Source organism: Gossypium hirsutum, chromosome D06 (assembly GCF_007990345.1).
Source record: "Gossypium hirsutum isolate 1008001.06 chromosome D06, Gossypium_hirsutum_v2.1, whole genome shotgun sequence".
Classification (NCBI taxonomy): domain Eukaryota; kingdom Viridiplantae; phylum Streptophyta; class Magnoliopsida; order Malvales; family Malvaceae; genus Gossypium; species Gossypium hirsutum.
Window position 1 is genome coordinate 54813558 of NC_053442.1, and position 72089 is coordinate 54885646.

General features: G+C 34.8%; 1 protein-coding gene and 2 non-coding genes across 5 annotated transcripts; 2 read left to right on the plus strand and 1 right to left on the minus strand.

Moving 5' to 3' along the window:
• Positions 1–33238: 33238 nt before the first annotated feature.
• On the minus strand, positions 33239–38418 carry LOC107900600 (probable nucleoside diphosphate kinase 5). Of its 3 annotated transcripts, XM_016826262.2 has the most exons (7): positions 38245–38413; positions 38040–38108; positions 37715–37942; positions 37048–37155; positions 36574–36683; positions 36358–36392; positions 33239–34558 (listed from the first exon to the last, which is right to left on the minus strand). In XM_016826262.2, the coding sequence occupies exons 2-6, from the start codon at positions 38093–38095 to the stop codon at positions 36361–36363; spliced, it is 534 nt and encodes a 177-aa protein (XP_016681751.2). In that variant the 5' UTR covers positions 38096–38108; positions 38245–38413; the 3' UTR covers positions 33239–34558; positions 36358–36360. The 3 variants fall into 3 exon arrangements, with proteins under 3 accessions (XP_016681751.2, XP_040951833.1, XP_016681750.2); XM_041095899.1 differs by lacking the exon at positions 33239–34558 and having other exon boundaries at positions 36113–36392; positions 38058–38108; positions 38245–38418; XM_016826261.2 differs by lacking the exon at positions 33239–34558 and having other exon boundaries at positions 36113–36392; positions 38245–38409.
• Positions 38419–39745: 1327 nt separating this feature from the next.
• Positions 39746–39847, plus strand: LOC121218952 (small nucleolar RNA R71). The gene has a single exon (XR_005915433.1). It is a non-coding gene; the product is annotated as a small nucleolar RNA R71 (small nucleolar RNA).
• Positions 39848–58879: 19032 nt separating this feature from the next.
• On the plus strand, positions 58880–58986 carry LOC121218733 (small nucleolar RNA R71). Its single transcript, XR_005915210.1, has one exon. It is a non-coding gene; the product is annotated as a small nucleolar RNA R71 (small nucleolar RNA).
• The last annotated feature ends 13103 nt before the right edge of the window (positions 58987–72089 follow it).

The following is a 72089-nucleotide window of genomic DNA, read 5'->3' on the forward strand; positions in this document are numbered from 1 at the left end:
TTAAAAAAATATTCGCAGTATAAAGGAAAAAAACAAAAAAAAACAAATGCTCTCTGCTAGGGTTTCTTCTTAACCCATTTTGCGCCGCCGTTAGCCTATGCCAACACTCCGATCACGACGGAGATGGCAACCATCTGATGATTTCGCTGAAAAAAAGGTAAAATCCCTTTCCTCCTTTCTTTTCTTCGTATTTTTAAGCGGAATAAGTAAATAAAAAAACGAAACTACGAATGAAGAATACCAAATAAAAAAAACCTTCTGTATTAAAATTTTTTATCTCCCTCTATTTGAACTCTCTGTGTTGCAAAAATAATAGCTTTCTTTTTTTTTGATTTTCCCTCCTTTCTTTACAATGAAGTGAGAGGCATCTATTTATAGTTGAGTCTCCCCAAATCCAACGGTACAGATCAATTACATCAACGGCTAAGATTAAAGGGTATCTACAAATTAAATCTCTAAGATTACAAAATCATATCTTCTAAGATTGCATATCATATCCAAGATTGCACATATCATATCTAAGATTGCATATCATATCTAAGATTGCATATCCTCAAAAATTATGTTTCCATATGTTAGCCCGGGCTAAAATTGGGTATTACAGCTGCCAAGTCTAAAATTGAGTAAAGAGGAGAATGCCATCATAAATGCTTGCAAAGAAGGGGAACTCTCAGACTATTATCCACTTCAGCAAACATAAGAATATTTATACCAATCAAACGAAACTACGAAAAGAGAAGATATGGAGCTAGTGGAGGGAATGGTTAGTAAATCGAAGAATCAGATTTGCATGGAATGAATTGTCTCGAAAATGTTAGGTTTTGCGAATTAAGCCGGAACACAAGAATAGTATAACACAGACCAACCAATAGAGACAATGGTAATTATGGCTGATATAGTGGAAGAGTATCTATCGATTCAGGAATTCCTAGAGAAAAATAAAGAGATACTAGTAGACTCAGTTGATGAACCTAAATTGACTACCATTTGCATGAAATTAGTTCTAAATTAAGCACCCCAGAAATTTATGGATCCGGGAATTTGCTAGATGTTGAAAAGAGTGGGAAAAATATATATTGACAAAACTTATGAGTATATAGCAGAGTTTAATCAAATTAAACAATTGATGTGTATAAGCATCGAGCTTCGGCCATTACGGAGTACTCAAGTCTTACGAGAACTATCAAAGGGAATTACCTGCAAGCTGATGGATGATTTTAGAAGCCCATAGAAGCCGAACTTCAGTAACTCCATACAATATTTTTTCCTTATCCCTCTGCGAATTACTTTAAAAAGTAATTTTAAACAGCTGTACTTGATCAATGAAAAGGACAGAGACATCATAGACAACAAGTGTGAAATGCAATCTTCAAAATTCTTTTAGAACACAAATGTTGAATATCAAGTAAAATAGCTGTGTGGGTATATGTCTTCGCCAATCACCCATAGTTATAACTTGTGAAAAGAGTTGTCGATCATTAAAGCACGGCGAAAAGGTAAATTCAGGGAAAGAAACAACTGTGGGTGAATAGAATGACATGATGAGTATTGGACTAATACAGATAGAAACAAATTATAGAAAGCCTATCGGTGCATATTGACTGAGCTGACGAATGAGTCCGGCAGCAAGACGTAATACTTTCTTATTATTTGAATATTACTAATTGTACTAACGGTATATCCCGTTAACCTAGTTATTAATGTAGGTTAAAGACAGGTTTAACAAGTGTTTGAAGCATTCCGAAGATCGAAAATTTAGGAAACAAGGTCAACATTGCGACACAGACAATTCTGTGTTACAACATCAAGGGTAGTAACGAAGAAGTTCAAAACTTGACCCAATGTCGCGACATCACTAACCTGTGTCATGACATCAAATACAATTTCTCAGAATTTTAAAACTTTAGGGTTTGTCGCGACATCTAACCTCGATTTCGCAACATAGGTAGTCTGTCAGGAATGTCGCGACATGGAACCCCTTTGTTGCGACATCGTTGCAATTTTCTGCAGGGTTAACCCGACCCTATTGCGTAACCCAGCGAAATAACCCTTATTTTACTCATTTTTTAACTCGAACAACACGCTTTTAAACATAAAAATACCCTTCTAACTTAATCTAACTTCATTCTAAACACTTACTCCTCTAAAACCTCTCTAAAACCCTAGCCTCTAAACCCTCTTCTTCTCCTAAAAAACCTAAGTTCCTAATTCCCCATTCCCAATCTAAGAAGCTACATTGGAGGAAATCAACATCAACACACACTAAGGGGAAACGCAAACGAGTTCAATAAGATTTGAGGTTCAAGTATTCTTAATCCTCTTTTATTGTTATTTTGAATATATATATATTATTTTGCTTATAGAATCTAGTAAGAATGACTCTACGTAAGAGCAAAAAAACTCCTATTCCGGAAACCCCACGTGTTTCTGACCCTGTTCGATCCCATAATGCCAATATGGAAAAATTATTTTCTGGAGTCACAAGGGAGACCTTTAATTTAGGAACGAGGGCTCAAACCCTCAATGACCCACTTTAAAGAAATCTGGACTTTGGTTCGTTATCATCAATGAGAGACATTTTGCATTACTCCCACGAATAATGCAAATATATCTGTGGTTCAGGAATTCTATTCGTCCCTTAAGGACAAAATGATTAAGCAATCCGATAATGTTGTAATAACTGATGTTGAAGTGCGAGGGAAAGACATTCCAATTTCCCCTAATGATATCTGGGAATTTTATAACGTCCCATTTTGTGAAAAAGATTTTATTGATAATACAAATCTAGAAGGATTTCAAAACATTGACATGAAGGACGTTATAAAATATTTAACACGGGGTAAGGGTAGTTGGAACTACAAGCCAGACATTTAGCTTCCCACGAATTTTAATCAAGCTATTATGTTTCCTATTGCTAAAATGTGGATGCAATTCATTGGCACTAGAATTGCACTCGCATTGAATGTTTCTAATGTTAATGTGTTTCGAGATATCTTGTTATATGGTATCCGACAGTGAAAACAAATATGTGTAGGGCACTGGATCTTTCGAGAAATGAAACAGTGTGTACAAAGCCAAAAAGCTAGACTCTTCTTCCCCCACCTCGTAACGGTTCAATGCCGACAGGAAGAGGTGCTAATGAGCAAAAATGAGCAAGTAATGAAATCAAAGGAGTATAATTGAAGATACATTAAATATCCAATACGTCGAGCTTCAGCAGAAGCAAAAAATTGAATGGAATCAAAGGAAGAAGACGAAAATGAAAGTACCAGCATCACTCAAATAGAAAGATCACCCAAAGGTTAGAAAGGGAGCTCGTAGAGACATAGACGCAAAACTTGAAGAAATGATTCACCAGAAGCAAGAAACAGGACCAATACTTCAAGAATTTACAAGGATTAATGGGTTACACACTCTAAATTATCCCCAGATATGTTCAGGTCAACTCTAACTCATCAGGATGAGGGGGTTAATCTTGAGGAGGAAGGTGCTACTCAGGAATAACCTGAAACGGAAGAAGAGTACGAAGCGACATTTCAACCACAATTTTCTACCCCAAAAAGGCTTGTCATATGAAGCCCAACTCACCATGCGTCTTCAATAGGTTGGAGCTCCCACAAAACTTATGTTAAGGGAAAGGGCAAAACCTCTATAAAGAAGAGACGTTTTCATCCCTTCGGTGATTCAGAGGAGGATTGGACATTTTTTTATTTCACTTTTAAAATACTTGTATTAATTTTTGGATGATTTTAATTTAGACTTTGTCGGAGTAGGAATAGTAAATAGATTTTTCGTTTTCTTTTACTTTGTTAAAATTTCTATGAAGGAGCCCAAAATGAATGAGACACAAACAATTTGCGCTAACACGATCAAATGATGAAGCACTCACCATTAGCAATTGGAACGACAATGATCAATCGGGTAACTTCCTTCATTATCTATTTATGGGCTACACATTGAGGACAATGTGCCAACTAAAGTGAGGGGGAAACATAGAAATCTTTTTTATTTTACATTTTTTTAATTTTTCTTGTCTTTTGTGTGCTTGAGCTTGTAGAAATACAAGTGATTGATTAGGAGCATGTACATAGGTTGCTTGTGTTTATGATTAAATTTGGCACGATAAGAGGTGATTTTAAATTTTTTATTATTAGACTACTAATTTCTATATGTTACACTATAAATAGGTATTAAGCAGTCAATTATACCAAGTGATATAGAAAATACAAGGAAACGAGCATGCTAGTATGAATGATAAATAGTTGAATTTGTATTTGTTTGGTTGATTACATTTGTGCATGTTGAGATATTTAGGGATGACCTAAGGCATTGTTTGGAACACATCCTGAGCCAAAAAGCTATCCTAATTATATTTTACCTTTAGTACCAATTTTTGAGTCTGTTGACACTTCTTGATGAACCACATTACAAGCCTCAAACCTGAACACGTCAATTTGTATTTGTCCTTATTCTTTGGTCTTACATTGCACAATTATAGACGTTTGGCCATACGTATTGAGGGTTAAGTAGATACATCATGGTGAAGTTTGTAAAAATAGTGAAATAGGAAAGATTAGTGTGATCTGAGAATTATAGGTTTGCCTGAAAGTTCAAAACATGAAGAAAAATCCAAAAAGAAAATCTATATGAGTAGAAAAGGCACCTGAAAAGCCAAAAAAAGCTTTCTTGAATGAGAAAAATTGAAAAAGAACAGTGACAAAGTCACAACAATAGAAAAAGACTCATTCATTAGTACACCAAAATTTGTAGGCTAGTCGTAGTTATTATGCCATGCTATGATTTCCTATATGGAGAGACAAGGAAGGTGAGAAAAGGAGAAATAAGACGGTGAACAGGTAAGAGTCACTAAGGGGGAAGAATAGGGATCAATACGATGTCCCAAACTATTTTTTGTTTGTAACCCTTTTGATACTTACTATTTTTGAATTCTATTCATGTCTTAAGCTTCAAAATGTTATAAGCCGAAAAGTTCTATGTGACCTAAATATCCATATACATGAATGGACATCATACTAGACATGTGCATAAATGACTATTTGTATTCTGCTCAGATAATCAAAGTACTTGTATGATTTGTTGATGGATTCCTATAGGAGAGACCCTTAATACTTGTATACTTTGTAACGTACTAAACTTAGATGTTTGAAGTCAAAGATGGAAAGTTAACTATTCATCATGTTGAAATTATTAGTACACATGAAATGCCTAAGTCATATGCTCTGAAGTCAATACTTGTATCATAATTGCTCAGGGATCATCATGTTTATTTGTCATCTTTGTTTATGTTTCTTGAGGACAAGCAATGACTTAAGTATGGGAAAGTTTGGTCTGTAGAAATTTGGTGTAGCAGATTAAACTAGTTTTCACACTTAAGGAGTTTGAATAAAATCATTTTCATTACATTTTAGTTAAGTTTCTTTATTTTTTACTTACATTTAATAAAATGTGCAAATTGAGTCTTTTATAGACCCTAAGGGCTGAATGAGGCCTAAGGGAGAGCTAATGTACATTGTGAGTGTGTAGGAGGCCATCAGAAGGCATTTTAAGATGATACTGGATGCTATGTCGTAACATCGGAGGACTGATGTCGCAACATAGAGAACTGAATGAAGAAAACTCAAGTCTTCCTTTGATGTCGTGACACTGACTGAGGGTGTCGCGACATACCCCTGAAGATGGCTATAGAAGAGCATATTGGTTGCTATGTTGCGACATAGGTCTTGGTGTGTGGCGACATCGACTCTAGGAAAAAAATTAGACATGAAGCAGGGGTGTTTTGGTTCACACAATCGAACTTAAAGCTCGAGAACGTCAGTTAACATAGGGTTAAGGACAACGGTCACCTGAAGGCTATGAATAGACTCCTTTAGCACATGTTAAAGACACCTTTTAATTAACATAGTTTCTTCCTTTATATTTAGTTTTCTTTTCTTTATTAAGTTTCTATATTTTAGTTTATTTGTTTATTGTTTTCTTTTAAGAGATCTGAATTGTGGAATAATTCAACTTTGTGGATTAACGTTTAATATCAATACACTCTTTCATTTACTCTATCTTCTCGATTTAATTTGTATGCTTTCTCTTTTCATCGATTATATATTGTTTATGAAAACCATGAGGAACTAATCCTTCTATGAGGGATTAGTGACTGGAGGTATGATCTGTTAACTATTTTGTAGGGTTACTCAACAAATCAACTATTTGGGAAAGGGAGAACGTGAAACAAACCCTAGGCCTGACAACCTTGAGAAGTCATCAAGGTGAGAATTAACCCAAAATTGGTTTTGTCCATCCGTGAACACTTTAACCCCAAACTAGTCTGGATTGTGAGGTCGAAAGTAAGTAGTTCTTGCTGACTTGTTATGCTAGTGGAAGATTAAAAGATCCTACTAGGGTAGCGACTAGTTGATTAACGAGGAACCCGAAATGACAATTGATGGAGATTACTAAATTGAGCTAATCACTAACACTCAGATTTGATTTATTCTTCCTTTCTAATCTCTTGAATTTTATCTTTTTATGTTGTTTTATTTTTATCATTATAAAAACCCAAAAATCCTTTATTTTATATTCTTCGTACTATAATTGAATCTAAAGTACTAATTAGATCTTTTAGTAATTAGGTTAGAATTTATCTAACACTCGCCTTCCTTAGGTACAATCTTCGGAGTACTCACCCACTCTGTTGTAAAACTATATTACAACTAAACTCATATATTTGCAGATACCACCTCATAATTCTATATTTTATTTTAGTATTCACACTCTGGATGTTAGTACATCTAGAGGAAGTCAATAGGATATCCTTGATCTCATTGGGATTATATTCGTTCTCCCAATACAATATTGTTTTATCTCATGGTAACCATTACATCTTCCTTCATGAAAAGTCCATTACTATCATATACTAATCAAGTCATTCATCACAAAGACGAACAACCCATGGTCACGTTTAGTTTTCATCAACCATGTAATGCCAATGAGAGGATATCATTTACCCACGTCCTGGGCTATGAATTCTATTGTTTTTTTAATGATACTATATACTACAGAAGTCATACACCTAATGCACTAGCTTTCGATTCCTTATCTATTCAAAACTAGGCTTTTACTTACATCAAAGTGTACGAGTCACACATACATAGTCCCTCATCCATTCAGGGTCTAGGTAGGCCATATTATGAATGTCACAAGTAAATAAACCCATAAACAGGTTCAGAATCTACTATGCTTGGGTCTTATCTGATGTACTATCAATCCAATCAGTCACATCTACGTCTCTATCTTTTAGGAGCCATCCGCTCTGATACCCAAGATAAAGCATTTTCAGAAATGGACTTGATAAACAACATATTAGTCTTTTAATTGGTTTGCTCATTTCCAATTAGACTAAGGACATGTTTAGGCGTGTCTATTAATACAAGTTGTCTTTTTGTATTACAATCCGACCACGTAATACCATTTAGTATTAGTTAAACATTAGACAACCAATGAGCAACATTTACTTCTTTTTTGCTTCGCGTGCAAAAATTGTTTGGGGACAATAATACAAAATACATTAATAGTAATCAATGATTTTTTTTATTATCCAATCTGTTAAAAAAAATTACAATTTTACAAACGAATATACTACATTCAGAGCACCAAATCTAATTAAACCCCAATGTCACAACACAATACTTCAAAATAAAAACTGGGAGCTTCAAAGTTCGGTGTCACAACAAAACATTTCAAACTAAAAATTGAACACTTAGAAGTTAGGTTTCACGATATTCATACCCTGTATCATGACATTGAGTCGGGTCTATAGCAGAGTTCTTGGATTTTTCACTCGACCCGCCGGACTTGTCATTAAATCCTACCTCTTTTTAACCCTAAAATCTTGAATTAAACATACTTAACAATATTTTAAACCCCAAAACACCATTACTAGCCTCCAAATACCATTCACTCCATCTTTCTCTCTTATTTTTGTAAAATTTTCTTGTTTCTTTTATTTCTTTTCTGTTGCATTATTGTTGCTTCTCTTCTCCTTACTATTAACACCAACTCTACAACTGATGGATCTTCTAACAAGTCTCAATATATCAATAAGAAAGGTTAAGCGTTCTAAAATCTTTGAGTTTTCATATTTTTTCTTGTTAATTGATTCTTAGGTTAGTTGCTTGTTTCAAAAATTGTGGTTAAGTTAAATGGCATCTAAAAAAATTAGGCAAACCAATACCACCAAGTCTTCGGTGAATGTCAGTGCTAATCAGTTCCAAAACCAAGAAGTTGAAAAATACTTATTAGAACTCCACTAACATGTCCCAATATCATAACACATATATGAGTACTCAATTCTTATGGCATGCCAACTATATCCAATGATTTTAAAAGATTACAAGGCCAACATATCCATATTACACATTCATTTTTTGGTTTATGCACACTTACACTTAAAACATGTTCATGTAATGCACTTTCAAGTGTAATCACTTTGCTCATTGAGCAACATAAACTTTCATAGCAGATGTGTGCACTAAACCAACAAACCAATAGGCATATTCTGACATATTCACATTCATTTCTTTAACATATCACATACACATCTTATCATAATTCATCATCATTTGCAAAATATTATAATTCAAGAAAGAAAAACTTATTCTTGGAACTTAGGATAGGTGTTTAAGCTATCCAAGCTCCCCTTTAACACACTAATTTCTGCATTAATTACAATACACTAGATCAGTCACCTTAATCAAGATATGCTTCAAAGCCAAAGCTCAAATAAGTTTTTGCTTGCCCTTATCCTTGCTTGTAGAGGCTCTTGATTAATTTGAAATTTTACATATACATTAAAGACATTGCAAACATATCATGAAAAACCACAAATTCATTCAAATAGTAGCAAAATCACAGATCTAAGCTTCTTATTCATAATTCTGAAAACTAGCTAGATTTATCGAAATAAGATGTTTCATCACTTGATTTTCATTTCTAAACCTTAAATAAGTTTTTAAAAATCCTAAATATAATTTAATTAAAGATATAAACCATAAATTTCATCTAATTATATGGATCTAACTTTTCCAGAAAAATTAAGTTTACAAGAACACATTAAATGGGAAAACGTCCAACTCCTTAAAATTCTTTAAGCATTTGTTACATTAAGTTAAAAACCTTTTAATTAGATAAAAATGAGTTGAAAATCAATTTAAAACAATATTTAATGCCCTAAATTATTAAACTTTGTTTTTTATGAATTCTATCATATGTGAGTATTTGCTTCAGTGGTTAAGTGATTTGAGTGTGTGTTTAAGGTCTTGGTTCAAGTCTCACTTTTGGAAATTCTTCTATTTTTGTTACTAGTCTTATCCCTAATGGTTGGGCTTATATTATATTTTCGATCAACTTATATTGGAATGAGCCTACTGGTTCAAGTGGTAAGATGTTAGCTTGCCTTAGGGTCTTGTGTTCGAACCCCCGTATGAGCGAAGGATGTTAATTTTTGGTCCTATGTCTGTGTCAGTTGTGTGGCAGAGGTTTGGTGGAATTGAAATTCTAAGGTAGTTGGATGTTGATTTGGTGAGATTTAGTTGTTAGTAGGGGGTAGTGGATAGTTTTTATTTATTTTAATTTTGTTTTTGTTTTTATAAGTTCTCAAAAAAATCTATCTGTTTCACGTTTCTTTCTGTCTCCATACATTTTTTCTTTTCTTCCTTCTCTGACATCCTTCTTTCTCCTTTTGATTTCGTCCCTCTCTTTGGCTTTTCTTTTCGGATTCTTGATCATCGTGTTGCAATTGTGGGTGTGGTACATACGGGTTCTTCGATTCATTCTGGATAGGTAAGCTACTGGGTAGTTCCTTAATCATGTGTGTTGGGGGGTTTAATTATGTTTTAACAAAATTCTTTGGTGGTGTTGTTGTTGTATTGTCGAATACAGGAAAGTTAAGAAGCGTTTGGTGCTCCTCAAGCAAATTGAGTGTTGAGTGATTCTTGTTCGTTAGCGGTTTTGGAGGCCCTGGGATTGCTTTTACACCAAAATTGAGCTAGGTGTGTAACGAGAAACTCAAAAAATGAAGATCGGCGAAAGCCAAAAATTGGGCATGTCTGTGTGCCTAGCCGTGTGGTAGGCCGTGTCTGACACACGACCGTGTGACGGGCGTGTGTAAGGCCTTGTGTTGCTTAGGCAATTTTAAGCCATACGGGCAAGGCCGTTTTGGGCGTATAGGCCCACACGGGCATGTGGGCCCAAATTTTAAAATTTTTCCTAAGGTCGTACATGTTATCTCGATCAAATGTGGGTCTTCCGTAGGATCGGTATGCATGGTATAAGCCTTAAAGCATGAAATCTACTACTCTGTTAGATTGAAATTGAAGTAAATAACAATAATATGAGTATTATGAAATACGATATGTATGATATGTTCTTTTATGTATAAGCACATGTAATTTCTGTTATACAAGCATGCATGATATGTTAATTCTGATATCCGTTAATCTATTTTATCTGATATTCTGTCTGTATCTGGCTATCGGGTGGCATTTAGATTATGAGGAGGAAGTGTTCTGTGTGAGGCGATATCTCGCCATTATACTGGCAGCATTGCTACGATTATTCTGCAAAGTATCGTATAGACACTATGCGATGTGTAGGGCTGGGTGGGTGCTTTATACCCCTCGTGGTGTGATGGGGTGGTCGGAGTTGGTGTGTAGAAAATGGGGGTAGGATTTTGCATATTTGTATCAGTATAATTGTGATTCTAAAAAAGCTTTACATCTGTATCTATTCTGCATAAGATTGAATCTGAGTTTCTGTTTATATACGCGTTACACACTGACTTTCAAAACTCACACTTTGTTTGTTTGTTCTATTTAGGTAACCTTCAGATTTAGGAGGGTCGATGCAACGGAAGCTCAGTGGTGACCACATTTCCGTAAAATTTCATTCTTTTAAAATTAGTTTAAACTTTTATGGTTTTTGAGAGTTTTGAAAATTTAGGACTCTCCGGACTTTTTGTGACTGTTTTTGGTTTTGGATTTTATTTTGGTTTTCTAAGCGTAACAACTGATAAAAAGGTTTTTTTTCTAAAACGACAACTTTTTTGAAATAACGATTTTCAAGAAACAATTTGATTTGCCAAAATATGACATTTTAAAGAAAATCCGCTGTAAAACATTCAGTTTAATAGAAAGGCCTAAACGAGCAACGATTTTAAATCAAATAAGTTTATCAATAAGTTTTCCAAAAAAATCAGACAAACTAAGTAACAACGGTTACGATGATTTGCGAGTAATAAATAAGTTGTTTTTAAATTTTCTTCGTAACACTTTCAGATTCGGCCATAACGTCTTGACTGGGTTTGTGGTGTTACACAATAACTTAGCTTAGTATTACAAGATCTACCATGTTCAACCCAAAAATCAATTTAAAATCATTAGATCTATTGAAATTTTGATTAAATCAATTAAAACTCAATTTGAATTAACAACACACTTAGTTTAATCATAAAAATTCAGAATGTTACCTCAACTTGAAGTAATCTACGAGTTTAGGATCAAATTCGGCCAAAAATGTATTGAAGAACAATGGTAAAATTGAAGGATAAAAGATGAATTTTCTTTACAATTGATGGAGGAATTCATGTTTGGATGGCTAGATATTATAAAAGGATGGATTGATTTTGAGAGAAAGGCTTTAATTTGGTGTCGAGAAATTTTTGAATGAGAGTAGAGGTTGTTAAATAGGCAACCAATTTTTAAAAATTGGGCAATTTCCCTTTTAAACACCTCCAATTTCTTCCCTTTTTCATATCAGTCCTTTTTTCAATTAAAACTCATATTCTAAATTATTTTCAAATCCGATCTCGCTTTTAAAAATTTGTTTTAAGCATATTATTTCCCGAACACCTAATTTTAATTTCTTAACCTAAATTTTTAATTCTAATCTTTTTAATATTTTATTTTAACAATCTAACCTAATTCTGATATTCGATTTACTAACCCTTGATTTAGTAACCCGATTATTGGGATGTGACATTTCAAAATGAAAATGTGAGAGTAAAAAAAAGGAACAATATAGTATAGTGAATATAAGATTCCTGCAAGCTTGTGCTTAAATGAAAATTTTTGAGAGAACAAAAGTATTGTGAGGGTTAAAAGCAAAACGAGAGTCATAAAAGTATAGAATGGTTAAAAGAAAAGGGAGTGAAAAGAGAACGAAATAGAAAAGAATCCAATAAAAAAATTAATACCTAGGAAATTTTTGCACAAAAACTCATTAAGCTAATTCTACTTGCTAATACCATACTATGACTTGAACATAGAGAGAAAAGGAGGGTGAGAAAAGTGGATATAGGGTGGTGAGCTTAAACATATAAAACGGGGAGCATCGGTAACAATATAATGTTTCAAACTATTTTCGTGTTTGAATCATTTTGTAGAGTCAGTTCTTGAATTTCAAATCAACTTATATCACAAAACGTTACAAGCCGAAAAGCCCTATGTGACCTAGGTTGACGATTCATGGATGAAAATTAAACTGAGTACTTGATATTCTAATTACCTGCATTCTTCGAACATAGATGTATGCCGGTGTATTCATTTTGATGGAGCCATACACTTAGCAATACTTAACTTGTTTACTTTGTAACTTAATGAATAAACGTATTTGATGTTGAAAATTGCATGTCATTCATATATCTTGCCAGAATTGCATGCTAACCAAACTTTCATGTTTACTATGTTTTAAATTAATTCCTTGTATGAAGCATACTCAAATGCATTTCTATCTATTTCCATTCTTTTTCTTTGCATGTTTGTTTTATTTGCTTGCAGAAAAGCAATACGTTAAGTGTGGAGAAGTTTGATCTGCCACAATTTGTTGTGACAAATTAGGCTCTTTCTGGCATTTACTGAGCTTGTTTTCAAGTAATTTGATTATATTTCTCTCAATTTTCAGTTTAGTAGTTTATGTTTAAATTCAATAAAATAAGCGTTTTTATGCAAGTTTTGGTGTTTTAATGACTCGTTAGGCCAATCCAAGCCTAGGGAAGGACTAATGAGCTAATTGAGTGCGCAAGACATTTTTTGGGACCAAAGAATCTGGAGAACAAATCCCACATCATGACACCAACATCTAATGTCACGACACCCAACTTCGAGGCCAAAAGAAATCCCATTCAATATTCGATGTCGTGACACCGGGCCTGTGGTCTCATGACACCATCTCGACGGAGTCCAATTTACAACTGAGGGTGTTTTCATCAATAGAGTTGTTTTAACCCATATTAAGCACTTGTATTTGACCTAATATGCTCTGAAAACACCAAACTATATATAGTAATGTTTAAGGATTGATTAGGGAGCTTATTCTTTTAGTTAAGTTTTAGTTTCCTAGTTTTAGGTTTGTTTTGGATTGGGAATTTGCTAGTACTTGCTATGTTAGATTCAATTTCAATTCGCGTTTTATTTTCTTCATTGATATTTAGTTTTTCTTTTGAGTTAACTTTCAATTGTTGTTTCATTGACAAATGTTAATGGGTTTTCAATTTCCAAGCGCAACCGGCATATCAACGAAGCAAAAATCTCTTTCCCCCTCTTTCTAGTTTGCTATTGGTTTTAATGTTTGAATTGAATTTAGGGAAAAGTACATTTAGATTCATGGGAAGCTAAACTTGTTGGAAGATTAATGATCGAGGGTGGAATTAATTAACTAAGAAATTAGAGTTTGCCTTAGAATTAGTTGGATTAAATTATGTGTGCTTAAACCCTAGGATTGACAACCCTAGGAAGTTATTTAAGTAAATGAGGTCGAAAGAGTAGTTTACTGAGTATCTATTCATTTAACCTAGTTTAAACTGTGAGGTAGGAAGATAAGTAGTTTCTGTCGATTAGTATATTTAGTAGAGGCCAAAAGTTAATAACTAGATTAATTATTAGATAATTTATCAAAACTAGAATTTTAAAGTTAATTATGATCATTGATGTGAGTTAATCTTTGGTCTATTTATTGAGTGAAATTCAATTGTTAGTTTAGTTTTATTTAATTAATGATAGTGTTATTACTTAATTTTATTTAGTTTCATCACACTATAATTTTAGATTATTACTGTTTAGACATGTTACCTAGAAATTAGTTTTTAGTTTACTTCAATCTCTCCTAGGTACGATCATCGGAATACTTCCCAAGTGTTTCGTTATAAACTTTACTATATTACAACCTGACTCGTATACTTGAAAACAGTGTTGCTATTTTATATCTTTTTATTATATTATTTTCAACCTAGACATTTGCATGACTGGGTAGTGGTAAACTTGAAACCCTAAGATCAATTCTTCAACCCTTTGGTTATGGTGATTTTAGTGGTGAAAGAGAATGGAGAAGATGTTCTCTTTCTTTCCATTATGATAGCGATTGGACTTTTACAATTTAGTTCATAAGCTTTAATTAAGTATTTTATCAGCTAAATTATTTGACCATTCCTTAATATATTTTTAAATTGACTCCATAAATATTCCTATTTTATATTTATGGACTTGGTTTACAGAAATGGGGTTCAAAAATCGTATTTTTTGGTACCACTGAAAATCGAGCCATTGTTTAAACTAACCTTTTGGAGGGCAGCCTATACAATCACAAGAACTACCTTTAAATGTTTGAATGAGTAAGTTGGAGGAGGATAACTATGCTTTTAAGGCCTCTATGAAGAATGTTGAAAACCAACTTTCTCAAATCCTTCAAGCTATACAAGCTAAATGTGCTATCAATATTCTAAGTAATATCGAGAATAACCCAAAGAGAGAAGGAAAAGAACGTGACAACTTAATTTATATAAGGTTAGGGAAATTAGTAGACAATCTTCTAAAGTCTAAGTCTTCTAGCTCTAAGATTGGGGATGATGAGTTAAGAGATGAAAAAGTTCAAAAAGTTCAAGATTAGGGTTAGGAAAACTTAAGAGGACCTATAGAGATTGAGGAAGAGTCTAGTCCCTTAAGTTAATACCACCTTGATTTTTTAAGAAAGGTAGACTTAAGAGTTGATCTAGCGGGAGTAAAAAAGTTAATAATACTGAATATTATATAGGCGAAGGTGTAAGAGAGCCCTATGTCATTTAGGCCATTGTCTTTAGAACCATACTAACATGCCACTCATCCCATTAGTCATTAATCCATCATTTTGCATCTTGTTCTTGATATTTATGGCAAGTTTGGTTCACTGGAATGAAATAGAGTAGAAATGTATTGGTTATTTAGAGGGAATAGAATAAAGAAAGAATAAGGATTATGTTGTTTGGTTCACTGAATAGAATAGAAGAGTAATAGTTTACATTGTTTGGTTGATTAGAATATTGTTAAGGAATGGATAATATATATAAAGTGACAAATTTACCTTTTAAGTGAAATTAATAATATTTTGTTTAAAGTTTTTACTTATTACAAAAAATGTATCAATTATATAATGCAAAATGCAAAATAAAATAATAAATAATTTAATATGAAAAAATATTTTTAAAATTATAATTAAAAATAAAATATATAATTTTATTAAAAATAATATTTTAAATATATAATTAACAAAATAACTCTTAAAATATTATATATATAATATTTAATTTTTAAAAAATAACATCCATACTTTCCCTTTGCAAGGATAATTACCTTCACCAGCCCAAAAACCTAAATGGGTTTGGGCCAGATTATATTGAGCTCGCGGGCTGAGCTCGCAGATCGAGCTTGCTCTCTTACGAAGTTACATGTGTATGGGACCATATACATACTTGTTAGGTCTAGAGTAGGATACGTGTCTATAAGCATGAAAACTACCTAGTATGTCATATCAATGAACGATACTCATATCAAATAAATATACGAACACCACCATCTTACAAAGACAGAGAAAAACACTCAACAATTTGGTATGGTAAGCGTAGAGAATTTTTTATCTTCAAATCTTCAATTTGTAAGAAATTACATTGGCTCACCCCAATGAAAATCTCCCCATCAATTTTTTACTAAACAACCTAAAATCTCTGGTGTTGGTAATCAACCTAGTGGAACAGATTTATTTGCTGGTTGGTTTGTCTATCGGCCAGAAAATTTGGGTAACTTACTCATACAAGAGTCTCAAACTCTTTTGACTTAAATGTCCTTTCTAGTCAAGGATTATCACTCCCCTTTGATCAGGAGGCATCTCCACAATAATTTTTTTTACTGTTTAGGAGCAAATGAGGTTCATGAGGGAGCAAATGACTTTGCAAAATGTTAGATTTGAGCAGCAAAAAACATTTTAGCAAGATTTGTTAAAGCAGAATGAAGAGCTAACGAAAATGGTACAGTTTGATAATATTGATCTCTATGGTAAACTGACATGCAAGAAGAAGGCCTTAGGGTGCATGCAAAATCGTGGTTAAGCGAGATGGATACTCTACGTAAAGATGTACGGGCTTTGCATCCTGGCTCTCAAGATATGGATTGGTTGTTTTGTTCTAACAATCCATTATTTCCTGATTTTGCAATTGTGAGCTTACCAGTTGATTTTAAAGTCCCAAAAGAAATGTTTATGGGTAGGAGGGACCCTCGAGCACATCGTATGCAGTATAATGATTATATGAATGTGCTAGGAGATTTTAATGCTGCAAAGTGTAAGACCTTCTCAACTATCCTTAAAGGAAGTGCAAAGGATTGGTATTTATCCCTCTCGCAAGGTTCCATTCAAAGCTTTTCATAGTTAGGCCAGACGTTCTTAGGGATATTTCAAGCACATAGGACGATAATGAGTACTCCTATTGGTTTGATTCCTGTTAAGCAGAGAAAAGAGGAAAGCTTGTAGGATTATATCAAGTGTTTTCATGTGGCAACGTTAAATGCAAAACATCTAGAGGATCAGTGGGTCATTGATGCTTTTATTATGGGAGTCTTGAATGAGCGTGTGAAATATTTGTTCAATGATAACAGTCCGTAGAGCTTGGCAGATTTGTATGAGAGGGTTCACAAGTTTACTGGGGCAAAAGAGATCAAGAGAGCAGCTTGTGATACATTCTAAAGAGATGATAGGCATTTGAGGAACAGATAGGGAGTTCACGGCTTTCAAGGTTTGTTTTCTCAGGCTTTGCGTATACAAGGTAGGGGACAAGAAAAGGGACAATCACAAAATAATTCATCCAGATCATTCCAAAGGTCTTAACCTGAGTACGCGAGAAGGTACCCTCCTTATGGTAAATTTATAATTATACTCATTTGAATGCTACGTGCACCTATATCCTTAGCTAGGTAAAAAGTTTGGGCATCTTGCCAACTCTACCTATGAGGCATAATGCAAGAAGATCGAACTCGAGGAACAAATGTGCTTTTCATGAATATGAAGGACATAAGACTAAGGATTGTTCTTCCTTGAAAGATGCTATCAAAGAAGCAATTATGAATGATGAGCTAAAAAATTTTGTAGCTCAGAATAGTGGTCAACCAAGAAAGAGTTCAAAAACTAAAGCCAAAGGTAAACAGAAAGTGAGAGAAACAATTCATGTGATAATTGGAACAAATGAAGATTGGGTGATCTCTAACACCAAGAGAAAGACTCACCTTAAGAGTTTTATGTCAGTTAGCTCACCAAAGAGGTTGCATCAACAAGAAGTATGGAAGATGGAATATGGTAACAAAGATGAAGAATTAGTTTATGATGAGGAGGGGAATGATCTGATGGTTGTGTCAGCAGCTATTGCAAGTTTCGAGGTAAAGAGAGTATTAGTAGATAGTGCCAGTGTTGTAGATGTGTTAACTTGGGAGGCTTATCAGAAAATTGGGTTTGAAAGAACAAGCGTTCAAAAAGGCGAGTCCATTTTATGGTTTCGCGAACCATTCTATTAAGGTAAAAGGTTGTAACACTTTACCTATTACCTTGGGGGATGGTGAGCATACCACAATAGAGTATGTTAAATTTTTTGTGGTTGTTCATCCCATGGCATACAATGCTATTTTCGATCGTCCCATAATAAGAATGGCTAAGATGATGATTGCAACTTTTTGCATGAAGATTAAATTTCCTACAAGAACAGGGGTAGGATTCATGCAATCTGGTTAGTGAACATCCAGGCACTGCCACATGTTATCGGTAAAACAAACGCACGAACACATTTAGTAGGGACAGTTCTCGGAACAAATGAGTGTGGGTAATTAGGTTTTGGATATATATATATTTTGGATGCAAAAAATGATGAGAGAGTTAAGAAACTAAAGGCAGTAGAAGCTATGGAAACTTTACAGTTATTCTATGATAACATGGATAGAGTGGTGAGAATTTCATCAACATTGGCAGCAAAGGAAAATGAGGATTTGGTTCAATGTTTAAGAGAAAACTCTAATGTTTTTGCATGGTCAACTACGGATATGCCTGGGGTGGATCCTCAGATAATTATTCACAGGTTAAATTTTCTCCCTGAGTTTAAATAGGTTAAATAGAAGAAAAGAAAGTTTACTCCGCAAGTTGTTGAGGCAATAAGGCAGGAAGTGGGGAAATTATTATTAGCAACGTTTATCAGAGATGTCACGTATCCTAATTGGGTCTCAAATGTAGTGATGGTGAAGAATGTTAATGGTAAATAGAGAATGGAGAATGTGTATTGACTTTACCAACCTTAACAAAGTTTGTTTAAAGATAGTTTTCCCTTACCATCGATCGGTAGGTAGGTTGATGCGTCCTCGGGGCATAGATTTTTGAGATTTTTGGATGCATTCTCAGGTTATAACCAAATATATATGGCCCTAGAAGATCAGGATAAGACAACCTTTATCATAGAGGAAAGTCTCGTTTGCTATTGGGTCATGCCTTTTGGTTTGAAGAACACAAGTGCGACTTACCAAAAGCTACTGAACATAATTTTTAAAGAACAGATAGGGTGAAGTATTAAAGTTTATGTTGATGATATGCTAGTAAAAAGTTCTACTTTGAAAAGGCATGTTAGAGATTAATTAGAGGCATTCATTATTCTATGAGTTTACAACATGAAGCTTAATCTGGAAAAATAGCTTTTGGTGTTAGAGTTGACAAATTTCTAAGGTTCATGGTTTCCAATAGGGGAATAAAAGTTAATCTGGAGAAGATTCGTGCCATTTTGGATATGCCTCCCTCAAATAAAATTTAAGATATTCAATGTTTGACGAGAAAGGTGGTCGTGTTTAATAAATTTGTTTCCAAAATGGCTGACAAATGTTTACACTTCTTTAAAGCTTTGAGGATTTCCTTTTATTGGAATGAAGAATGCTAGATAGCCTTTGAAAATCTTAAGTCATACCTTATATCTCCACCATTGTTGATGTCACCTCGTGTGGGAGAAACTTGGTATATTTATTTGGCAACCTCAAATGAGACAGTTGCAACTGTTTTAATTAGGGAAAATGGAGTTCTTTAGTTCCCAGTTCATCATGTTGGCAAGGTATTATAGAAAGGGGAGCAAAGGTACTCGAAAATTAAAATAACTTATTTTTACTCTAATTGTTGCAGCTCTCAAGTTACGACCCTACTTTCAGGCTTATTCCATTATTGTCATGACGAATCAACCCATTAATGACATAATGATGAAGCAACCTAAGTTTCTTTGAGTTAACAGATTTAATATCACAACTCCTAAACAGTTTGATGACCTATGTTCACAGTTGATATTATAATGTTTAGTTGATTTAAGATCGCAACTCCTAAACAGCTCGATGACTTACGACCATAGGTAATATTGTTAAGGTTAGATTATTTAATATCGTAACCTAAGTTTATTTGAGTTAGCTGATTTAATATCTCAACCCTTAAATAGTTTGTTAATATACGTTTGTATGGTTAAGGATTAATGATCTCAAATAATAACCCAAGTATAACGGGTTTAAAGTTATGAATGATTTTCTTTAAATTAATCATTTTGGTAACTTTCATTACTTAGTGTATTTATGTTACCAATATGGCTATGCAACAGTTTAAAATAACTCAGCAACTAAACACATCACTACATCAACAGAATGAAACTAAGATTTTCATTTTTGATTCAAAAGAAACAAGAAAAATACAATAAAGAAAATTAAATCATGACTTACTATTTGTTCCTAAAGGGTCAGCTAACATTTCATCTTGTTCTTCACTATGTCCCTCATGTTCATTTCCTTGGCCTTCATTCATAGAAGTGACACTGGTACCAATGGGATCTTCAAGAAGAGCTTCTCTCGGCAGGATCACCAGCGAGGTAAAAACTAGGTGAGTTTTTCCATTTTGCTGCCAATTCCTCCCAGGCTGTTCCAGAGGGAAAATAGACGTCAAAATCTAGATGACTATTAGTTAGCTCGCTAAGAGCATCAAAATTTACTCTTCAAGCATCAAAAAGGCGACCAACTATTTGAGCATGTAACAAAAAGTAGCCTTCAAATCTGGCAAGTATTCTTGTAGACTTTGCATGGTTTCCTTCTTGTACTTCTCTATAGTCTCCTCGTGGCTCTTCGTTAAGTTAGCCATCGTAGTTTTATATTCTTCATCCATTTTTCTTAAGCCAAATTTTAATGCTAGTTTATCTGCTCGCTCACCAGCAATATCTCTATGTAATTTCTCAACGTCTTTCTTAGCAGCGATAAGACATTCTCTTAGCCTTCGATTTTTTTTCTAATAGTCTCCTATTCTCTTCAGCTAAAGTAGCATAGTATTCACATGCCTGTGTCGGTGCTCCCATAGTGGAAACATATATATTTTCATCCTCCCTCTTTCTAATTTCTGCCTTGTTCATGCCTTTAACAAACCCCAGGCTAACCACACATGCTTCATTCAACATCACTTGTAAGGAGACTACCAACTCTTGTAGTGAAGGCTTCCTTGTTTCACTCGATGGCTTACTTGATTTGCTTGGAAAAAAAAAAGCCCTTTTGTTTCTTTAAGCAAAAGATTATTTCATTGCTTCATCACTTCATCAAGGCTGAAGGGAAACTTCTTCGCGCTAAGTTACTCGCGCCAAGGAAACAAAGTCCCTGATTGACCACCAGAAGTATGGAATTTCACAGAGCCATTAGGGGGCCATGAGCGATAATGACCCCAAAAGCATCATCATTAATTGGCCTTGGTGGTGGTGGTGGGGAGTTAACGAGAGAAATCACAGGAGGAGATATAGAAGGAGCTACGGTAACAAGAGCAATATTAACAAATGCTTCAGAATAATCCCTTTTTTTTTTCATTCGACGATGCTCTTCTCTAGGGCTACCTTCATCTTCACTGCTTAAAACTATGTTGGTATCCCCTACAATAGTTTTTCGTCTCTTCCTACTAATTGCACTACCTTTACCAACATTGGTACCCGAAGGACCACCTCGCATACCTTGCATAAAGCCACGTACGTCCATGTTTTTGTCTATCTCCCTTGATAAGCTAGTGGATTTTTCAAAAACTATCTTCGATACCTTAAGTTGTGCCTGCACCACCAATAATTCTTAAATCAATACCACTAGTTCACAAAAAGGGGTTCACTTCACTCTCTACATTCGTAGAAGGTTGTGAAAAAAACGCGAAGTTTTAGTTTACAAAAACTATAAAAGTAGTTCCTAGGCTCAATTTTATTTCCCAATAGTATAAGAGCCAATTCATCAATTGCCTCGTGAGGTCACGCGAACTATACAGGAAGAACCCCGATGGTGTCTGCCCTATTATCCATGTCAACTTGTCTCCATTCATTAGGGCTTAAACTCAAAAGGCAATACTGAAAAACATTTCTTACGATCAATATTTCTTTCAAATCTAGCACGCAGCCTTGGCAAAGCCTGTAAAATTGTCCCCAGCCTACTTCTGATATAATGTATCGCTTTCTCAAGTATATATCTTTGTTCGGCAGTGACCACTCAGTGGGGAAACCAAAGCCATTATTAAGCTTGTATGTGACTCAAATATATTTGCAGTGATTAAGACGAAGATTAGAGTATTTGTTGATGATAATAGTCTTCAAATCTTTGCGAAGAATGAAGTAAAAGAAACCATTCGAACCCCCTCGGTCATAGGCTTTCAGTTGGTACATCCTTTAAAATACGGCGATCAAGGGACTTCATTGCGCCAGCCACATTCGATAAAGTATGCTAAACCAACCACCAAGAAAAGTCAAACAGTTGGCAATGAGCTATCCTATAATCATCAAGAAGAGGACAAAAGAAAGGATGAAGGGGTAAATGAAATCCTGCTTCCAACACATGTAGGGGAGTAAAAACAATCATTATTGGTGTCACTCAAACAGTGCGATCCTTCAGGAACAGAAAAATCATAAGCAAAATTTGAAATTTTAATTCCTCGCGTGTCCAAAACTCGATGCATTTATTCTTCCTTTGTGGTACAAACATAAGCTTTGGCCTCTACAACATTTATTGCCTCCCAGTATCGTGAAAGCTCACCAGAAATAACACAACTACCTCTGGTTCTAGCCATATTTTATTGATGAAAATAGAAAGAAAAGCTAACAATATGGTGAGAATTTTAGAAAGATTACCTCTAAACTATTCTTCTCAGCTACGATTCCTATTCAAATACATTTTTTAAAATTTGGGCATTATAATTTTTACGGCTCTCTTAACCTCCTTTTAAAAGAAAATTTCCTTCACTTTTCAATGATTCAAATGCCTAGGAATGAGAGAGCAATTAACTATAAACAGTTGTATTTTTTCTCTACACGTGGCGAGCTATATGACGTACGATGAAATATAAAACGTGCACAGTAAGTTTTATTTATGTCACTTCTATTCTAACCAAATCAAGTTCCAACTAGAGTCACTTTATGACTCTCCTTCAAACTAGATGGAGGACAAATTGTTAGGATAGTTACCATCACTGGCCCAAAAACCCGAATGGGTTTATGTCAAATTCTATTAAGCTCGCAAACCAAGCTCGCGGGCTGAGCTCGTAGATCAAGCTTGCTCTCCTGCGAAGTTACACGTACATGAGACTGTATAAACATGTAATAGGTCTAAAGTAAGATGCGTGTCTATATGCATGAAGCCTATCTAGTATGTCATATCAATGAACAGTACCCATATCATATAAATATACAAACACCACCATCTCTCTCCCTCCAAATTCATTTCATTATTTTCCAAAATTTAATCAATGCACCACGATTGCTACTTCTTTCTACCACCATCGTTCATTAACCACCAACCAAAAATTCACCAAGAGCTTTGCCTTGATGTCTTCTTCCATATTTTCCATTTTGCTTTTCCAAAAAATCCCTTAGATCTAAAAAATTTCACAATCAAAATTTTATTTTTATAGCTATTTTAATTATCAAAAGCTAAAAGATGTATTGAAACCGAAAGTTGAAACCCCCAAAAAAAAATTCTCTTTGAAATCCAATTTTATCTGTATAAAGTCTGAGTTTGAAATCCATGAGAGAATAAACAATATTAAAAAAAACCCCAAAGCTTGGCATTCAAAATGGTTACAACCCCCGTAAAATTCGACTCTTCCTTACACATCTTATTGATTATAATGAAAGCATCTTCTTCTAATGACATTTTGATGTCTCAAATTTACTGCAATCTTCAAAGCATGGAGACATGCAATGGTTTCAATCAGCATATGAGTAGAGAACAAAAAGAAGAAAAGTTTTTATTCATTATAATGAAAGCATCTTCTTCTAATATGACATTTTGATGACCCAAATCTACTGCAATCTTCAAAGTATGGAGATATGCAATGGTTTCTATCACCATATGACTAGAGAACTAAAAAAAGAAAAGTTATGTTGAGATGGGTAGAGAAAAAGAGGACGTGAGATGAGTAGAAAATGAAAAAAAAAATTTGGCATATTTCTAGAACCATTCAATGGCTATTCATTGAGGTGACACTAAATTGCCATTTGTTTTTATGGAATTAGCCTGTAATGTTTTTTAATGGAATAAGCTATATAGTAAATCAAACAATTGAATAACTTTGCTGTGTTGAATAAGATATGAAAGGTATGCCATTCATGTGAACCAAAAATAGTCTTAGTTGTTATTTAAAACTTATATTAGCTTTTAGATTCTTTTGTCTACATCAATCGGTTACACTTGTAACAGTCCCAATTTGCAAGGCTCGTTAATAAAATAAAACCAAAATAAGAGCAGAAATTAAATGTCCAAAAGTCCCATTACAGACCCAAATCAGAAGCCTAAACTAACCTAAACCCAAATACAATCCCTAGCCCAATCGTGTTACAAGCCCAACACAAAAATGAGTCAGAAAACCCTAGCATCACAGCTTCCAGCGCCGCAGCCCCAAGGGGTTCTCCCTCCACGCCAAGCGCCTCCGTACGCTGTACCTGCAAATGAAATGAAGACAACACAGTAGACAAAGAAATAGAAAAAGAAGAAAAAAACAAAAAAAAAAGAGGACTTTGTATTTTTCTATTTATTTTTTCTTCTGTATTTCCGGCTATATAAGCCAAGGTTCAAGACTTGTATTCTTTCTTACGCAGATTTTATAAAGAAAAATACAAATACGAAAGGTGATTACCAAGTTTTTTTCTCTGTTTATTCTCTTTCGTTTTAATATTCCTTGATTATGTGCTAAATACAAAAAACGAGTAAGAAGAAAGCAAAGAGATTACCTGTAACCGGATCTTCGGTCACTCCGTCGTAGTCGAAACTGGGCGAAGGTTCAGAGATTGGCCGAATGGTCATTGAGCGGCGTTGAGAGTTTCTTTTACTTAGGCTTTAGAATGAATAGTGCTGTTGTTTTAGGGTTTTTTTAACCTATAAGCAGAACATTAAACGTCACCGTTTGATACCGATTTAATGGTTCCAAAACGGTGTCGTTTGGAGGCTAAACCTGCGCGGTGACCCGACCCGAGGGAAGGATCCGTGCCTTTTTGCTCAACGGTCTATTTGCGCGATAGGCCCTCCTGTATTCGGTGTCGTTTCATTTCAGTTTTCTTCTTTTTAAAATTTATACTGTGCATTTAATTTTGATTGCATTTAGGTCCTCTGTCAAGTGATGTCGTTTTTAGTGTTTGGACTTGAATGTCCGAACCTTTGCGTTTAATTTCCGTTTCGGTCCCTTAGATTTGACTCAATTAATAATTTAGTTTCGTTTTTAATTCTAGTTGTAATTTGTTTTTTTTTATTTATTTATTGTTAGATATATTTAATTATTATATTGACATGGTTATTTCTAACATTATTTTGATGTTTAAATTTAATATCCTTTTTAAGCTTATTATTTAGTATAATTTTAAAATATAGTACTCTCATTTAAATTATTAATTATATTATTTAAAGTTATTATACATTAGTTTTTTTTATTCACTATATGTTCTTTTAAATTTTTTAATATAGTAATATTTAATTTATCATTCATCAATACATATTTTTGTAGATCGGAGATAGCTTATATGTTGTAATGTTTTTGTATTTACCTTTTAATACTTTGCATATCAAACATTTATATGGTAATACTTCTTATATAATGTTTTCCTAATATGTATTGGTTACTAAATATTCTTTTAAAAAATAAGCTAATGTTGTGATATTACGTATTATTAATTTTAATGTTTTTATGTATTTTCATATGTATTTTAAATATATTTTACTCCCATGAAATTTATCTCTTTTAAATTTTTTTACTTATTTACATGATTCCTACCTTTTTATATATTTTTATATGGTTATGTTTCATACTTTTTTGTAAAGTTAGTAAGTGTATATTATTTGTTATACGTTCGTTTCAAAATGTTGTTTTATAACATTATTCATTCCATGTCATGTTATTGTAAATTCATGTATAATGTGAGTAAAATTATTGTTGTTACTTCATTTGAATTTATTTATCGCTTATTCGGCTACTTCTTAGTTTAAGTTGGAATCATAATTGATCTTTTACATTACATGTTTCTTTTAAAATTCTTACTTTTATCATTCTATTTCATATAAAAAAAAGCCTAGCATTCATAATTCTCGAAATAATTGTACCCTAATTTGCTGGGTTCTAATTTTTCTCGATGAATTTAGATAGCCATGTGCTTATTTTATTAAAACCATACAATTCTAAAACAAAGCATCTAGGATTTCAGAATGTTGGATCCTAACTTACTGAATGCGGCGTTCTGCTATCCGAAATTTTAAAATAAAGGCAATGTTTAATGTTTAAGAACTTCGAGGAATCGAAACCTAACTTACTGGATTCTGATTTCTCGTTTGACTTAAATGACTGAACAACCTTCTCAAAATGCATTTTTTTTAATTGGAAAATTAAAAGACATACCTAATTTTGACGATTGAAATGTTGCGCTCTAACTCATTAAGTGTGGCAATTTATTTTTTCAAAATAGGTACATCTCGCTATTCAATTTGGTTTATTCAAATTTAAATTTCAAAAGATCGTATCTTAAAATATTTTTCAAAATTTCGACCTTAAGACATTAAACAATCAATTCGGTACCAATTTTGGGCGTCACGAGGGTGCTAACCCTTCCTCATGCGTAATCGACTCCCGAACTTGTTTTTCTCAAAAATTCGCAGACCTAAAATTATTTTCAAGGTGATCTGATCACACCACAATAAAAGATCGGTGGCGACTCCCGTTTTCATTTTTTAAAAGTCGATCCCTATTTTTTCATATCAAAAAAATAGTTTCGACAGCTTGGCAACTCCGCTGGGGACGCATTAGAGAGTCAAGCCATAAAATTGATTGTTTTCTGTGTTATTGTCGAAAACTGAAAATTTGATTTGAAAAGTTACGATCTTTTCTTTGCGCTTGTTTGCATGATTATTTTAAATTGAGTTGTATATTTTGGCATCATATCGCATAAGACTATTTAGTCTTACCCTTTTTAAGTAGGAGTGAGAAGCTACTCCTTCGTGAGGTTTTCACCTCCGTATAGGATAGTGAATCACTTCGGGATACATCCATACCTACATCTTCGTGAGATTTTCATCTCCGTGCAGCCATAGGGAAATGTATTCCCCTGAACTGAACTCGGTCTGTATGAGCCTATAATGGGTGAGGATCGAGGAATCTGCTGGTTCGGGTACCTTGACCTTAGAACCAAACCCCATATAGTGGATTTAGGAACTTAACCTAGGTAAAGCCACTCCAAATCCCTAGTATTTACCTGATTAGGTACTTATTGTTTTCCGTGCTTGCTTCTGTTTTGTACTAACCTATCTTGTTTCGTTTTGATTATGATTGCATTGCATTTGCATGTTAAGAAGGAGATATTGATTCAAGCTTGATTACTAACTTAGAAAGCTTGTCATGGAATACGGGTTCCTTGATAAAGTGGAAAACAATACGATTGCCTGACTATATTCTGAGAAACACAAGAAGAGCGATGGAAGAGTTCGTTACCTTGCTTCGTGGCATGAGGATTCAAGGCGGTCATTTGATAGCTTTCGACGTTCCAACCCCTTAAAGAAGCTGACGAGCCTTATGAAGATGGGTAGGTGGATCGCGACCCAGATCAAGAGAAGGAGATAGCAGTGGTATCTATTGGAAATTGGTGAGATTATATCAAACATGCGCCTGAAGAAAAAGACCGATGTTGTTTCTTGGAATATGAGGGTGAGGCCGTACATGTATCATTTTATGTAAAGAAATTTGTCTTCTAGAAAAGTTTTCTAAATGTAATTGAATCAGAATCAATGTCTCTGTAGGCATGCATTTCATGCATCTGTATCGTATGCATTAAAATCCATTGAAAGAGTCTAAACGAGTAAATTTGTTTCAGCTAATCTGGAAAACCAATCAACCAAACATCCTTACGGTACTCGTCGCAAAGCCAAAGAAATGGATCAAATATTAGAGAAATAGGAGCAAATGCAAAAAGAAATGCAAGATCGGTTACAGAATCAAATGAAGGAGCAATTGGAAAAAATTCAATAAGACATGACAGAAAAGATGCGGGAGTCACAAAAGGACATGATGACTGAGCTGACGCAATTATTAAAAGGAATAAGTAAGGGGAAAGGCCCTATGGTAAATGATGAAGGAAAAGACAAGGATAGACCTATCTATCCTTTAGGCTTTACACCTCTGCATGCGCAGATTTAGACCGAGGCTGGATTAGGTTCTAATCCTAGAGATAACCCAGTGAATCTTGTTATTCTTGATTTCGATGAAATGGCTGCAAAAGATAGGGCAAACGTCGAACTGTCGAAACAATGAGAGAATAGGTGTAAATGGCTGGAGGAAAAATTCAAAGCCCTGGAAAGCGCCGATAGTCACCATGGAATCGATGCAAAAGATCTGAGCTTGGTTCCAGACTTAGTACTCCCTTACAAGTTTAAGATGCCTGAATTTGAGAAATATAGTGGGACCAGTTGCCTAGAAGCCCATATCACCATGTTCTGTAGGAGAATGACTGGTATATTAACAATTATCAGCTATTAATACATTGTTTTCAGGATATCCTCATTGGAGCAGCGTTGAAATGGTACAATCAGTTGAGTCGTACCGAGATTGGTTCGTGGAGGGACCTAGCACAGGCATTCATGAAACAATACGGTCATGTAACGGATATGGTTCCCGATAGAATCACCTTGCAAAATTTGGAAAAGAAATCGAATGAAAGCTTTAGACAATATGCACAGAAGTGGAGAGAGGTTGCAGTCCAAGTCCAACCGCCACTCCTAGAGAAAGAAACTACGATGCTCTTTATCAACACTTTGAAGGCCCCGTTCATCACTCACATGTTGGGAAGTGCTTCAAAGAGTTTCTCAGATATAATCATGAATGGTGAAATGATCGAAAACGCCATCAGAAATGGAAGAATAGAGAGTGGAGAGAGTAACCAAAAATCAGTCTCAAGGAGAAAAGAAGATGAGATGAATAACATAGGTTATTCAAGGTCAGCAAGTCATCCATGTAAAGGGGTCACTAGTCAACAAGGTTCATTGAGACAAGAATCTGGAATGAAATCAAGTACTGAGGAGCTCTAGTTCACACCAATTCTGATGTCGTATAAGAAGCTGTATCAACGCTTATTCGATGCGCACATTGTTGCCCATTTCTACTCAAAGCCCCTGCAACCTCCATACCCCAAGTGGTATGATGCGAATGCACAATGTGATTACCATGTGGGAATTGGGGGATATTCGATAGAAAATTGCACCGTCTTTAAAAAGCTTGTTGAAAGGCTCATTAACATAGGTGTTGTCAAGTTTGATGATTTTAGTGCAGAAAATCCGTTACCCAATCATAATTGATAATGGAGTGAATACAATGCATGAAGAAGAGTGGGAAATGTTCACATCAACAAAAAGCAACTGAAAAAGGGACCTTGTTAGATATCCGCCCTTATAAATTTGGGAACGTTCTAAGCAATTGGCTTGTGGAAGAAATCCTTGTAGGTTTTAGCGCTTATCTAGAGTAATGTTTAGAAAATTTTTGTTGTTTTTAGCCTAAAATGATAAAAATTCCTTTGTGAAAAAGACTCATGTCTGAACGTTATTATTTTAATGAAATACATCTTTGCAATCATTCTGAGCCAATATTTTCATTCTTTACAAACAATTCTAGATTCTTTCATTCTTTTGGATTTTCTTCCACATCATTCATAATCATATTGTACAAATAATTATTCATGAATTTATACATTCTTTTGTATATTCTTGGTACTTATTATGGGTCCCCATATATCAATTACGTGAATGACTCTGCTACGAACCTAGATTTTCCTTTTGAGCGGGGCATGTGCTCAAAGGAATCTCATGACTTTGAAAATGACAAAGATTGTAGCTTATCTCCGGACTTGTTGAGGATGGTTGAACAAGAGGATAGATAGATCCTACCTCACAAGGAATCATCAGAAATTGTAAGCTTGGTGAAGATTAGAATTGACCTGACTGCAAAGACGAAGCAACACCTTGTTGAGTCACCTCTAGAGTTCAAAGAGGCCTTTGTATGGTTATACCAGGATACACCCGGGTTAACCACTGATAATGAAATCTGCGCAACAGCACGATGTCAGAAATTTGCAGTATGAACAATGCAATTCTTTACCGGGGCAATGCCTTTCTCGTTGAGTCGGCATAGCTTTACCCATTTGAAGTCGAGTTTCTAGCCCTTGAAGATGTTTTCTATCGTAGTTGCGCCCCAAAAGGCTCTATGAAAGAAATGAAGGTTTTTCGCATACAAGATGAAAGTGAGAAATCTTATCTATAAAAACATTAATTCTGATCGAAATGGGTCAGATTCAATCAAAAAAAAAGAAAAGAAAAATAAAAATAAAAAATCAAAATAAAATGAGAGAAAAAAAGAAAAAAATCAAAATCAAAGTCAAAACGAAAATGAAAAAGAGAGAAGGAAAAAAGAAAAAAGGAAGGTCAAGGCGAAAACCCGCAAAGGGCACTTTGACCAAAGGTGGATTTGAGTTGAAAACCCGAAAAGGGTGACTCAAATTTTGAGCAAGATGGGGCATGGACATCACCATTATCAAAGACTTCTAATGGGCATTGCTTCATTTTTGAGATCATTAGAGGCTGCTTCATACACCAATGTCGTCATATGCTTATTCCAGAGAAAATGATGTTGGAAAATGCATTGAACTTAAATGACAGCACGATAGTTGAGGGCTATAATCAATTCAAAATTAGACACCACAGTTTGTCACTGTATTACAAAACAATGAATTGCAAAAAAGACTGAGACTTACAAGGGTTGGCATGTGAAGTTACCTTCTGCCTTCTTTGTTTTTTAGAACGTTTATCGGAGCTTTGACTGGGGCAACACTATTTTCTCTGGTTTACAAGACGGAAGTAGTCCTACCAATTGAAGTAGAAATCCTTGTTCTCTGGGTTTTAGTTGAGCATAATGAATCCAATCTGATCAAAAGGAAAGGCTAAAAACTATTTAGTACAGTCAGATGTACCAAATGCAAATAATGTGAGCCTACAATCAAAAGGTTTGCCTCAGAGAATTCAATAAGGGGAACCTAATTTGGAGAAAGATTCTTCCTACACAAAAGGATTTTAGAGGAAAATGGATGCCAAAGACCTTTTCCGGAGAAGCTCTGATCTTGAGTAGGATAGATGGTAAAACTCGCCAAATCCTGTAAACTTGGATCCAGTCAATAAATACTTTGTTTAAAGAAAGAGAAAGGACCAAGGTGAAAACCTGCAAAGGGTGCCTTGATTCGAAAAAAAAAAGATGAAAAATGAAAAAATGAAAATGAAAAAGTAAAAATGAATAGGCTAAGGGGAAAACCCGCAAAGGGCACCTTAGACCAAAGGGGATTTGAGTTGAAAACCCGAAAAGGGCGGCTCAAATATTGATTAGAGTAGGGCATGAGGTAATCAAAGCAACTCGAATTTTGATCAGATTGGGGCATGTGGTGATCTTGCTATGCCTGAATCAACAGGAAAGGGTAGGCGACATCTTGGGGCATCGACAAAGCACTGTAGATCTCCTAAACAAATGTCAAACTCAGAATGGTCTTCAGAAAGTTTGTACAAAGAAGTTCAAGTTGCGATATCTAAGGCACCCAATTTTCATATTATTTGTTGTTCTTGGAATACCCTATTCTTTTCCAAGATATACATTCCCAATTAATTCCTTTGTCATCCTTCTTTACTATTTTCGATAATTTGTTCTTTCTAGCTATGCTCAGAACCAACTTTATTCTTATCCATTGTTATGACCTTTTTTTTTGCAAACATGTTGCATTGGAATAATGATTAATGGACTAATAGAACTTTCACAAATGAAGTTTTACATATTATTCTGAAAAGTTTCTAAATAATATAGGGACTTGAAATAGGACTATTGTTTAGAACACACCAAATTTAAAGATTGGAAATTTGAGAAGGAATAGTCTAAATTTGGACTTTCTCTTTGGATTTTGTGGTCAAATGCATTGATTGAACAAAATGACAAGATGTCGGATTAATGACCAAGCTTAAATAAACAAGCAAACCATAATCATCAGGCAAGAGGAAGGGGTTACCTCGGAGAAGAGAGCCTTTATTTGCGCATGATTCTTTGGTACGACACCCTGGAAATGGTGTAAGGGGACCAGAAAGATTAAGATCCCATATCCTTGAATTGGGATAAAAGAGGATTGAGGAAAAGCCACCTATCTCTACCCTTGGTTTGCAGTGAAAGAATGATGGCATAAATTGTGTGCCCTGATGGATTAAACTTTAAGTTTTACAGTGGGGGCAACCTGGCTAAATTTTTTTTAGAAAAGCCGATCAAGCGAGAAGACGCTATAGCACGTCAGTCTTAAAGCCTTGATAAATTTCGAGTAACGACAACCTAAGCGAGATCATTATCGAAAAAATAAAACTATGCATTCATGCAAACACTATTCACATGCCTAGTTAGGAGCATTTGATTCATTTTGATCATGCCATCCTAATGATTAGGCATAATTAGGTTCATTATACAGGTCATGTTTCCCAGAGAACAAATTTGGGAAATTACAAATCTTGTCTCCCTAAGCAACAGTGGAGCAGATTGAAGCCAGAAATCTTATCTTCCTGAGATTACAGAGGAGCAGATTGAAGCTAGTAATCCTATCTCCCTGAGATTACAGTGGAACGGATTAAAATAAAGGATCTTATCTCTCTAAAGTTACAGTAGAGTAGATCGCATCAAATTGAAGCCAGAAATCTTATCTCCTTGAGATTACAGCGGAGCAGATTGAAGCTAGTAATCCTATCTCTCTGAGATTATAGTGGAGCGGATTAAAATAAAGGATCTTATCTATCTGAAGTTACAGTAGAGTAGATCGCATCAGATTGAAGCCAGAAATCTTATCTCCCTGAGATTACAGCGGAGCAGATTGAAGCTAGTAATCCTATCTCTCTAAGATTATAGTGGAGCGGATTAAAATAAAGGATCTTATCTATCTGAAGTTACAGTAGAGTAGATCGCATCAGATTGAAGCCAGAAATTTTATCTCCCTGAGATTACAGCGGAACAGATTGAAGCTAGTAATCCTATCTCCCTTATATTACAGTGGAACGGATTAAAATAAATGATCTTATCTCGCTGAAGTTACAGTAGAGTAGATCGCATCAGATTGAAGCCAGAAATCTTATCTTCCTGAGATTATAGTGGAATAGACCGAAGAATTACAAATCTTATTTCCCAAGCGATGTAGTGGAACAAATTAAAGCCACATCGGTGAATCTTGCTTCCCCGACATTGCAATTAAAAAGATTAAAGTCACAGCGGTGAATCTTACTTCTCTGGCGATCAGTGGAGCAGATTAAAACCAAAACGGTGAATCTTGCTTCCCCAACATTGCAGTTAAAAAGATTAAAGCCATAACAACGAATCTTACTCCCTAGGCGGTGCAGCGGAACAAATTAAAGGCACAACAGTGAATCTTGCTTCCCCGACATTGCAGTTAAAAAGATTAAAGCTACAACAGCGAATCTTACTTCCCTTACAGTGCAGTGGAACAGATTAAAGCCACATCAATGAATCTTGCCTCCCGGACATTGCAGTTCAAAAGATTAAAGCTACAACATTGAATCATGCTTCCCCGACATTGCAATTAAAAAGATTAAAGCCACAATGGCGAATCTTACTTTCCAAAAGTTACGAGTTACAAATCCTATCTCCCTAATATTACAGTGGAGTGGATCGAAGCACCAATTCCTATACCTCTGAAGATGCAGTAAGATGGAATGAGGCAACTCGAAGAAGAAGAGCACCAAGGTCCAGTACGACCGGGCAAAATTGGTCATTTTTAAAGTCTTTGCTTCGTTCCCGTTACACGACAACGAGCAAAGAGGGACAGCCATAACAGGCCCAATTTGCCCGGCCCGTTAATAAAATAAAACCAAAATAAGAGCAAAAATTAAATGTCCAAAAGTCTCATTACAGGCCCAAATCAGAAGCCTAAACTAACTTAAACCCAAATACAATCCCTAGCCCAATCGTGTTACAAGCCCAACACAAAAATGAGTCATAAAACCCTAGCATCACAGCTTCCAGCGCCGCAGCCACAAGGGTTCTCCCTCCACTCCACACGCCTCCGTACGCTGTACTTACAAATGAAATGAAGACAACACAGCAGACAAAGAAATAGCAAAAGAAGAAAAAAACAAAAAAGAGGACTTTGTATTTTTCCATTTATTTTTTCTTCTGTATTTCCGGCTAGATAAGCCAAGATTCAAGACTTGTATTCTTTCTTACGCAGATTTTATAAAGAAAAATACAAATACGAAAGGTGATTGCCAAGTTTTTTTCTCTGTTTATTCTCTTTCGTTTTAATATTCCTTGATTATGTGCTAAATACGAAAAACGAGTAAGAAGAAAGCAAAGAGATTACCTGTAACCGGATCTTCGGTCACTCCGTCGTAGTCGAAACTGGGCGAAGGTTCAGAGATCGGCCGAATGGTCATTGAGCGGCATTGAGAGTTTCTTTTGCTTAGGCTTTAGAATGAATAATGCTGCTGTTTTAGGATTTTTTTAACCTATAAGCAGAACATTAAACGTCACCGTTTGATACCAATTCAATGGTTTCAAAACGGTGTCGTTTGGAGGCTAAACCTGCGCGGTGACCCGACCCGAGGGAAGGATCCGTGCCTTTTTGCTCAACGGTCTATTTGCGCGATAGGCCCTCCTGTATTCGGTGTCGTTTCAATTCAGTTTTCTTATTTTTAAAATTTATACTGTGCATTTAATTTCGATTGCATTTAGGTCCTCTGTCAAGTGACGTCGTTTTTAGTGTTTGGACTTGAATGTCCGAACCTTTGCGTTTAATTTCCGTTTCGGTCCCTTAGATTTGACTCAATTAACAATTTAGTTTCATTTTTAATTCTAGTTGTAATTTGTTTTTTTATTTATTTATTGTTAGATATATTTAATTATTATTTTGACATGGTTATTTCTAACATTATTTTGATGTTTAAATTTAATATCCTTTTTAAGCTTATTATTTAGTATAATTTTAAAATATAGTACTCTCATTTAAATTATTAATTATATTATTTAAAGTTATTATACATTAGTTTTTTTTATTCACTATATGTTCTTTTAAATTTTTTAATATAGTAATATTTAATTTATCATTCATCAATACATATTTTTGTAGATCGGAGATAGCTTATATGTTGTAATGTTTTTGTATTTACCTTTTAATACTTTGCATATCAAACATTTATATGGTAATACTTCTTATATAATGTTTTCCTAATATGTATTGGTTACTAAATATTCTTTTAAAAATAAGCTAATGTTGTGATATTACGTATTATTAATTTTAATGTTTTTATGTATTTTCATATGTATTTTAAATATATTTTACTCCCATGAAATTTATCTCTTTTAAATTTTTTTACTTATTTACATGATTCCTACCTTTTTATATATTTTTATATGGTTATGTTTCATACTTTTTTGTAAAGTTAGTAAGTGTATATTATTTGTTATACGTTCGTTTCAAAATGTTGTTTTATAACCTTATTCATTCCATGTCATGTTATTGTAAATTCATGTATAATGTGAGTAAAATTATTGTTGTTACTTCATTTGAATTTATTTATCGCTTATTCGACTACTTCTTTGTTTAAGTTGGAATCATAATTGATCTTTTACATTACATGTTTCTTTTAAAATTCTTACTTTTATCATTCTATTTCATATAAAAAAAAAGCCTAGCATTCATAATTCTCGAAAGAATTGTACCTTAACTTACTGGGTTCTAATTTTTCTCGATGAATTTAGATAGCCATGTGCTTATTTTATTAAAACCATACAATTCTAAAACAAAGCATCTAGGATTTCAGAATGTTGGATCCTAACTTACTGAATGCGGCGTTCTGCTATCCCAAATTTTAAAATAAAAGCAATGTTTAATGTTTAAGAACTTCGAGGAATCGAAACCTAACTTACTGGATTTTGATTTCTCGTTTGACTTAAATGACTGAACAACCTTCTCAAAATGCATTTTTTTTAATTGGAAAATTAAAAGACATACCTAATTTTGACGATTGAAATGTTGCGCTCTAACTCATTAAGTGTGGCAATTTATTTTTTCAAAATAGGTACATCTCGCTATTCAATTTGGTTTATTCAAATTTAAATTTCAAAGGATCGTATCTTAAAATCTTTTTCAAAATTTCGACCTTAAGACATTAAACAATCAATTCGGTACCAATTTTGGGCGTCACGAGAGTGCTAAACCTTCTTCGTGCGTAATTGACCTAAAATTATTTTCAAGGTGATCCGATCACACCACAATAAAATTGACCACTTTAAGACAGCCAAACAAATGGGAGGGAATGTGTATATAATGTTGTGCCTTCGCCAGATATAATGGCTTATGAGAAGAGAAGCCAGGTGATTGAAACCAATCCCAAGGAAAAAAAAGGCTATAATACAAATTAACCATTATGTATAGCTTCAGCGTTAAGTACTTACCAGTTACAGTTCATCATGTTTTCTGACTGCTTCATCTGCAAAAGCCCAAATATGGAACGAAAAAAGTAAAGACAGAAGTCAAGACTGACACTAACTTATATTTGTTACTCCGTATTACATATCATTATATGCTTGATATTAGCCCATCTCAGTTATAAATCATGGATCTGGCTAGTAAATTGATAGGAAAAGGGGAGCAACTGGACAAGAGCTAACCTGAAGGTGCCTCTTTGAAGAAAAATGCAATCTCCCTTTCAGCTGATTGATGGGAATCTGAACCATGTATACAGTTCTTTTCTAAATCTATCCCGCACATTGCTCTAATGCTGGACACAAAAGAAACAGCCAACAAAATGACAGATTACTTGGGAGGTCAAGTTACCATAACTTAAATTTCATCTAGGATGAAGATCTAATTCAAAGTTGGCAAGGACCAAAATCTTGTTAGGTAATGGGAGGACAACTATTCTTTGTCAAATAAAGTAGATCACACAAGAAAATCATTAGACAATACCAGTATAATGACAAAGCACAACCAATAAGTGTTGGGTGCATTGCATTCCCAGGGAAAGAATTCAAGTTCGAATTCTGAAGAACACATGATTGAGAACGGCAGCCACAAACCATATAAGGATTAATCTTCTTGAACCATAAAATGGACAAAGCATAAGATGAAGAAACATGTATAACCTATGAGGATGAGTAATTTTGGCCTTGCCGGCATCAGTGGGTCCAATCAAATTTCGCCAATGAGCAACCGCATCTTCCTTCTCTAAAATCATAACTAACACCGGACCACTGTCAAACATAAATGTCAGTGAAAAACGTGAGATCGAGTAGAAATTTGCAGACTGGTATGATAAATAGTTATAAAAACATATTTGAAAGATGAGAGCTCAACAATGGTCATCTTATTTATAAGAAGATTAAAGCATGTGCTGCATCAAGACAGCTCTTGGCTCTGCAACTTGAAAAACAAAACAAATATAATACTACCAAAACATTCAAAAGAATAAAAGCAGGGTCTAATAAGCCTTGAAATTCAGATAAATGAATTGAATAATCATAAAGAAAAGCATAAACATAAATATTTTCCTTTTCACATGCTCAACATTTTTACAATTCTTTGTTCTTTTTCCGTTCTATCAAAAATGAAAATGCATGGAGAATTTACAATCAGAAAGTGTATGACACCGTCAACATATATAATAAAAGCGTGACTGGTTCTGTCTATGAATTAACAACATTAGGTGAAAACAAATGCAGAAATTTTGCAAATCCAAGAAATTCAAAAACAGCATTGAGATTTGAAGTAATACTATTGAATCAAGACAAAAAAGAAAGAAAAAGTAATAACCTAGTCATGTATCTGATAAGATCAGTAAAGAAGATCTTGGAAGAGTGCTCGGCATAAAAATTAGCCGCATCTTGTTCATCAAGTTGAATCACCATTTCCTTACTGATTTCGAAACCTGATTCCAGAATAACTTGTTTTATTCTGTTAGTATAGTTACCAGATAATCCATCTGGCTTTATTATGCCTAAAGTTCTCTCCTTTTCACCCCTTCCAGTACTTGAATAACACCTACGGTATTAGTTTAAAATACAGGTTTAGAAGAATCCATTAAAAAAATAGCAGATGTGCGGCAAAATTACTCCAAAATTAAATACAGAAGATGTACCTCAAGACTATTACTAACATCGAAAAGAAGAAAAATCTGGTCAGAAATTGAGTCATTTGCAGATAAAACCTGTGAAACAGAAAATAGAGGAAAATATTTTCTAATTAAAATGATTTTAACAAATAACAGATAAATATAATAATTTCGAGAAATGATATCCTTTTTAGTAGATCAATTAATGTGTTCTCTTCTAAAGGAGACTTACCAGAAGTTTATGTTCTTTTTCTCTCTACCAAGAAGAGGGGCGGGAAAATGAAAAAGAATGAAAGGTGTAAGAGACTTTGGTGTGAAAATAAATTCGAAAATATATTGGTCCGAAGAAGTTCGGATGCGATGAATCTCATTTATAGCTGTTTAACCGTCGAGGTCAACTGTTTACAGAAATAATAACGATTTCGGTTTCTAGTTCTAGTGATTAGCCTACGGTTTAAATAATTTTAACCATATCGAATGCCAATTAAAATCAAATTTAGGCTAGACCCTAAATCACAAAGGGTTTGCTAAAATATCGATTTTTATCTCTATTGGGATTGTAAAGCTACTCGGATTATTTAACTTCAGGATATCTTCTTTGCAATTACTGCGCTACACGAGGTGTGAATGTCAATTTGCTCGTCTTTTTTCATTTTCCTACGTCGTTTTATAATTTCCTTTAAATACTTGGCATATTTTGGGATTTTATCAATAAGTTCTAATAGAGGCAAATTGACATCGAGGATTTAAATGAATTAAGAAAATTTACAAAATCTACCTCGTCCCTCTTTTGTTTGTCCTCTAGTCATGTCGGGAACGGTATCTTCATTGTGCTTGGTTTTACTATTACCGGATCAGACTCCTGTTCGACTACCTCTTTATTTGGTTCATGGTGCTTGGTTTGCTCCTCTTCCGTGGATCCGTTGACCTCTTCGAGAACCTCCTCCTCTTTATGGATGGGTGTGATCGATGGCTTTAATGCCTTGCCCGGTCGCAATGCGATTGCCTTTGCGTGCTCCTTTCCATCTCTCCAAGGGTTATTCTCCGTGTTACTAGGGAGACTCTGGTCATTTTGTTTCTGTAACATTGTCATCAATTGGCTCATTTCGTCACAGAGTTTATCCATCCGGGATTCAAGTAGTCCACATGTCGTTTGGAATTTTCAAATGTTCGTCATTATTGTTTGCACCTCCCCTTCTAGTCGGTCAAATCTTTGACCACATACAGCATGGTCATTGCCCACGACTCGTTGTTGCAGTGGTGGAGGTTGATAAGGAGGATTTTGTCAAGTTTGAGCTTGATTTGCGCCTCCTTGGTTACCTCCCCACTTGAATTTTGGATGATCCCTCCAACTGGAATTGTAGGTATTTGAGTAGGGTCCTAACCCCTATTATTTATGTAAATTGTCACCTCTAGTGGGTTCTCGTAGTGTGGCTCCACTCTTGTCGACTTAACTGGTGTTCCCAAACGGTTAAGCTTGTCAAGAATTCATTCGAATCTTTTATCGTTTTCTTCGCTCACCGTTTTCATCATTAGAGGCTTAGATTTGTACATTTGGCTACATGGCCCTCTCATTCAGCCAAATGTACAAATTCATGACCATGTCTTCTATGATTTTATAGGCCCTTTCGTACGTATAGAAAATGAGATATCCGTCGGATGCTCCGTCTTAACTAAATTTGATGTGTCCATCAACATTGTTGTAAAATATTTAGATCTGGAGCCACGCTTGTAGTCCATGTTGTAGGCACTTAGCATTTTCTTGAAACACTCCCACGCCTCTTACATGAATTCACCTTTAAATTATTTAAAATTAGTAATCTTCCGGTTAGGGTGAATGGTTTGACCGATTGGGAAAATTTTGTGGAGAAATTTTTCTGCTAGATCGTTCTATGTGGTGATAGAACCTGGTTCTAAAGAGTCCCGTTGTGTTATCACATAATGAAAATGGGAATAACCAAAGATTTACAGCATTGTCGGATACCCCGTTACATTTGAATGTGTCTATAGTTGATGGAATTGCTTCAAATGCTAATTCGGATCTTCAACTATGTTCCTTTTAAACTTTAGAGTGTTATGGATCATCTGGACAGTGTTCGTCTTTATCTCAAAATTATTGGTGTTAATCGTTGGTTGTTCTATGCTTCCTCATACTGCATCTAGTGTATGTAAAGCGTAGTCGTGCAACGTCCTTTAAGCAATTAGGACTTCTTCCCGGTTATTGCCTTGTTGTTCTCGTGGCTCCTCAAATAATAACTGCAGGTGGATCGGTACATATGGTTGGACGGTTACGTTTGAGTAGTTGCTCGAGATCTGGATGTGGTTCAATCAGAGTGCTTGAGCTTCGAGTCATAAACAACCTGACAAAAAATAAAAATAAAATTAAAATAATTAGACAAAAATTAAAATCATATGTATAGGTCTTAATGTTCCTACTTATCTTATTGATTGTAAAAAAAATTCAAAATTTATTGCCAAAACCTCCCGGACATCGACACCAACAGCTGGACCGTCTTTTAAGGTTGTTAAATATCACACCAAAAATATAGGAGTTAAGAACCCGTGATGTTCGCAAGTGCACGGCTCAAATTGTAATATAGTTTAGTACAACAAAATACTTTGGAAGTATTCCGAGGATCATACCCAATGGAGGATAGAATAAATAATGAAATTGTTTTTACAATAATAAGTCTAAGTAGTACAAATTAGTTCCTATATTACGATGAACCATAAAATAAGTTAAAGGAATGAAAATAAGTAAATAATGAAAAGAAAAAATGAAAAAAAAAATAAACAAATGAAATAAATCGATAAACCAATCAAGAAGATTAACTTGCTTCAGGGTTTATAACTAACTTCGGATTAGCATTTTAGGGTTTATTAGCTACTGATTAATCAATTATTACCTCACAGCCTCTAATTAACTAATCAATTGTTTGATACTTGTTTATCTCTCAACCTCACTTTCTCAACCAGGATAAATTATGATTTACTCGGTTCGACTTATTTCCCGGCCTCGTCTTGCCTATGATAACTTCTTAAGATTGTCAATCCTAATGGTTTAATCACATGTAATTCATACTAACTAATCCATTTTAGGAAACACTAAATCCTCTGTTAATCACATTCTCATCCACTCATTAATCTCCTCTAAGGGATTTAACCACTCATGTTATTCATAATCTAAACTCCAATTGAATAAATCATGTAAGGAACACAATCGATTCAGAAGAGAAAAAAGAATTGACTATTGTGGATATAATATCGAATTGGGAACGGAGTAGTAATTCTCTTGATTGGAATAAATAAATAAAATTAATTCAAAAGAACATAAACTAAAATACTTAAATAGAAGAAATAAACTCTTGAGCCAAAATTAATTTCAAGAGGAAAACAAGAAAGTATCAAAAAGCTAAAAAGAAAAAGAAAAATAAAACTAAATCTACTTCTAAACTACTAAGGTTTCTAAAGGCATCGAAGCCAACTTGGTTACATACAACTTCTAATACCTATTTATAGAAGCGTTGGTAGCCCAAATTAGGTCTTCAACATCTCCTAGGTCTTCGCATAAGTTTTATTATGTGAACAAAAATAACCTCATATATACTTGAGCAGTATGTTGATGTGTGCCGCGCCTCATCCCTTGCGTGGCGCAACATGACACCTAAACTCTGCCTTGTGCTATTTGTTTGATGTTTTGACATACCAGGAAGCTGATGCATCACTCGATCCTTGCTTCCACATCAACTGAACCTTTATATTTTTATCTTACATACTCAATTGAACATATTAGCACAACCTAAGTCCCTTGTCGACCTATTAGGTCACGACACTTACAAAATGTGTTAAAAACACTTATTTTCTAAACTTTTAATCCTAAGGCCAAATTATCAAAAACATAATATAAAATCCTAAATTGCCTAGAAAACAAGATCCTTAAGTTCGGAATTGACCCAAATTGACTACTACATGTGATGATAGGTCAATTAACACATTGGGAAAGCTAATTTCGTGGCTGACACGTCGAGCATGAAAGTTATGGTTGAATTGTAGGCAATGTTTGCCTAGCTTAGCATTAGCAGAGATGGTAGCTTGCAGGTTGAGTTGAGAATCAAACAGGTGTTGTTTGATTAGATTAAAGAGGCACAACTTGTAGATACCAAGTTGACTAAGAAAAAGAATTGTTCAACAAGGCATGGTTGAGAGTTTCAGTATAGATGATCATGGTTGTCTAAGATTTTTTAACATACTAGCAGAACGAAAATGTATCGTGACTTACGAGAAATGTATTGATGGCCCGGTATAAAAAGAGAGATAGTCAAATTTTTTGCCAAATGTATGACTTTTCAATTTGTAAAGGGAGAACATTAGGTTGCCACTAGATTGCTTCAGCCTATCTTGATTCCTGAATGGAAATAGAAGTGTATTACGATGGATTTTTTAATTGGTTTATCATTTTCTTCAAGTAAAAGAAATGTCATTTGGGTGATAATTCATCGATTAACGAAGTTAGCCCATTTTCTAGCAATTAGAATAGATTGGTCACTTCCAAAATTGGTTGAAGTCTGCATTCGAGAGATAGTCAAATTGCATAATGTTCCTGTATCAAATTGCATAGTGTACCTGTGTCTATTATCTCTGACCGAGATCCGCGCTTTGCTTCTAGATTCTAGAAGCATCTACATGAATCTTTAAGTATGAGATTAAATTTCAGCACAACTTTTCATTCTCAGACAGATGGCCAATCAGAATGGGTATTCAGATATTAGAATATATGTTGTAATCATGTGTAATTGAGAGATAGTCAAATTGCATAGTGTACCTGTGTCTATTATCTCTGACCGAGATCCGCGCTTTGCTTCGAGATTCTGGAAACATCTACATGAATCTTTAAGTATGAGATTAAATTTCAGCACAACTTTTCATTCTCAGACAGATGGCTAATCATAATGGGTATTCAGATATTAGAATATATGTTGTAATCATGTGTAATTGAGAGATAGTCAAATTGCACAGTGTACCTGTGTCTATTATCTCTGATCGAGATCCGCGCTTTGCTTCGAGATTCTGGAAGCACCTACATGAATCTTTAAGTATGAGATTAAATTTCAGCACAACTTTTTATTCTCAGTCAGATGGCCAATCAGAATGGGTATTCAGATATTAGAATATATGTTGTAATCATGTGTAATTGATTTTGAATCATGCTGAGAATGTTATTTACCTCTAGTTGAATAATAACAATTTTTAGTCGAGTATTTCAGTGGCTGTATATGAAGCATTATACGGTCGAAAGTGTAGAACACCTATTTGGAAGTCGGATTTGAGTGAAAGAAATATTATTGGGCCAGAATTGATTAAGGAAATTGAAGATACAGTTAAACTGATTAGGGACATATTAAAAGCGACTTTTGATAGGAAAAAATTGTGAGTTGACCTGAAAGAAAGAGAGATCGAATATTTGATGGGAGATAAGGTATTTCTAAAAGTTTCTCCATGGAAGAAAGTTCTTCAATTTGGTCGTAAAAGGAAGTTGAGCCCCAGATTCATCAGACCGTATGAAATCGTCAAAATGGTTGGACTAGTAATGTATCAACTAGTGTTACCAACGAAATTACAAAATATTCACAATGTGTTTCATGTATCGATGCTCAAAAGGCAACGTTCTGATTCTTCTCATATTATTTCGATGAAAGAAATTAAAATTCAAGTTGAACTATCCTTTGAAGAAGAACCAGTTGAAATTCTAGCTCGGGAACTTAAAGAGCTGAGAAACAAACGTGTTCCACTTGTGAAAGTATTGTGGAGAAATCATAGTGTGGAAGAAACAACTTCAAAACCTGAGGAATCAATTAGATCTCAGAATCACCACCTCTTTCTAGGTAAATTTCAAGGACGAAATTTCTTAAGAAAGGAATAATTGTAATGACCCGAAATTTAATGGTGTCAAAAATTACGATTTTGGGACCCCATTTCCGTAAATTGAGCCCATAAATATTCTTATTAAATATTTACAAAGTTATGTTATTGATGAATTGAGTAAGTAATTCTTAAGGTACAAGGGCTAAATTGAAAAAGTGATAAAATTTCAATTACTTGGGATTTTTATTAATTGGAAATGGGTTAAGGATTAAAGTATCAATTATATCACTTAGAAAATTTAAGTGGATGATGGCTTATAATTTTATAAATACTAAGTTATAAAATTTTATAATTAAAATTATAATATGGTAATAATTTTATAACAAATAACAAAACATGTGGAAGGAAAGAGAAACATTTCCTCCTTCCATATACAACCGAAATAGGAGACAATAAAAAGAGAAGTTCGACTTTAAGGGTTTCAATTTGGAAGTTTTAATAACCAGCGTCAACCCAGATTCCTAAAAAAATGGAAAAGATAAAGTCGTCAACAAATAGATCAAAGTTTACGATATGTATTTCGATGATTCAGAACTTATATAATTTTTTCTTTTTCATGTTAATCTATATCGTACATTATTGAGTTAAGTCATTAAGAATAATTTGAATTGACTTGATGTAATTGAAATTTGTTAACGAAATAAAGACTAAAGTGAATAGAATAGAAAATTCCGATTTTATTGATATTAGATGAATAGCATGATATTGAATTGTGTTATAAAGGGGCATATAAAAGGTTGACTGTTGATGATCGGGATTTAATAGTTAAAGAAGGTGATGGAACCAATTATAATGAGTCGAGAAAACCATCGTTGCAGGCAATCTAGGGTGGTAGGTCATTATTGTCAGCAACTCGAGATGATAGAATTGAATTGAAAAACCATAATTGTTGGGCAATCTAGGGTGGTAAACCTTAATTTATGGAAATTTGAGCTTGTAGGTCATCATTAGCGAGCAACTCTGTAACACCCCTAACCCGTCTCCATTGCTGATTTAGGGTTACAAAGCATGACCATACAATCGAAAACATTTAAACATCATATCATTCAACAAGTTAATTATATCATAAACCATGCATTCACATGCATATTGTCCATAAATTGAGCCCTCAAGGCCCTAAAAATAGCTTAGAAACAATTCGAGACTAATTTGAAACAATTTGGAAAGTTTAGGAAAAAGATGCAAAATTTAAAAACAAGGGTCACGCAACCGTGTGGTCAGGCTGTGTGACATGGCCTAGGCCGTGTAACTTTAAAAATAGGGACACATACCGTGTTCCAGCCAGTGTCCTCACTCGTGTAACTCACTAAGTAGGGTCACATGGCTGTGTCACACGCCATGCCATGTAACTTTCGAAATAGGAACACACGGTTGTATTCCAGCTCATGTCCTTACCCGTGTAACTTAGTAGGGTCACACGACCGTGTCACATGCCCATGTGCCAGGCCGTATGTTAGGCTATGTAACTCATTGACTTGAACCCTTAGAAATCTTAAGATGACACACGGTTGTGTCGCTAGGTCATGTGCCTCACACAGTTGAGTCACACACTCATGTCCTAGGCCATGTGAATCTAAAATTTACCTAAAATCAAACCATTTCAAAACCATTTCATGCATAAACATTCAAACCAATTGTGCACACCTTCAAGGGATCAAAACACAATCTAAAGCATGCAAAAACATACCATTTCAAGCATCTTAGATCACCTAACCAATATGCCATTCAAAGGCACCACATTTTTGCATCCAAACATCATTTACCTAATCATGTCTATATGATATATTTCATGCATACAAACCTAGTCTATATATGTACTAAAACATGCCACATATCACTATTTCCAAGCCACTCTAACATACAATAAGAGCATTATTTACAAACCTTAACAAGTGACGAAAAATGACAACATTTGGTAAACATTAAAGTGCACCAACCAAACATAATTTTCAAGACCTAAACATAACAAACCACCATTACACAACATCCTATACATGCCATTATAAACCTTGGCCAAACATACAAAAACTACCGAAATGTCTGCTAGATAGTGTGATAAGTCTCCAACAAGCTTCCAACCAAATCGAGCTTCCGATAATCTATAAAACAAAGGGAAAACAACTATATAAGCAATGAATGCTTAGTAAGCTCGTATAAACCAAAACATAACTTACCATTTTATTTGCATATATAAAATATAAGTATAAAATCAATCAAAACCATAAGCATATCATAAGCCTATACAACATCACCAAAATCACAAGTTAGTACTCTTGTACATGGTTCAAATGAATTCATCCATAAACAACTAGATTTTCACATATAAACTCATCATTTAGTTCATAATTCCTTTTCATAAGTTCATGATACATTCCATTTGAACACTTACCATTTATTTCCCTTTCATACTCATTGAACCATCTAGAATTACATCGGATACATGGGAAAGCTCACACAAAGTGTGCCTTTACATATAAACGTAACATTTCATTTACATCATTGCTCACACGAGCTGTGAAATAGGCCTCCTCACACGAGCTATGGGTCAGAATGTAAGCTATACAATGCTACTCATGCAAGCTGTGCAGACTTTTAAAAAAAATGTAGGACTTTAGCCATCGATAGAACATTCAATACCAACACCCGAAACATGAAATCCCTAATAACATATCATTTGTATCCTAAACATTCTTAAGGTTCAACCGGGACCCAATATCCTTCAATTCATCATAGCATTGATACTTTTATATATTGATTCGTTTGCATCCAATTAACATAACAACCATTCAATTTAAACAACATTTAAACAATTACCGTTTATACGAACTTACCTCAATGACTAGGGGCATAGAAGTTAGATCAACTAATCTAAAGCTTTAGCTTTTCCTCGATCTAAGTCCAAACGTGGTTTATCTTAATCTAAATAGATAATTTCAATCAATTAACTACTTCTAGTATTCACTTTATCAACATTTCATATTTATAAAAATTACCAATTTGCGTTAACATTTTAACTTTTCACAATTTAGTCCTTATGCTTATAAATTAAAATCTAGCCATTTCAAACTAAATCCATTTTAACCATAGATGTAAAGGACTTTGAAACAACCCATATCAACGATCATTTCACAATAAAACCCTAGAATTTACACTTTTAACAATTTAATCTATAACACCAAAATTCATCAAAAACCAATTAACAAACTTGTTTATTTTTCAACAAAGATTTATCATCTATCAATTAACATCAAAACCTACTAAAAAACATCCATGTCATAACCCTCAACCTTTAACAATTATCGCAAGTTAACTACTAGGCTAGCTAGATTTAGCTAAAACGATCTCAAAAACATAAAAATCATTAAAAATGGGGCTCAGAATCACATACATACAAGATGGAAAACTAGGCAAATGCTCAAACTGTAATAGCCCATTTTTAGTGAAATCAGAATAGTGGTGTCAAGACTACAAATTTCATGAGTAAATTATTATTTTAGTATTATTTTAATGTTTATGGGATTTTAGTAAGGTCGTATTAAAATTTAGTTAAGAAATATTGATGTTTCAATGATTATTTAAGTGAAAAAGACTAAATCGTAAAAGGTACAAAAGTAGAGTTCTATTAGTCAAATGTGTCAAATAGCTATAAATTTTAATCTAAGGGACTTGGATGGTAAATAGACCAATTGAGTTAATAGTGGATATTTATGGACTTGGTTTTGTTGAAATTATGAATATTTTTAAAGGGAAAATATGAAAAAATGGTTAATAAGGGTTAAATTAAACAAAAAAATATTCATCTTATTCATTTCATCTACCCTAACCATGTTTTAGACATTGAAGATGGGGAGCATTCGGTTTCTACCTTTACTTTGCATGGTATGATTCTAAGTCTCATTTTTAATGATTTTTATGTTTTCAAGATCAATTTGTAAAACTATTAAAGATTGAGGGTTATGCCATGAATGTTTTTGCATGATTCTTGATATTTTAATGATAGATTATGGGTCCTTGTTGATAAGTAAACAATTTTTGTAAAGTGATTTTTGATAAAAATGGCATTTAGGGACTTATTTGTAAAAGTAGTAAAATTTCATGTTAAATTTGTGAAATGATGGTTTTTATGGATTGATTTAAGTACCTATAGAATTCAACTAGCTTGAAAAGAGGACTAAAATGTTTAAGTTTCAATTTATGGGCTTAAGGACTAAATTGTGAAAAGCTAAAATGTTAGGGGAAAAATAATAATTTTGCAAAAATATGAATTGTGGACTAAATTTAATGCGAGGGATATTAAATGGATTAAAATTTTCTATTTAAATCAAGATAGACCATGTACAAATCTAGATCGGGGAAAAGCTAAAGCCTCAAATTAGTCGATTACGTTCCTACGCCCTAGTTGTCGAGGTAAATTCGTATGTATGGATTACTAGATTCATGTTATTCAATTGTATGTTATTATGTATTTATAATGCTATTAATCAATGTATATCCAAAGAAATGCCATGACGGTTATCGAGCCCCGGTTGAACCTTAGAAATTCGTAAGATACAAATGACATGTCATTAGGGATTTCATGTTTCGAGTCCTGGTCTTGAATGTCCTACCGATGGCTAAGGTCCTGCATTTGTTGCAGATACTCCATAGCTCATGTGAGTAGCATCATGTAGCTTATGTTTTGACCCACAGCTCGTGTAAGCAGGCCCATTTCACAGCTCGTGTAAGCTTTCTCGAGTATCTGATGATATTCTAGATGGTTCAATAGGCAAGAAAAGGGAGTAAAAAGGTAAGTTAACAAAGGTGATATTGCATATGCTCATGAAAATTTGGATGAATCAAATGATATATGTTTATGTGAAAATAGCTTACCTTATGCTTAATTCAAGTAAGTTATGTAATAATGCACCAACTTGTGTATTATTGATAATGATGCTTAGGCTTGTGCCAAGCTTGTGGTTGGAATACTTATGCTTATACTTAATGTTATTTAGATGAAATGGTAAATTATGTTTCATGTTCTACGAACTTAATAAGCATTATGTGCTTAAGTAGTTTTCTTTCTTACATTTTCTAGATTATCGAAAGCTCGATTGGTTTGGAAGCTTGTCGGAGATCTATCACACTATCCAGCATAAATATTGATAGTTTTTGATGTTTTGGCCAAGGTTATTATGCAATGTATAGGTGGACTTATAATGATGTTTAATTGAATGCCTAGATGTTGGTTTGGTATGTGTAACGCGTAGGTTTGTGCAAGTGTACACAGTCGTTATCAAGAAATAAGTAAGTATCGAGTTATCATCTCCATAGGGATTATATTTGTGCTAAGTCACTTAATTTGTAAAATTATATTAACAATTTGGTAAATAAAAACACAATATAGTTGAGAAGTGGTGATTAAAATATATTAAACTAAATGCAATGATCCCTAATGCAAATTATCATAAGTATGCAACTATATGAATGAAATAGATTTTAGTCAAATTAAACACAATTTACAACAACTATAACATAAATAAACTAGGACAATTACTTTAATTAAACTCAATTTATTATCAACATGTTTAATAACATTCGGAAAAACATTCCATGGCAACTCGATCTTTCATGAGTTTGGAAACCACATTAGGTCCTTTAGGAATCCTTTACTTAGTAAATACGCATTTTACTGACCCTTATTTACTAAGGGTTTCTTAGCATTCATGTGAGGTAACAGGGACGTGTTAGGTTTGAAACAATTTAATCACACAAATCTAAAAACTATGCAGATAACAGAGCTTGGTTAGAGTTGTTATGCAACCTACAATTTAATCGTGTTAGGATCTAAATTGAGCATGCACATTTCAATTATGCGTCCATTAGTCGTCGTCTGGTTAGGATCCCTCAGCTAATTCAAGTGCATTTCAATCACGTATGAACGAAATACAGACTTGATTTTAATTGAAAATATGATCGATTGAGGCACAAACATTATAAGCATGAATCAAATAAATATTATTTAATCAAAGCAATCATCCTAGCTTAAATAAAATTAAGCTAACATTGTTGTAAACAAGAAAAAAGAACACATAGCAAACATCTTTATATTAAGTTAAAGAAAAGAAAGATTAAACCCAATTCAGAGTGGCTGTCACCTAAGACTCTGACTGACGAGACTGCTTCATTCCTTTGCTTTGCTTCTTTGCTGATGGTTCTCCAAGGTGGCGAACCAAGGTTTCTTTAAGAGGCTTAATTGCTAAAATCTCTATGAAGAGATGATGTTAGGCATGGGAATAGAAAAGGCTAAGAGAAAAAGAGAGAATGATACTTGATGGATGCTTGAGGGATGATGAATAAAGGAATGAGAAGGTCTTATTTATAGGTGAGGAGAGAGAGATACTTTGCTAAAAATAGGAGTTTCCATCTGTTGAACCATCTTCCATGGGTGGCCGGTCATAATTTTAGTAAGTTGAGCTGATTTTTCCTTAATTTTTGGTCAATTTGAGTGCCACAACAACTCAGAACTGAGACTCGGTCAAGTACAAATCTTCAGGTAAATCTCTAATTTCTTCAACTCTTTAAGGACCTTATGCAATTAAACCAAAAAGTGGTTTATGGACAGCCATGTGCAGCGGAACTTTGGGTTGACTTGGTCTCTAATTTTGACGGTTTTGTAATCCAACAAAGCTATCAGACCTGTCCAAAATAAATCAACAAGTTAGAGGACCAAAGAATTAAATTTATCCAATTTAATTAATTAATTAAAACCCAAATTATTAATGAAATATTTTAAATGAATTATTAAATATAATTTTATATTTTATTATTTAATTTAATCATGCATGGCCCACTTTATGTCTTAAAAAATATAATATATTTAAATTAATATAAAATAAGCCATTTATTGCATAAAAACTATATAATAAAATCACATTTTAATAATTTCTATGTCCGAATTTTATATTTTCACATATTTCATTAATTTATTAAACAATTACTTAGTTTTAACAACGAATTTAAGTAAAAAGGTGATAAATTACATAGGAAAAATCCTATATGTTTTTCCGTTTACACACCCCAAACTTAAATCGTTGCTCGTCCCGAGTAATGTTTATGCACATCAAAAGGTCTTGCTAAGGCAAAATTGCTAATTGTGTAAGCAGCATCAATCTTTGTCCCATAATTATGCATTAATAACTTCATGCTTATCGATCTTCTTTATTAACAAGTAATTCATATACAAACAGTCCTTAAAATTATACTAAGCTTCAAAATATGCCAATATGAATCATAGTTTGCATGTATGTCACAACCATAGATAACATTCTTCATTCAACATAATTTCCTATCAATCAAGCAAACAATCACAAGGCTTATTTATGATCTTCATATGTTGAACTTAGGACTTCCCCTCCACTAATGTAGGTGACATAATCATCAAATCAACAAGTCTTTTACAAGGTTGTAATGGGGCTCGATTAAAGGTAGGAATTTTAAGAGATGAGACATTTCAGTTTAAAAATATCTCAACCTTTAACTTTGTCTTATTTTTCTCGTAATACAACATTTTCCTTTAAGTGAACCTTTGGAACACCCCCAAACTTATTTTGAACTCAAGCTCATACATCTTTCCTTTTTGGAGACTGAGCGAATGTTTCTTCATTTTTTTAAGCATGAGCACATACATCTTTATGAAAATTTCCTCAAATGTTGATTCCCAAGACAACTTTAGTTAAGATAAGTGGACAAAATTAGGATAATTTTAAAAAGATGGTAACTAGCTTATAATGTAGGTTCATTGCAAAAACAACAGGCCTATAAGCTCAAAATTACAGTTTCAAGGGTCTAATATCATAGGGTTGGCTTGAAAAGCCTCAAACGATCCAAAGAAATAGTGCCTATATCATTTAAGATTTTTATGTCCCGTAGGATTTCGCCTCAAGAAAGTTTCTAAGTCAATTCTAAAGATATAAACTTTCATGCATGTCTAATCTCAAAAGAAACTAAGTTTTCATGGCAAACATTACTAAGGTTAAGATCATACAAGCATTCCATTCTTCATGATAACATACTGTTACTTAGATAAAATCATCATTCATATTTGCATACAAACTACCTCAGTAACAAGAAAAAAATATCTTTAAACATTCATATATTAAAACATACTTATGAAAGAAATAATTGAAGCATACTTGAAAAAAAATTTAAAAGTTTGAGCAATTTATTTGCCTTACCCTCATTTCAAAAAGAAGCAATGTCCTTATTGCAAGAACAAAGTAATGAATGAAAACTGAACACCAGGTAGGATTGTAAAGAAAGAGAGGAGAGTCATTAAGACTGCTTAAGTACCAAGTCTTCCCTAATAACCCAATCCTAGACATGTTCATTCCCATTACCACATCACTTAGTCTTATTCTTTCTAAAGAAGTGCTAAGTTTGTTCATGCTTGCTATGTTTTATTCTGCAGAAATTAAATCCTAATTACGAAAGAAATAAATTCCTAAACACCTAAAAATAATTAAATAAATAATAGGACAAGAATCCCCATTTTATTTTTCTGACTTATTCCCCTTGTCTTCTTTAGCTCCATCTCTGCTTGCAACGTCAGTATCTTCCGTCCATGTCTCAAAGATATCATCTGGGAACTTAGGAACAAAAGTATTAGAGATATTCTTAAAAGTATTTTGAATTGAGTCATCTCTAATTTTTGCATATTTCCAATAAGTTTATTGTTGATTGTGCATGAACTTGCACATATCCATCAAACTTGACAACTCTAATTTCCTTGAAGTACTTGCAGAAGTCGGCATGAGAGTTGTATATTTAGGTTCAACACTTAGCTTGACTAGTTCTTCTTCTGGCACAACCCTCAATTCAGAAATGTTCAGTTCCTTATCAGATTTTTCCTCTTCAGTTTCTGTGGCTGAATTAGCTTCAATTTCAATTCCATCTCTTGACTCCTCTATATCCAGCTCATTTGGCTCTTCTTGCTCACCTTGATTCAGTTAATGCACCCTCTCTACTAATCTTTCAATATCATAATTTGTAATGCATCCTTGAACATATCACCCCTTCAAATTTGCTTGTGTTTTAACATGGGCCTTTAAGCAAAGTGAAGTGATTAATGATAGGAAATAAGCACTTCATGCCTTCTTTTTAGCAAAATTGTGAACCTCTTTGAGGATAATTTTCCTGACATTAATGGACTTTTCTGTCAAAATTGCATATAACAAAAGCATCCGTTCCATCGAAATGGTGGAACTATGTGAGATAGGCATAAAATTGTAGCGAACGAAATAAAACCATATCTTTGCTACTAGTTTTAAGTATTCTCTTTGAAAACAATGGCTCCCATACTTTCTTATAATCCATTGGGATCTCGAATTTGTCACAACATCAAGCACTTATTGAAGAAAATCCCAATTGATATTGTTCATCATAGGGTAGTACTCATCTTCTTCATCATCAGATAAATTAAACAAATCATTGATGGAATTAAAAGTAAGAGGTACCTTTTTCTTTCGAACGATGACTTCAGTAGCATCTTGTGTAGTCAAACTAGCATAGAATTCTTGAACTAATGCATCATCGGGAAGTGAACGAGCATCACAAAATCATTCCCACTTGAGAGCATTGATTTTCTTTCTAATGATATAGGAACAACCATCAAATCATTACTCTTCAATTTAAAACCTTTTTCCGGCATCATAGTTTGATGCTTGAAGATTGAATCAAATCTCTCTTTCACTTCTTCATTGATCAAAATCGGGTTTTCAAGAGTAGTCTTTGAAGATCTGGTTCTTTTGCGAGACATGGTATCTTTTCCCCAAAATTTGACAACGTTTTTGCACAAAAGAGAAAAGAGAATTCGATAAAGTGGGTAGAACTTGCTACGACAAAAATCTTGCGATAACAAGGATGGTGCGGCGGCGATGACAATGTGTGACAGCAACGGTGGTGCTTTGGCAATCTTTTTGCAGCGACAATAGGGAATTTTGACAAAAAGGGAAGAGAACTAGGGTTTCTTTCGGGATTTGAGGTTGACGGCACAAAAGGGAGATTTAAGGATTTTTTAGGATGTAAGTAAATTTCTTTGAGGGATATGGAAATTAGTAGAATGGAAAGGGGTTTATATAGGGAAAAATTAGGGCAACATGTAGCAAAAATTTAGCTATATTAGGGTTACTTGGGCGGCAAGCTATAGGTGTGACGACAAGGCATGGAATTTTCCCTTATTTTTGTTGTCTTAGGCCTCAAACTTAAACTGTATCTTACTCCATAATTGTCGTATAATTCAATAGCTCCATAAGGATAAACTCGGTAGATGGTATAAGGTCCTTTCCATCGGGATTTAAGCTTCCCAGGAAATAACTTCAACCTTGAATTAAACAACAAAAACTTCTGACCTTCTTTAAACTCGCGAGGTTGTATATGACTATCATGCCATCTCTTTGATCTTTCTTTACACATTTTGGCATTCTCATAGGAAAACAACCTCAGCTCTTCCAACTCATCAAGTTGTAACATCCTTCTCTCACCGACTTGCTTAAGATCAAATTTCAACTGCTTTAAAGCCTAGTGAGCTTTATTCTCCAACTCTAATGGAAAATGACATGCCTTTCCCAAGACTAACCGATAAGGAGTCATTCCTAACGGAGTCTTAAATGTTGTTCGATAGGCCTATAATGCATCATCAAACCTTCAAGACCAATTTTTTTGCTAGGTCGTACTGCCTTTTCAAGGATATCTTTGATTTCGCAATTCACTCTTTCAACTTGCCCATTAGACTGAGGGTGATAGGCAGTAGCAATCTTGTGCTTCACATCATATCTATCAAGCAACCACTTAAGTCATTTGTTCACAAAGTGAGAACTTTCATCACTAATAATAGCTTTTGGTGTCCCAAATCGTGTAAACACATGCTTATGTAGAAATCACTTGACTACCTTAGCATCATTTGTAGGGTATGCTTCAGCTTCAACCCACTTGGATACATAGTCCATAGCAACTAAGATGTATTTTTTCCCATATGAAGGAGGAAACGGGCCTAAGAAGTCAATGCCCCATACGTCGAACAATTCAATCTCCAAAATGTTTGTCAAGGGCATCTCATTCCTCCTTGATATATTTCCAGTCCTTTGGCATTTATCACAGTTCTTCACATAAGCATAAGTATCTTTAAATAGTGTAGGCCAAAAGAAACTCGTTTGCAAAATCTTTGCTGCAGTACGTGAACCACCAAAGTGTCCCCCACTTAGAGATGAATGGCAATGATACAAGATCTCAACAATCTCGCTTTCAGCTACACACTTTTGGATTATATTATCTGCACATTGTTTAAACAAGAACAAATCCTCCCAAAGATAATACCGACTATCATGAAGGAATTTTTTCCTTTGTTGGTATGTCATTTCTCGAGGAATTATTCCACATGCAAGATAATTGGCAAAATCAGCAAACCAGGGTATTTCATGAATTTGATTTACCTCAAATAAGTGTTCATCTAGGAAATTCTCGTTCATAGGCACACATGACTGAGTTACCTCATTTTGCTTCAACCTCGACAAATGATCAGCTATTTGATTTTTGACACCTTTTCTATCTTGAATCTCAAGGTCAAATTCTTGGAGTAAAAGTATCCAACGAATTAGCCTTGGTTTTGCATCTTTCTTCGTGAGCAAGTATTTAATGGCCACATGGTCAGTAAATACTATAACTTTGGTACCTATAAGATATGAGCAAAATTTTTCAAAAGTAAAAACTATAGCGAAGAGTTCCATTTCAGTTACCGTATAATTGTGTTGGGCTCCCGTCAAAGTTCTACTTGCATAGTAATTAGGGTGAAACACTTTATTTCTTCTTTAACCCATCACAGCTCTAACGACATAGTCACTTGCATCACACATCAACTCAAAAGGTGAGTTCCAATCAGGTGTAATGATTATTGGGGCTGAGATTAACCGCTTCTTTAGCTATTCAAAAGCTTCCAAACATGCTTTGTTAAAATCGCTGTATCTTTCTCTATCAACAAACACAATGGTTTAGAAATTTTTGAGAAATCTTTGATAAACCTTCGATAAAAACTAGCATGGCCTAAGAAACTTCTGACTCCTTTCACAATCATTGGGGCCAATAATCTCTCAATTACGTCCACCTTTGCATTATCAACTTCAATTCCTTTCTTTGAGATATTATGACCTAAGACAGTCCCATCATTGACCATAAAATGACATTTTTCCCAATTAAGGACAAGATTCGTCTCTTCGCATCTCTTCAGTACCTTAGCCAGATTACTCAAACAGAAATCATAAGTGTTACCAAAAACAAAAAAAAAATCATCCATGAAAACCTCAACAAAATTTTCAACCATGTCAGTAAATATTGCCATCATGCATTGTTGAAAAGTTGCAGGTGCATTGCATAAACCAAAAGGCATTCGCCTAAAAGCAAATGTATCGTATGGACAAGTAAATGTTGTTTTATGTTGGTCTTCTGGGGCTACAACTATTTGGTTATATCCCGAATAGCCATCAAAAAAATAGTAAAATTTATTACCTGCCAGTCGATCTAACATCAAATCTATAAAAGGCAACAGAAAATGGTCCTTTCGAGTGGCTTTGTTCAGCTTTCTGTAATCAATACAGATTCTCCAACCGGTAACAATTCTTGTTGGAATTAACTCGTTACGTTCTTTTTCAATAATCGTGATTCCACCTTTCTTCTGCATACACTGCACCGGACTTACCCATGAACTATCCAAAATAGGATAGATGATTCCGACATATAACCATTTGATCACTTCCTTTATCACAAATTTTTTTCATAATAGGATTGAGCCTCCTTTGCCCATTAATTTGAGCTCTTTCACCTTCTTCTAAAATGATTTTATGCATGCAAAAAGAAGGTTTATACCTCAAATATCAGCTATGGTCCAACCAATTGCTTTCTTAAATTTCTTTAGAACAACAATTAGTTGCTCCTCTTGATCTTTTGTCAGTTTCGCTGAAATAATCACAGGCAAAGTATAACAATCACCTATATAAACATATTTCAAATAGGAAGGAAGTACCTTTAATTCGAGTTTAGGTGGTTCTTCAATTGACAACTTGGGTTTCACAAATTCTCTGACTTCCAACTCCAACGGTCCAAACCGTGCGGATCAAATAAAATTTCCCAGATTGCCTTCCATCAAAGCCATCTTTTCTTCACATTCTTCATCCTCCAAAGGATCAAGATCTAAGGCTTTCTCCAATGGATCTTCTTCAAAATTACTTTCTATGGAAACCAAGGCTTCTATTTCTTCCATAACTGAACACTCCTCTGTCGGATTGGGAAATTTCATCGCTTTAAGAATGTTAAAGGTTACCTGATCATTTTGAACTCACATGGTGAGTTCTCCTTTCTGCACATCAATTAACGTTATTTCTGTGGCTAAGAAAGGTCTCCCAAGGATGATCGGCACTTCCTTGTCTGCTTCAAAATCTAAGATAATGAAATCAGCAGGAAAAATAAATTTATCGACTCTTACCAAAACATCCTCGATCTTTCCTTTGGGATATGCTAAAGATCGATCCGCTAGCTGAAGCATCACAGTTGTAGGTCTTACTTCACCTATCCCTAACATCTTGAAAATAGACTTAGGCATCAAGTTGATACTCACTCCTAAGTCACACAAAGCTTTACCTCAGTAAGATTCACCAATGTTACAGGGTATAGTAAAGCTTCCGGGGTCTTTCAATTCAGGTGGAAGTTTGTTCTGCAGGCAACTTTGTTAAGGCAACAGTCGTATACTCACTCAGCCGTTTCTTCTTGGATAGTATATCCTTCATAAACTTCACATAATTTGGCATTTGTTCTAAAGCCTCCACCAATGGAATATTGATGTGTAACTACTTCAGAACATCCAAAAACTTCTTGAATTGCACCTCCTATTTCTACTTGTTTTACTACAATATTTGCAGATATAGATGTGATGGAACTTTCGGTTGAACCAGACAACTTTTCTGAGTAGGTAAATCTGCATCCAAAGAAGATGTTAAAATATCTGAATTCACTGAGTCAGGGTTTACCTTGTCAGACTTTACAGTTTCTGATTCCTTTGGTGTAGGAACTTCAATAGCTAGTTGATTCTTCTCAACGGGCTTATCTTCGGCATCAATCAATCGGGGCTCTAGAATTTTACCACTTCGCAATGCCACTACCTTGATATGTAATTTACCCAAATTTCTTAGATTCTCAGTATCACTCAGCAAGGTTCCTTGCGGTCTATTATGTAGCTTTGTAACTAACTAACCCATTTGGTTTTCCAAATTTTTCAGTGTTGCTGCTTGGCTTTGGATCAAAGCGTCATTCTTTGCCATGTACACTTTCAACAAGTTCTCCAAACTATTTGATGCCTTAGCTTGAGGTGGTTTTGGAGCTTGCTGATTAAACCCTTGAGATTGGTTGGGTCTTTACTACAATCAGTTGTTGTTTGGTCCATTTCCTTGGTTGCTCTAAGAAAAGTTAGGATGATTAGGCCATTAAGGATTGTAATAGGGTCATTGTCTACTCCTATTTTGATATTGGTTCCCTACATACTACACTGACTCGGGATTTGATGGACAATTCTCAAAAGAATGACCTTCCTCACAGTACACACGGAAACTATTTCAAATGGAGTTGGCGGCTGAGCTGCAAAATTATTAGTAGTATTAGCGGTTAACTGTTTTAACATAGAGGAAATAGACGATACTTGAGCTAATAACGAAGTGAGGGAGTCAACTTCATAAACTTCGACTACGTGTCTTCCTGAAGTTGTTTGATTTGTTAGCCATTGATAGTTATTACTCGTGATCCTCTCAATGATCTCATAAGCCTTATTATAAGACTTAGACAAAATTGCACCATTCGCGGAAGCATCTACCATCAATCTTGTATGTGCATTGAGACCATTATAGAATGTCTCCAATTGGATATAGTGAGGAATCCCATGATGAGGACACTTATGAAGTAACTCCTTGAATCACTCCCAAGCCTCATACAAAGACTCGTTATCCAATTGTTGGAAAGTTGTGATCTCATTCCTCAAATTAGCATTTTTTCTAGGTAGGAAATACTTAACCAAAAATCTCTCTACTAATTCTTGCCATGTAGATATGGAACTTGGTGGCAATGAATTGAGCCATACTCGTGCTCGATCTCACAACAAGTATGGAAACAACTTCAACCTCAGTGTGTCTTTACTCACACCAGCTATCTTGAATGAATCACTCACCTCCATAAACAATCGAAGGTGGAGATGTGGATCTTCCGTAAGCATACCATTAAATTGGCCCACTATTTGTAGCATTTGAAACATCATTGGTTTCAATTCAAACTAGGTTTCCTCGATATCTGGCCTTCTAATTCCTGGGTTTAATTCACTGAAAAGTGGCATAACATATTGTCTGATGCATCGATCCCTATCATTTTCAATAAGGATAAGATTTCATACATAATCGGCTTCATTACCTTGGCCTTGATTCTGATTTCCAGGTTCCATCTCGACTTGTCTTTGAGCTGTTCGTTCATATCTTCTTTGTCTAAAAGTTCGCTCAATTTCAGGGTCTATAGGGAGTAAATCTATAATTGGATCTATGCTCATAAACACTTGAAAAGAAAATCACAAAAATTAAAAAGAATAAGTTAGTAATGTTAGAAATAAATCAAATTGAAAATAAATAATTTCATGAAAAAAAATGACTATGGCAACAGTTGACAATCCCCGACAACGGCGCCAAAAACTTGTAACGCGTAGGTTTGTGCAAGTGTATACAGTCGTTATCAAGTAATAAGTAAGTATCGAGTTATCATCTCCATAGGGATTGTATTTGTGCTAAGTCACTTAATAATATCAACATGCTTTATAATATTCAGAAAAACATTCCATGGCAACTCGATCTTTCATGAGTTTGCAAACCACATTAGGTCCTTTTAGAATCCTTTACTTAGTAAATACGCATTTTACTGATTCTTATTTACTCAAGGTTTCTTAGCATTCGTGTGAGGTAACGGGGACGTGTTAGGTTTGAAACAATTTAATCACACAAATCTAAAAACTAAGCAGATAACAGAGCTTGGTTAGAGTTGTTATGCAACCTACAATTTAATCGTGTTAGGATCTAAATTGAGCATGCACATTTCAATTATGTGTCCATTAGCTGTCGTCTGGTTAGGATCACTCAGCTAATTTAGGTGCATTTCAATTATGTATGAACGAAATACAAACTTGATTTTAATTGAAAACATGATCAATTAAGGCACAAACATTATAAGAATGAATCAAATAAATATTATTTAATCAAAGCAATCATCCTAGCTTAAATAAAATTAAGCTAACGTTGTTTTAAACAAGAACAAAGAACACATACCAAACATTTTTATATTAAGTTAAATAAAAGAAAGATTAAACCCAATTCAGAGTGGCTGTCACCCAAGACTTTCACTGACGAGACACCTTCGTTCCTTTGCTTTGCTCCTTTGCTGATGGTTCTCCAAGGTGGCCGACCAAGGGTTCTTTAAGAGGCCTAATTGCTGAAATCTCTATGAAGAGATGATGCTAGGTGTGGGAATGGAAAAGGCTAAGAGAAAAAGAGAGAATGATGTTTGATGGATGCTTAAGGGATGATGAATGAAAGAATGAGAGGGTCTTATTTATATGTGAGGAGAAAGAGATAGTTTACTAAAAATAGGAGTTTCCATCTTTTGAATCATCTTCCATGGGTGGCTAGCCATAATTTTAGTAAGTTGAGCTGATTTTTCCTTAATTTTTGGTCATTTTGAGTGCCACAACAATTCAGGACTAAGATTCGGTCAAGTGCAAATCTTCAGGTAAATGTCTAATTTCTTCAACTCTTCAAGGATATTGTGCAATTAAACCAAAAAGTGGTTTATGGACAGCCAGGTGCAGCTGAACTTTGGGTTGACTTGGTCTCTAATTTTGACGGTTTTATAATCCAGCAAAGTTATCAGACCTGTCCAAAATAAATTAACAAGTTAGAGTACCAAAGAATTAAATTTATCCAATTTAATTAATTAATTAAAACCCAAATTATTAATGAAATATTTTAAAATAAATTATTAAATATAATTTTATATTTTATTATTTAATTTAATCATGCATGGCCCATTTTATGTCTTAAAAAATATAATATATTTAAATTAATATAAAATAAGCCATTTATTGCATGAAAGCTATATAATAAAGTATAAAATCACATTTTAATAATTTCTATGTCCTAATTTCATATTTTCACATATTTCATTAATTTATTAAACAATTACTTAGTTTTAACAACGTATTTAAGTAAAAAGGTGATAAATTACTTAGTTTTAACATATATTTTTCCGTTTACAGTATGTAAATGTTATGTTGGTTTGGTGCTCGTGATGCCTTGATGGTTGATGTCATTGTGCTATCTCATGTTCCATGTTTTGGAATGGCATATGTGGTACGTTTTGTAAAAGCTTGAATCTCATAAAATTATGATATGTTTTGAAAGGCATTGAACTAGCATTGGATGATGGAAATGTGACAAATATACATGTTTAGGTAAGTTTTGGATGTTTGCGTTTGAGGTGCCTTGTATGGCATATTGATTGATTGATTTTGGACTATTGAATTGGTCATTTCATGTAAGTTTTGATCATGTTTTGATGTCTTAATTAGGTGCACAAAAGGCATATAGGTGTGTGTATGATTTGGTGTTGAAAATGGCTTGATTTTGGGAAAATTCATGTCCACATGGCCTGAGACACAGACGTGTGACTCAGCCATGTGTGACCCCTGTAGTCAAATTTTTCTAACTTTTTCTTAAACATTCCAAATGTTTCCAATTTGGTATTGAATATTTTCTAAGGTATTTCTAGGGCCTCAATGGCTCGATTAAGGGACGATATGTATGTGAATGAATGTATTATAATATCTTTTCAATAATATCTTTTCAATGATGTATGAAATGTATGTTTTAATGTTTTCAATAAAGTCCAAATTACAACAAACAGCAGGCCTAAAACTAATGCCCAAATCCCTAGCCCGATTACAAAAGCCCAAAACCCAACACAGAAGCCCAAAACCCAAGACTTTCCCCAAAAACCAAAAACCCTAGCAGCAAGGGTCCCTAGTGCCGCAGCAGACGTCCCCTCGCTTTCCCGCACGTGCCAAGCCTCGACCTTCGCACATGCGCCATCGCCCCCGTACCTCCACGTCCGCACCCCTACTCTCCATACCTGCAAGAGACGAGCAAACACGCAGCAGAAAATAGACACGAACGAAAAAGGGGCAAAAATCAGCAGAAAAAAAAAATAAGAAAAACAAAAAGAAAGAGAAATTTGTATTCTTTTGTTTTAGTTTTTTGGCCTATAAAAGAAAAAGGCAAAAAGCTTTTGTAGGGTTTTTTAGGAAAAAAGACATAGAAGAGCATAGAAAAAAACATACACGCATATTGTAAGAAATTTTTCAGAGAAATTGAAAAGAAAAGGAGTTCGAAAGGTGATTCTTCTTTGTTTTTTTCTCAGTAATATTTCTCGTTTTCCTTTGATATTCATTTTCATTTTCGTGGTTAACACGAGGAAAAAGTAGAGAAAAGGAGAGGAGATACTTACCTTGGAGGTGGGAGCACTGCATCTTAGCTCACTCCGCCGCAATCGGAGTCTGGGCTGGATGAATAGGGTGCTGGAGCAGTGCGACTCAGGAATGAGGGGATAAATTTTTAGGTTTTGTTTTATCTTTTTCTTTTCTTTTCTGATTAGAGTAATAGGGTTAATGTTAGTTTAAGTGGGGAGTTGAGAAACAACATCGTATTTCCTGATTCAGTGGCTCTTAAACGGCATCGTTTTAGGTCGCGACCCGATGACCCGACCCAGACGCGGTTAGATCTGCATGTTCTGGCGTAGGGAGGCATATTTTTGCGACTAATCCTCCCCTTTTCTGGTGTTTTTGAATCAAGGGCCTTCATCTTTTCTTATTTAGCCCCCATATTCTGCTTTTGTTCCATTTCGGCCGGGCTTGCAACGCCGCATTTTGGAGGGTGGGGAATATTCCCCTTTCAGTCCCCCATATCATTCGTGCCTTATAATTTGGGCCTTTCTTTTCATTTATTTTACATTTTTTCCCTGAAATACTGTTTTGATGCCAATTTCATCCTCTGTTTTGTTATTATTGCTGGGCTTGTTTAGTTTATTACCTTTACTATTGTTGTTATTGGTATTATTATCATATTAGTTTATATATTCATTTATTCTCATATATATACCTATAGATTACTTTATTTTATTATACACTGTTACTTTAAATTTTTTTCTCTCTCTTATTCTAATGCATTAGTACATATTTTATGTTAATTATATTATTTATACGTTTTAATGAGTCTATTTTTTTTAAATACATTTTTCTTAAAATGTTTACTCATATACACTTTTGTGCTGAAAAATCAATAACATCTTTATATTATACTATTTTGTATATATAATTTGTATTAAGTTTTATTATACGTATACACCTAGTGCATCATCGATTTCATATTTACGTTCCTCTACTTATTACATACATGACTTGTTTCATTTAAAACTTTATTTCATTATACTTTATTCATATCTACCCTTTATACATATTGTTATACAAACGTTATCATAAGAAATTTTCCAATGCATATTTTAAATTTTTATATGTATATATTATTTCATGTATTTTGGGGTATCTTCATATGCAAAATTCACTTAAAACCTCATTTTGATATTTTTTATTTATCTTTTAGCTTCATTTTGACTTATTTTAAACTTACATGTTTATTGTTTATTCTAAAAATGTTACAAATATATTTTTTCATAATGATAATTCGTTTATTCTTTGAATGTCGATATTATTAGCATTGGCATAATGTATGATTGGGATTATTGTTACTATGCTTTGTTTGTTTTTGCCTATTGATTATTTGTAATTCATTAGTGTATCACTCTTTATGTTGTATATTATTCAATCGTTTTATTCATTCAAAAGTTTACAAAAGTCAAAGCTATTTTATGCAAAATTTTTCGGAATAATGCCATACTCGAAATTTGGAATCCTCGAGAGAATAGAGCCCTAACGTATTGGGTTCCAATTTTCCTCGTTGAATCTAAATGATCAAAAATTTTCGTTAATCAAAACATGTAAGTTAAAACTCATTCTCGGGAATTCAACACGTCGTGTCCTAATGTATTGGATCTGACATTTCGTTTTCCCGAAATAAAGATTTAAAAAATAATAAGGGTCATATTCAATGCTAGGAATTTTGAGAAATCGTTCCCTAACGTATTGGGTTTCGATTTTTCATCTGACTTAAAGTAATTGAATATCCATTTTAAACTTCACCACACGAGTTTTGAAAATCAAAAGACAAATTTATTCTCGAGGACTAAAATGTCGTGCCCTAATGTATTGGGTGTGTCATTTCATTACTTTGAGACAAGGAGGTCTTTGGTATTCGTATCGATTTATCTACGCATCTTTTATAAAGTTAACATTAATAAAAAAGATAGGATCGCATTTTAAAATCTCTTCAAATTCTCGACACTAAGACATTAAACAATCGATTTGGTACCAATTTTGGGCGTTACGAGGGTGCTAACCCTTCCTCGTACGTAACCGACTCCCGGACCTATTTTCTCAAATCTCGCAGACCTAAAATTTATTTTTAATGGTGAACCGATCACACCTTAATAAAATATCAGTGGCGGCTCCTATTTTTTATTTTAATAAGTCGATCCCCGTTCGCTCCACTTTTTTAATTTAAAAAGTGGTTTCGACAGCTTGGCAACTCCACTGGGGATCTTTTAGAGAGTCAAGCCTTAAAGTTAATTGTCTTTTGTCTTATTGTCAAAAATTGAAAATTTGATTTGAAAAATGCGATCCTTTTTGTTTTTGTTTGTTTGTATGATTACTGTAAATTGAGTTTTAATATCTTCGTATCATATTGCATAAAGGCTATTTTGGTCTTATCCTTTTAAGTGGGAGTGAGAAGCTACTCCTTCGTGAAGTTTTCACCTCCGTGCAGGATAGTGGATCACTTCCGGGATACATCCGTACCTATGTCTTCGTGAGATTTTCATCTCCGTGCAGCCATAGGGAAATGTATTCCCCTGAACCGAACTCGGTCCGTATGAGCCTATAATGGGTGAGGATCGAGGAATCTGCTGGTTCGAGTACCTCAACTTTAGAACTAAGCTGCACTAGAAAAACCTAGGAGCCCATCCTTGATCATACTACGGAAACCCTAGCAATTGCCCCGATAGGTGTTTGATTCTTTTTACTTACTTAAAGTTGCATTTTTTTTGCTGCACTAACTTATGGTGTTTTTGTTATGATTGCATGTCATTTCATATTCAAAAGAGTGTCGATTCAAGTTCGATTACTAAATTAGAAAGCTTGGCCTGGAGAACAGATTTCTTGATAAAGTAGAGGACAATGCTGTTGTCCGTGTGTGGTTAGAGAAAACACAATCAGAGAAAGGAGATGGTCTAGCTGGGGGTACACGTCGGAGTTATGGGACTAAACCCGTATCAGTGTAACACAAAATAGTCTTCAGGAATTAAAGGTAATATGGGATCATTGGAATGACGAAACTAAGCAATTGTTCAACTCTAGTTATGGGGATTTACTGTATCTACTCAACATTAAGGTAGACGAACATTTGTTCCGGGCCATCGCTCAGTTTTGGAACCCCGCGTATGATTGTTTTACCTTTGGAAGGGTTGATTTGGTGCTCACTATAGAAGAATATACAGCTTTGCTACGTTGCCCAAAGATCCAAGTTGATAAAGTCTACTCTAGAGCTATTAATGTCCCAACCTTTGTAAAGAAGTTGATGAACATCACTGGAATGAGTCAGCAGTGGGTCACGACACGGATCAAGTAGAAGGGGGAAACCAAATGCATCCATTGGAAAAAAGCCTGCAAGAGCTGATTTTGGGGCATCCTGATGCGAGGAAAAGGGTCGATGCCTTTGCTCTCAGCATTTATGGGCTAGTAATTTCCCCTAAGGCACTAGGGCACGTAGATAAGGTGACCTCAGATCTCTTTGACCGACTTGATAAGAGGGTTACACCAGTTCTGGCAATTTTGGCAGAAACCTTTAGGTCATTGAATATATGCCGAAGGGCGGGTGAAGGCTGATTCATCGGGTGTGTGCAACTTCTACTTGCATGGTTCCACAGTCATTTTTGGAAAATTGATAAGGTTTCGTATCGAGTCTTCTCTGAAAATTATTCGCCATTAAAAGAGATAGCAGCTACACCAAGGAGAGATGACATCTCGGAAGAGAAATGGTTGGTCGTTCTTTAAAATCTTCATGAGGAGGACATCGAGTGAAGAGCCCCATGGTTGCTTCCGGATGAGATCTTGTACCGATGTGGTAATTTTGATTGGGTCTCGTTACTTAGAATCTGGGGAGCTATTGGTTATGCTCCATTGATGGTGCTAAGACAGTACAGGTCAAGGCAGTTTACACCTACAACCCAAGGCTTAGCTGAGTTCGAATTCTCGTATAAAGACAATGGCTATAAAAAAAAGATTCGAAAGATAACCAGTGCATAGGACCAAACTCGACGGATGAAGAGATTAGCTGTAGGCCCAATGACGACTCCTGAATATAATGAATGGTGGGTTAGAAGAATCAATGATAACATCCCAAGGCCAAGTCAAGGAGATAGTCAGTCAATAGAAGAACATTTGCGGGTTGTTCCATCCGAATTGGAAATTATGAAGCAAGATTTTGAGAAGAGGAATAATGCAGAGCTTGAAAAGAAGATCGAGTAGTTGGAAGAAGAAAATACGCACTTGGGATTAGATATAGATGTTTAAAAGTTGGAGACTGAGAAATTAAGAAAAGGTAAGAACAAGGCTGAGGAAGACTTGGACAGTTTGAAGACAGACTACAAGAAGTTGAGGTTATCAATAAGAACTGCTGGGTTAGGGAAAAATCCAGAACAATGGCGTCAAGAGATTCGGGAAGAAAAGATCAAGGCTGATGGATGAGAAAAGAAATTTCGAGAGGTTCAGATACGAAATGGAGCATTAGAAGAGAGTTTGTCAGAAAGCCAAAAGGAAAAATGTGAACTAAAAGATAGAGTGGTTGAGCTAGAAAGATCTCTTCATCAGTATCGAAGTCGAAATTCTGCGATGGAATTGAGGGTGAGCTTGGGCAAAATCGAAGAAATGAAAGGAAGAATATAAGAGTTGGAATCCGCATTGCGAAGTTACGAGATCCAGATTTGGAAACCAACGAAAGTCATCAGAGTGAGCAACTTTACCATCTTCAGAATCAAGTTGAAAATAGAGATCGTATCATGGGAGAAGCCGTGGTTCAGATTCGGGAGGTAACTGATCACTTGCAGACTTTGGCGGTACAAGCCGATGCACTGAACGTAAATTATGAGTTGGAATCAAGTCGAGGACAGGAATTAGCTTCGTTACTTAGGAAAATTAAAGTTCTGAGCATTAAGGCAAGAGCGTATATGTAACCTGTTTTATGTAAAGAATTTTGTTTTCTAGTAAAGTTTTCTAAACGAAATTGAATCAGAATTGACGCCTTTTTTTACATTCATGCATTGCATTACATTGCATCATAAGCATAAAGATCCACCGAAAGACGCTAATTGGTTAAAAGCATTATAGTTAACCTGGAAACCAACAAAAGCTCACCAATTAAGCGTCAATACGGTACTCGTCAGAAAACTAAGGAAATGAACCAAAGATTAGAGAAACTGGACCAAATGCAAAAGGATATGCAAGAACGGTTACAAGCACAAATACAAGAGCGACTAGATAAAATTCAAGAAGACATGATGGAAAAATTAATCAAAGCTCAAAAGGATGCAATGGCTGAATTGACCCATTTACTGACGGGAGGAGTAGATAAATGAAAGGGCCCTATGGCCAATCCTAGAGAGGGTAGTGAGGATCCGTTATATCCTCCGAGTTTCACTCCACCAAATGTACAAACCCAAGCTAAAATATACTCAAGGAGACCGTCTGTCACAATTAGACCGCAACGATTGCAAACTGGTCCCACGATCCCCATGGTTTTCCTAGAGGGATTAAGTTTAAACCCGAGAGATAACCTAATTAATCCCATCATTCCTGATTTTGATAAAGCAGCTGAAGAAGGAAGGACGAAGGTGGAATTGCCAAAATAATGGGAAGATAGGTATAAGTGGTTGGAGGAAAAATTCAAAGCCTTGGAAAGTGCTAATAATAATCAGGCAATCGACGCTAAAGATCTAAGCTTGGTCCCAGATTTAATACTTCCTCCCAAATTCAAGATGCCCGAATTTGCAAAATACAATGGAACTAGCTACCCCGAGGCCCACATCACTATATTCTATAGAAGGATGACTGGCTATGTTAATAACGATCAGCTATTAATACACTATTTCCAAGACAGTTTGGTAGGAACAGCATCTAAATGGTACAATCAATTGAGTCGTACCAAGATTGGTTCATGGAGGGACCTAGCACAGGCATTCATGAAACAGTGCAGCCATGTAACGGATATGACCCCCGATAGAATTACGTTACAAAACATGGAGAAGAAACCAAGTGAGAGTTTCAGGCAGTACGCACAAAGATGGAGGGAAGTTGCTATTCAAGTCCAACCACCGCTCCTAGAAAGAGAAACTACGATGCTCTTTATCAATACTTTAAAGGCCTCGTTCATCACGCACATGCTAGGAAGTGCAACAAGAAGCTTCACAGATACAGTAATGAATGGTGAAATGATTGAGAATGGCATAAGAAACGGGAAAATAGAAGCAGGAAAGAGCAACAAAAGGTCAGCCTCGAGAAGAAAGGAAAATGAAGTAAACAACGTGAATACGTAGAACAAGTCAATTACGGTGAACCAGCCAAGGTGATTGCTGGTTAGCAGGGTTCAGCAAGACAAGAATCTAGTATGAGGCAAGGTACTGAGAAGCCCCAGTTCAACGCACATGCTGTTTCTCCCCATTACTTGACCCCTTTGCAACCCCCGTATCCCAAATGGTATGATGCGAGCGCACAATGTGATTACCGTGTAGGAATTACAGGGCACTCAATAGAAAATTGCACTACCTTCAAGAAGCTAGTCGAAAGGCTTATTAGTATGTGTGTTGTCAAGCTTGATGACTCACCTAACACAGAAAATCCGCTACCCAATCATATTGATAAGGGAGTGAATATGATGAGCAAAAGTAGGGGAGAAGAAGTCAAGAGCGACATTACTGAAGTAAAAACTCCGTTGAAATGTGTTTGGAGACAGATGGCAAAGAGAGGGCTAGTTATTTTAGATTTTGAAGAAAGGTATGAAACCGAAAACTATTGTGAATTCCATCATGAAGTAGGACATGAGATTCAAGAATGTGAGGGATTCAAGGCTCTGGTCCAAAACATGATGGATAACAAAGAGATAAGATTTTACGAAGAAGTGGAGGGTAAGAGAAATATTTATGCATCAGAGTTGGCAACGAAGACTCCGGAAACGAATCATCCTGTGGTCATCATTTCGTGCCCTCGGAGCAATGAGTCTAGGGTTCAGGTAATACCAAAAATTGTAATCTAGAAACTGGAAAATTTCTCATATAAGGATAGCAAAATGGTACCGTAGAATTATGGGTGCAATGTGATAATCTTGGGAAAAGAAGCGGAGAAAAGTCAGGAAATAGGTTCTTACACGTGTAATGGGAAACGATATGACGCTCAAGCAGAATCGTCAAGAGAAGAGAATTGGAAGAAAGAACAGAGGAAAGGGAAGGCAGTGGAAGTTGAGCCATTGTTTAATGAACCAATAAAAGAAGAGGAGGCAAAAGAGTTTTTGAAGTTTTAAAACACAACGAATACAGTGTTGTGGAACAACTGCGCAAACAGCCGGCCCACATTTCTATATTAACGTTGCTCTTAAGTTCAGAAGTACATCGAAATGCACTATTGAAAGTACTAAATGAAACTTATGTGGCTGATGATATTTCGGTAAACAAGCTGGATGGGTTGGTCAACAATATAAGTGCTGACAATTTCATCTTCTTCAGTGATGACGAAATACTATCTGGAGGAAGGGGTTCTACTAAAGCCTGCACGTTATTGCCCGATGCAAAGGATACACACTCCCGGGGGTCTTAATTGATAACGGATCTGCACTGAGCGTATTGCCCTTATCTACTCTTAGTCGATTACCGATGGACAGTTCACACATGAAAGCGTACCAGAGCATAATAAGGGCATTTGATGAGCAGAAAAGAGGGTTATGGGGAGAATTGAGGTACCATTAAGGATTGGCCCAATTACTTATGAGGTGGACTTCTTGGTGATGGATATTAAGCCTTCCTACAACTGTTTGTTGGGAAGACCATGGATACACTCAGCCGGGGTAGTACCTTCATCGCTACATCAGAAGGTGAAGTTAGTATCAGAGGGTGGGTGATAACAATAAATGCTGAGGAAGATATCATCGCAACAGTAACTGGTGATGCACCTTATGTGGAAATTGATGATGAGGCAGTGGAATGTTCTTTTTAGTCATTAGAATTTGTGAACGCGATTTTTATTGCTGAAGGAAGCAGAATTCTGGTATCGAAAATATCCAAGACCACAGAGATAGGGCTGCGACTGCTGATTGGAAGAAGAGCTTCACCTGGGAAAGGATTGGAAAAATATCTTCAAGGAAAGATTGAAGCACCAATGCTGAAGGAAAAGTTTGATAGTTTTGGCTTAGGATACAAGCCAGACATGAAGCATAAGAAGAGAGAAGTAGAGAAAAGACAAGAGAGAAGAAGGGCACATTTGAGCGGATATGAAGTTAAATGGGAGCCTTTGACTTTTCCTCATATATCTACATCTTTTGTGTCGAGTGGGTTTATTCACCCTGAGCGAGGAGTGTCCAGAAGCGAAGGCATTGAAGAAATGTTGAAAAATGTTCATATCAACGCTATAGAAGCAACAGAGAAAAAGGCCCTGTTGGAGATCTGCCCTTACGAACCTGGAAGCGAGCTAAACAACTGGACTGCGAAAGAAATCCCTGTAGTCTTTAGGGCTTATTCAGAGTAATGCTCAGAACATTCTTGTTGTTTTAGCCTGGAAATGATAGGAAATCCTTTGTGAAAAGGCTTGAGCCTAAATATCATTTTTCTAATGAAATACATCTTTACATTCATTTCGAGCAATTATTCTTCTTTTTTTCATGCAAGTAAATATCTTCTATTCAATTGATTGTCTTCCAAATAATTATTTCATTTGTAACCTTATTATACAAATAATTATTCATAAATTTATATATTCTTGGTATATTCTTTGATATGCCCTCATAGGTCCCCAGATATCAATGACAAGAATGACGCTGTTTCAAACACTGAGCTTCTTTTTGAGCAAGACATGTGTTTAGAGGGATCTCATGACTTTGAAAATGACGAAGACTGTGGTATATCTCCGGACTTGTCGAGAATGGTAGAACAAGAAGATGAGCAGATCCTACCTTATAGGGAATCAGTAGAAATTGTGAGCCTAGAGGAGGGAAAGGATGTGAAACTTGGAACTGAAATCACCGCAAAGACAAAGCAAGACCTCATTGAATTACTCCGAGAGTTCAAAGATGTTTTCGCATGGTCATACCAAGATATGCCCGGGCTAAGTACTAGCATTGTGGTACATTGTCTACCCATAAAAGAAGATTGTAAACCAGTTCAGTAGAAGCTCAGGAGGATAAGACCTGATGTTGTGCTAAAAATAAAAGAAGAAGTCAAAAGGCAGTTCAATGCTGGATTCTTACAAGAGATCAAATATTCAGATTGGGTAGCAAACATCGTCCCTATTCCTAAGAAAGATGGAAAGGTACGAATGTGCATAGATTACAGGGACTTAAATAAGGCTAGCCCAGAGGACAATTTTCCGTTGCCTCACATAGATACTTTAATAGACAATACGGCGGGCTACTCACTTTTCTCTTTCATGGATGGCTTTTCTAGATACAATCAAATAAAGATGCACCCTGAAGATATGGGAAAAACAACATTCATTACTTTATGGGGAACATTTTGTTACAAAGTAATGCCTTTCGGATTGAAGAATACGGGAGCAACGTATCAAAGAGCTATGGTGACCTTGTTTCATGACGTGATGCATAAGGAGGTCGAAGTCTATGTTGATGATATGAT

Bases quoted from the DNA above. Each gene is read 5' to 3' on its own strand.
- LOC107900600 (XM_016826262.2), bottom strand. From the start codon at position 38,095: ATGACTCAATTTCTGACCAGATTTTTCTTCTTTTCGATGTTAGTAATA. The intron at 37,156-37,714 runs GTTATTACTTTT...TATGTTTGACAG, and splicing joins CTTATCAGATACATGACTAG to TGGTCCGGTGTTAGTTATGA. The intron at 36,393-36,573 runs GTTAGCTCTTGT...GGGCTTTTGCAG, and splicing joins CTTCAAAGAGGCACCTTCAG to ATGAAGCAGTCAGAAAACAT.